The sequence below is a fragment of the Lactuca virosa genome, chromosome 5 (genome assembly GCF_052849685.1).
Source record: "Lactuca virosa cultivar CGN04683 chromosome 5, Lactuca_virosa_CGN04683_v6, whole genome shotgun sequence".
In the NCBI taxonomy this organism is placed as follows: domain Eukaryota; kingdom Viridiplantae; phylum Streptophyta; class Magnoliopsida; order Asterales; family Asteraceae; genus Lactuca; species Lactuca virosa.
The window spans coordinates 419202204-419274292 of record NC_136430.1 but is presented as its reverse complement, the minus strand read 5'-3'; the positions used below and the strand labels follow the sequence as shown (position 1 = coordinate 419274292).

Genomic DNA, 72089 nt, shown 5'->3' with positions numbered 1-72089 from the left:
TAAATAAAGAGATAAGGAGAAGATACATACCCGCCACCACATTGGGAGCTGCACGCGCCTCCTCGGCCGTCAACTGGAAAACCCTGCTCTTTACCACAGGCGCGTCTGCCCGGCCTGGCGGCCGTCACTAACTCGAAGAGTTGCAGGAGCGGGTGATGACACCGGTCCTACTGCAGCCAAACTCGAACAACTGGCCTTCTTGTGGCCCCTCTGATTTCAATGAAAGAAAATCAGATCAGATCCCGGGGTGGTGGTAGTAGTATAATCCCTGCTATAATGACCCGTTCGGCCGCACTTGAAGCAGCAAGAACCACCAACCCTGCATGGTCCCTCGTGCGCCCTACCGCACTTGCCACAACGGCTCCGACCCTGATGACCTCTCGATCTAGACTCAGATACCTTGGGCCTCTTGCCCAAACCCTCAACACTCGGCACAGAATCTGGCTTCCTCTTTTTCTCCATCTCCAGATAAATCTCCCTCTCCCTGGCTCGCGCTATCTTATCATTCAACGTCTTGTAGTTGGATCGGCTCACAAACTGCTGAATGTCACTCCTCTACATCTCATGATGTCGGGCCTTCTTTATCTCCTTATCTTCCATATACTGTGGAACCAGAAGCACCCTCTCCCGAAACATCGTGGTGATCTCAGCCACCGTCTCCATAGTCTGGCGGAGATCCTAAAACTCTCGTGTCAACTGTTGCACCTCAATTACTGGTGCAAACTCAACTCGGAACCTGTTTGATAAATCATCCCATGTCATCGTATCAACCACATCATCAACCACCGCACGTCCCACCTCCTCCCATGTCACAACTAGCATTTTGGCTAGGAAATTATGTCTATATGAAATCATTTCTTGATGTATCTTATAACTTCAAGTTTAAGGTTATATATTACTCATTCAAAAACAACTATTGCAAATCAAAACTCACTCGTGAAACCCTAAACCTAGTTCGATGCACTAGATTCACTCAATGTTGGGTTGTAGCCCTAACTTGCTAGTTCAAACATCTTTTGGGCCAAGAATCATTTATTGGGCCTAATGGACCAATAAACCCACAACCTAATTATTTTGGATTAAGAATACACATTTGGGCCCTAATTGGACCCACATTCACTAAGTAATTGATTTTCGGCCACAAAACTCTTCATGGGCCTTAATGGGCCGTAAACACTATTGTGAACATCATTAGGCCGTAAACCCATTTTTTTACCCCTTTTGGGCTGTGAACTCACAAGAGGGCCCAATGGGCCGGAAAATTTATTTTGGGCTACCCAAACTCGGTTGATAATCCATATGAGCCCAACATTTATTCATTTATTCATTTTCTCCTTTCATTTTCTCCTCTCTTCTCTCTTCTTATTAACGGCCAAGGCCACCTTCCACCACCATCCTCACTTCATCCACATTTCAAACATCAAAAAATTCTCTCTAAGCTCTCAATAAATTCTCACTTTTCCCTCTCCAAATTTCGTGTGTGCTTGGGTGTATGTCCAATAATACTTCATCAAAGACCATCTTCTTGGTAAGCTACTTCCACTCAAAAAGTTGAACTTCATCTTTATGTTAAACTTATTTCTTTTAACACTATAATTCGTGATTCATGCTCTTAGAACCTCCTAGAGTTCGAAAACTCTTCTCAAGAAACAAGCTAGGCTGAAAACAACATCACTTTCTCTCATTTCTTCACCAAAAACCGAATCCATCAACCCAAAGTGAGTTCATACCCCCTATTTTTTGTTTTTACTATGTTTTGGGGGAGGATACAAGTTGCTTTGTGTAGATCTATGTGTTTATGCATTATTATGTGTGTTTTCCATGTTATATGTTGTGCTTGTGAGTTGGAACTTCATAGATTTTGAAAGAGCTGCTAAAATATGGTAATATTTGTAAACTAAAACACTTTATGCAACTTATTATGAAGATGAAAGGATTAAAACATGTTAAGGATGTTGGAAACTAAGTAAATCGTGTAAAGGGCCAAAAAATTGACAAAGTAAACAAAAAGTGAGGATCTTTTGTCAACTCATGGTTTTAAGAGGACTAAAAGAGTCGTTTTTAAATAAAAATGGGTCTTTATGATATTCATGGTTTTAAAATAGGTCAAAAGAGTAAATTTTCACAAAATGGGTCTCAAATTGGGCCTTCACGATTTCATGGGCTAAACTTGTAAAATTTTGGCTATTATGAATTAAATTGTCATTTTAGACAAATTTGAGCGAAAAATGTAAATTTTCGGTTAAAAGGGCTAAAAATGAAAATTTTATTAAACTTGGGCCGAAAATGTCAACTTTCATAAATTTGGGCCGAAAATGATAAATTCTAACAAAAGTGGGATAAAAATGTTATTTTATTTAAAACAAGCTCTAAAATGTAAACTTTTGGTCTTAGGGACCTAAAGTGTCATTTTTACCCAAAATGTGCCTAAATTGTAAATTTTTGGTTTTATGGACCAAAAATGTCATTTTTACAAAAAGTGGGCATTTTATGTCATTTTGTTAAACAATTGACCTAAAACAAACAAAGTAATAACAAACGGACTAAATATGTCATTTTCACTTTTATTGGGCCTGAAATATACCTTACATGTTTATTGGGCCTTAGTGGTCCATTTACATGCTTATTGGGCCTGATACTTTCTTTACATGTTATTGGGCCTTAGTGACCCATTTACATATTTGATAACTCTTGTATACTCCTTACATGTTTATTTGGCCTTGTTAACCCATTGACATGCTCAACGGACATTGTATACTCATTTCACGTTTATTGGACCTTATAACCTAAATACATACACGGAAACATTATTTTGAAACGGTAAACAATGTGATACACTGTTCGCGTAAATTTAGTTAAGGTTCTTGTGAGACATTTCGTTTGTTCGCACCTACCTAGTGTACAACCGTAGCCTGTAGTTATAACCAGAGTCTCCTGGAGGGAGAGCGAGAGTTTGTGTATAGATCTATACGGGGTTGACACCCCACACCTGAGCTGTTCGCTACAGTTAGACTAGGCCAGTCTAGGGTGACAAACCTTACCTTAAACAAGTCGGCGTCTGAAAAACGTCATGACGGGCGGATCAGTCATTATCAAGTATGGTTATAACGATTCACAAAGAAATTAACTCCACTGTAAAATTTACGGAATACATAAACGATTCTACAATCACGATTCTATACAAACATCAATTTACGGACTTTGGGTTTAATACTACAACACTTTTATTAGCAGAAAATATCGAATGTTCTAAGAAAACTTATATTATACATCACCTTCTACTTACAACAGAAAACATAGGATTTCTGGAGTACACCCTTTATACATTTTCAAAACAGAGAACACACATGCTCTAATATAAGATTTGATACAAAGCGTTCAAACCATTTATTTTCTTTACAGAAAATATCGGATTTTCTGGTGTTTACAAAGTGATACAAACTTTTCATACAAATATGCTTATGAACTCACCAACATTATATATGTTGACCGTTTTCAAAATAACTTGTATTCTCAGGAAATCGTTAAGCAGGTTGGCCTTCAAGAACTCATGGCTTTTGATGTATTTTTGCTATCATCGTACACTTATATTTTGGGAATGTAATTTGTAAAACAACACTCTGATGTAAACAATGGCGGTTGTATTATTGTATGTGTGATGATGATGTTGTCGTGATTCAATTATATACACTGTGATGGTATTACAAGATGAAGTTATGCAAGCCCCCGGACGTTTCCGCCGTTTCTCCGGTTCGGGGGTGTGACATCCCACCAGTCTCGTGCCATGTCCATCAAAAGACAGGAGTCAAGCCTAACCTTTGCCTCATCAGGGCAACTGCTGGTGTGAAAGGCATTAGCAACGTCCGCTAACCATCTCCGACTCACTATCGGGTCCTTCTTCCCATTGTAGTTCAGAACTCCACATGCCCGGAACTCCCTGAATGTCAAAGAACGTGCTCCCACTAGTGTCACCACCTCAGAACGAAATGAGCTCATCCGCTCATCCAGAATCTCCAGAATGCCCTCCTTGACCATGCCAAAGATCACAGGAGTCTGCTCAAGAATGCAACGAGCAATCTCATACGAGATGAACTCCCTAGTCTGATAATCTAGCTGTCCGGATCCAGATCCTGAGCCCGAGCCCTCTCTCGCACCAGAACTGCCAACAGGTCTACCTCGCAATGTCACCATACTGAAAATAGACTATTTAAACCCTCAGAATATGCATCAAAATATATATCGAGGGATAAAAAACTCCACAATGTCACATACTACCTTCCACATCAATTCGTTCTTTCCTCAAGAGTTGCCTTGACTCTACCAAGTCACTTTATATCCATACAACTTCCCCTCACAAGTAAGGCTCCTAGCAGATCTCATCCTAGCTTTTCCTAGGGTAAACTTCATACCACTCTCCGCCATCAGGTGCAGAAGGAACTCCCGCTAACTCCCTCTAACTAGCTCACGAATACAATTACATACCACTAAAACTAGATAATTCTTCGAATGAAAGGTCTCACACTACAACCGTTGGACTCAAACAAGAGCTTCACAATAGAATTAAAACCTAACCTTCTAAAATTATTTAGTTCCCATAATATGTAACATAACATATTCGCTTACTAGTTAGCTGAAGTTAGTAAGAACTCCTAGAAGCACAAAGCAAGCAGCATTCGAGCATCAAGTAACCAGAATCAAGCATCACATAATCAGGCCACCCTATCATTGACTAATCAGTACTAGCATGCAAGTCTACAAGCTCACACACATCTCTCCTAGCATTCTATTATGCAAAACTGAGCAAATCCTTAGCCCTAACTAGCATGCGATTCACAGATTAAATCATATCAGATAACATGTATGGCTAATTTGGGAAAACTTACTTGAGCTCGGATGATTGCATACACCACACCATTTCTTGTCTCAAGAAAACTCTTTTCTAAGAAAGATATTTCTTTTTGGAAAACTTTACCAAATCCTTAGTTTGAGTTCAGACACACCCAAGAGTATGTCTAAATCCCTCAAACTAAGTCTCTCATACCAACTAGAAACAACCCAAAAATATGACCCAAAATTTTCATTTTTAATTTAATAAATTCAGTAATCCCAATGAAAGTAAGTGTATTAAACATCATCTCGAATCAGAGTAAAACACAAAACGGAACTAGGTGGTGTGTGTGCTGCAATCATCCTGAACCCTTCCCGTTGGAACTGGAAGTACGTGGCACATAAACTGAAAACTATAAGCACTAAGCTTAGTGAGTTCCCCAAACTACCCAATATCATACATAATAAACCACATATTGGGCCCCCGCCCTCCATCAGGCCTCGTCCGGTATCGAGTCCCACTCCGCTTCGGGCCACACAGACTCCTAGCATCCAAACATAAATAACAAGGGCTGACATTGGTGCCTTAGACCCGCTAAACCCAGTGAGGAAACTCACCTCGACTGCTGAATCACGTGATTGAATCTCTAGTTGCTGTCTGACGAATCCCCGGGCTATTAATACCAATAACATACAAATAATAATTGGATTCCAATCCATAACTATCAGTCCATAATTATCGAAAAAGACCATTTTACCCCTTACCTAGTTTGGACCAAGACTTATGCCCAAACCTATAATCCAAAAGGCCCAAAATCCAACTAACCGCTCAAAGCCCAAACTTGGCCCAATTTTCCAAATTGGGACCAAACCCTTACATGGGCCTTACCCTAAGGCCCACCAATTCTCCTAGTCCAAAACACTTGCACTTAGATGACCCAACAAGACCCCAAGCATCTAAGCCCAATAGAATGCCCCAAACTTGAAGCCCAAAACGCTAAGCCCAACAGACTGAGTACGTGGTGTGTATTCAGCTGTACGCTAAGCGTACACGCTAAATGGCTTGTACGCAGCGCGTACATACTTGTACGCCCAACGTACTCACCCTTTCAGCCAAAACTCACATTAAGCACTTAATGCTTAAGACTAGAAGTCCAAACCACAGATCAAGCCATTAATAAGCGTCTAGAACCATAAAGTCACTGACTTGGTGATTTTGCATGCCCCAAAAGGGACCAAATTGAAGATATAGCACTTTACTTTCACTAAATGGACATAATCTCGTGCATGGGTGATTCTAAACCCTAAATATGCCAACTTTATGGACCTTGAACTTCAGAAACACCAAGAGTGGCAACTCATAGCTCCTAGAGTGGTGTCAAACCACTAGATCTCATTCATACGGCCAAAAAGGTCCAAAACCCATATAAACTAGATCTAAACTTCTAATGAACAAGGTGAGAGCTTTTTACCTCAAACAAGCTGGAAATGGAGTAGAGAATCAGGATCCACAAGCTCTTCCTTGATCTACAACCTGGCACCAAACTCCTTCTCCTTGATAATGAACCAAAACACACCAAGATGCACACAATCAGCTCAAAAACACAATGGAAAGGTCTAGGGTTTCAAGATGAGGTTATAACGTCAGTGGAGGCTGAGAAATAAGGGTAACATGAGCCATAAGTGTGATTATATAGTGTCCTAACCCTCCAAATTAGGGTTTAAGTCAGACGCACTATGTTGGGTGTAGTTTGACGTATGTTGGGCGTACTGCCTTAGCCACCCCTGTTCATTAATCCATTATGTTGGGCGTACCCCATCCTACATTGGGCGTACGGAGCCAGGCACGCATTTCATGCAACATGCACATGGGTCCACTTTGCAAATAAAATTAACACAAGGGCTAAAAGTATAATACCTGGAAATCATAATGTTACAGGAGGTATAAAGTTTTGAACTTGATGTTGATTTCATTTAGATCTTGTTAGCCTTAGATCCGTGGTTATTTTGATCCCATGAGCTTGGTATTATGATTATCTGGTACTCTAATCCTTTTAAGCTGTCCTTTCATACGTTTGGGAGTGTTTTGAAGCATAAAAATGTGATCTTGGAGGTGATATTTAGCTCATGCATGTGTTAGAGGGTCTTAGTGGGTTAAGAACATAGGGTTTTGGACATTAAGCAGTTATTAGCCATGCAAGACCATAAAGTTGGAAACTTTATGGTTAAGGACGTTAGTTTAAGGTTGGATCTGGAATTTGAGCAAAATGGCTTAAGGAATAAGCTCTTAATGGATGAATGGAGTACATGCAACGTATGTTGGGTGTAACCCAGATACGTTGGGCATAATGACTCAACCAGCCCGTAATTGGGTAAACACTCGTATACGCGGGGCGTACGAGCTGAGTACGTTGGGCGTACTCAGCTGTGTTGACCAAGTTTTACTTTTGATTTTTGCGACTTTAACCAGGGTTGACCAAGCTTGACTTAAGTGTATTTTGGGTATTTTGAGCCATAGTTAAGCCTTGGTCTTTATATGTTGAATAGGAGACCTGTAGAGGGGCGTACTCAACCAGCCTTGGACATTGATTTTTGTTGACTCCGTTGACCATTGACATTTTGACCAAGTTTGACTTTTGATCAAACTTGAGGGTTTTGATTGGTGATTAAGATTTTATTGGTTATGATGTTAGTGGATATGCGGGAGCAAGCAGTGTAGCAGGGAGCATGTCACGGTGTTCTCAAGTTTCTTCATTTAAGGTGAGTTTCGCCTCATTGTACTGTGGGTCGAAGGCACCAATGCTTACCCACTAGTTTTGGTTATCTATCAGTAGAAGGATGCCTTAGGGAATATATATAGTCATGTAGGATAGAGTGAGTACTCTTGGTCTAGGGTCTCTTACCTGTTCCTTGTTTGGTTGTAGTTCTAGAGTAGGACCTCCTGTCCGGGTGGCTATTTCACCTCTAAATATATACGGTGATGCATTCCTTGGATTGTTCATACTTAGTATGTTGATATGCTGTAGTGATCTGTTATACCGGTATCCTATTATATAGTATGTTGCTATGTTGTAGTGATCTGTTAGATCGGTATCTTGTTATATAGTATGTTTCTATGTTGTAGTGATCTGTTAGATCGGTATCATGTTATATAGGATGTTACTATGCTGTTGTGATTTGTTAGATCGGTATCCAGATATATAGGATGTTTCTATGCTATAGTGTACTGTTGGATTTCCATGTTATCTGTACTTGTTGGTTATCATCTAGTGGAGTGCCCTAAGGACTGTCTATGGTCATGTAGGATAGCCTGAGAACTCTTGATCTAGGCTTTCTTGCTTATTCCTTGTTTGGTTGTGGCTCCGGAGTAGGATCATTTGTTCGGGTAACTATCTCACCTTTGGCTACTTATGGTTACACATTTCATGGAGGTTAGCTGGTAGTGGGATTGTATGCTGTAAGAGGACTAGTAGGCGGTAGTGAGCTATATGATTGATGTTTGTCTGTGTTATGTGCCTACTTGATCCTTAATTGTTTATACGTCGACATATGGTAGTGGTGGGTTGAGGCGGTCCTTCTTTGTTCTGTGGGCCAAGATACCCACTGCGGGCCGGTTGTAAGTCGTAGGCACGGAGGCTATGGAAGAGCGGTTGGGTTGAGGTGGTAGGCCAAAAAACCCTGGGTATTCCAGCCCGATGGTTGAGTGGACCCGATGCATGCTTGTATGTTTATTGTATGGGGTATTTTGGGGGAAACTCACTAAGCTTTATGCTTACCCAGTTGTTTATGATTTCAGGTATCATCGGTGATTGCGGGAAGGAGAAGGCGGGACTGTACACACTCATCAGCAGCATTGAGAATTTTGCGTTCATCGTAATAATCTGATTTCATTAATTATAACTGAGAATAAATGGTTTTTCTTAAAAAGGTTTTTACATCTTGAGAAGTTTCACTTTAAATAAAAATGAAAATTTTTGGTCGTGAAATTGGGATGTTACATTTAGTGTTGCTGATATGTGAACTGTTAGGAAATCATGCTAGTGGATAAGCTAAGGTTCTTTTAGGAACTGTTGGATAGAAATGCCCGATTTCTATGATGCCTTATGATATAGGGAGTTGCTTGCCAGATATATATTACTTGATTTGTGATTACTGCATGTATGTTGATTAGTTGTATATGGTCGGGATTGAATAGCCTTAGAATGATCAACTTAGCCTTACTTCTTATTCCTTGTTTGGTTGTGGACTTAGGGCATAGTCGATTATTCGACAGTCTATCTGATCTCTTATTGTGTACAACAAGCATGCACAAAAGCAATCGGTGGTGCGGGATGAGGATAATCATAGGAAGAGTGCCTAGGAAGTTAGTTGTAGCTCATAGGAGAAGTGGGTGTTAGCACACCTAGGAGTGGTCTAGTGCAGTGACTTAGGAACTTGGGATGAATTCTGAATCGACTACGGATAGGTTTGGAAGGTAGTTTGCGCCCGTACTACTGAAAGCACAGAATATGTATGAGATTCAGGAGGAACCTCGAGGTTACTAAGGAACTAATATGAGTGTGGTCTGGTGTGTTTTGCACTATGTTTTGATGTCTGATATTTCCTTGGTATATTCTCAGTATGGGGGCTTTTGGAGGTCCACGATCAGGTGTTGGTGTCACTAGGAGAGCATATATGAGTGAGGAGGAGATCTGCGGGATCATTATTGCCAAGGTGGTTGAGGCGATCAGGGAGGGGATTTCGGAGTTGTTTGGGTCGGTGAAGACTACGTTGATAGAGGAGTTTGACCGGCGCTATGTCGCCATCACGCAGATATTTGTTGCCGCAGCCACATTAGCAGTCACCATTGTAGGATCTCATAGAGGTGAGGTGATGTAGTAACGGGAGTTCGGTTATACAAAGCCTCCGGAATTCAGAGGCGAAAAGGGACCCAATCATTTCTTCAAGGTGGACTTATGATGTGGAGGGATGTTTCTTCATGTGTTCATGTCCCGAGGGCCAGAAGGTGAAGTTTGCACTGAATCTTCTTCGCTAGGGTGCAAAGGATTAGTGGAAGTTTGTAACCTAGAGCTTTTTGCAGGCTGAGCGAGCCGCAGTGACTTGGGAGTAGTTTCTGGACATGTTTTGAGCGGAGTATATTCCTCTTGTGGAGCGGGAGCGATTGGATCAGGAGTACTTGGATCTGAGGCAGACGACCGAGTCAGTGACGAAGATCACCAAGATGTTCACTAAGAGGGATTTATTTTGTCCTGATTTCACTGCTTCAGAGCACGCTCAGATGACTCGATACTTGAGCATGATCAAGATGGATATTCGGCAGTTTGTGTCTACCCAGCAATACAGTACAATCGTTGAGCTTCAGGATTCCGCGAGGAGGCGAGATTGAGATAGAGACCCAGAAGAGGGAGCATGGTCAAGCTCCAGTTTAGTCCTAGACTGTAGCAAAGCGGTTCAAGTACGCCGACCGAAGTTCGAGATCAGCTGAAGGGAGGTGTAGATTTTTTCTATGTCACAGGTGTGGCGAGGATGGTCATTTTAGAAGAGATTGAAAATGGAGTGCACGATTTTGTTTCCATTGTGGCTAGGAGGGCCACATCAGAGCTCATTGTCCCTTTCTTGTTTTTGGTGAGGTGTTGTACCCTACACCCTTGGCTTGAAAGTTACCCAACGGTCGTTATGGGACGACCGGAGTCCCGAGGACTGAGAGTTGAGTTGGAAGATCTTTTATTCAGCAATTGTGGTGGTATTAGTATTCATCTATAATTTATGTTTGTGTTTCAAAGTTCAGTTGTAATCTTGGATGATTAGTTAAATAGAAGTAACTTATTAACTCTATTCTAATTGAATTCTTATTATGAATGGATTAATTATCTTTTTCCTCGATTGTATGCGTGTTGGAATTTGTGAATGTTGTGAGGGTTCAGATTTTCCTATGTATGTGGATATCAGTGGTTGGGATCAAGTAGTAGAGTTCAAGTGGGTTTGGGTATCAAAGGACTGTGAAGTTGTCAGATTCTAGCATATTTCAAGTGGGGAAGAGTGGAATCTCACAGCAAGAAGACCTTATGCCAAGGTTTGGTTCTCAGTCGAATTTCTCCAAGCTCAAGACTAATGCGCAACTGTTGAATCTTTCGGTTTCATGTCAATATCATCATCAGCTGTTGGATTTTCCTTCGAGTCGTATTAGTTTTAGTTGTGATAAGATCTGTAGGGTGTGCTTGTGCTTTAGACTCTAGGATGTTAGGAGCCCAGGTTGAGGGATGTGATGAGGGCTTCCTTGTTTGTTCTTGTTTTATTGGGGCTTGGAGGTCTGAGTAATAACCCGAAGACCTGGTAGGGCCAGTTAAGTCTTGTTGAGCCCAAGTGTTGTTGTCAATTAATGGATCAGGGGTAAGCATGAGTGTTTTCAGTAGATAGCTAAGCAAGGTTGTCGGAGCCGAGTAGGAGTGTGGCCTAATTTGGTATGTGACCAGTTGGTTCTCGTCGCGATGGTGCACTTATGTGTGGGATTAGCATGACAGAGATTGGCCGAGGAGGTTTAGAGCTAATCAAATCTGCGGAATTTCGGTTAGGGGTTCCATCGTGAAGCGGAAGCAAGCTGATTTCAAGGACGAAATCTAATTTAAGTGGGGGAGAATAGTAACATCATGTTTCCCGTCATTTCTTATTTCAGGACCGTGGGCCGGAAGCCAATTGTGTAAAGGCTTTGGGCCTTATGAAGGTAAAGTTTAGTCCTTGTGGAAGAAGGTAATGATAGTTACGAGATTTTACCCTTAATTTGTTTTGGGGCCGAAGGGTAGAAAGGGAAAAGTCATAGGTTGGGCTCTTGCATGAAATATGGATTTTTGTTCGAGAAGTTTTTAGTCCAAGATATCCAGATAATATTGTGCGATTCTTCAACACCTTTCTATGGATAAAAAGAACGTCAAAAATGGAGTTGGAACGAAAAAATTACGACTGCTAACCGCGTATGTTGTGCGTACTAGGCATCCCTGGTACGGTGGGCGTAAGCGATCAGAACTCAAACCCAATTTGCGTGGTTCGAGCCCTATTTAAGCTCCTTAACTCGCCCAAACTCTTTCCATTCTCAGCCTCCACCCTTTCAACATCCTCCCTTGAAACCCTAACCCTAGTTTGAGCCTTGTGATAAAAAAATAAGGTGTTTTAAGTGCTTTGGAGTGTTCTCGGTGCATCTTGGAGAAGAAGGAGATCATTTGATAAATGTTGGTTGCATTAGATCTTGTAGATCCAAATCTTGTTCACCTTGATCTTTCTTCTGGAGGTATAAAGTTTGAATCTTGATGATGAAATTGTTAGATCTAGCTAGTTTTGTGCATAAAGTTTAGATCTTGAAAGTTTGTGACCTTGTTATGGATAAAGTTGGAAACTTTATCCATCTAAACATCATATTGATTCAGATCTGAAGGTTAGAGACTTGGACTTAATGGATTAAGTTGAAAAAGATGCACTTTTGGTCCCTTTGAGACTTAAAGACTAGATCATGTTTGTTGGGACCATTCTAATGGATAAAGTTGGAAACTTTATCCATTATGAAGCTATTAGGAACCATAAAAATGTGATCTTGGTCCGTCTATCCCTTCCATGCAAGAGTTATGATGTCTTAATGGATTAATAAGTTAGGGTTTTGGCTTTTGAACCTTTTATAGCCATTGAAAGTCATAAAGGTGGAAGCTTTATGATATAAGTCGATGTTTTGAGTCTAGATCTTAGCTCTAGACAAAAGGTCTTAAGTGATAAAGTACTTAATGAAGATATAAGTTCAGTTCGCGTACGTTGGGCGTTCGAGGAGTACGTTGGGTGTACGCAGCTGCCATGGACTTTGACTTTGTTGACTTTCATTGACCATTGACTTTTGACCCAGTTTGACTTTATGTAAAACTTGAGGGTTTTGGTCTGTTAATTAAGGTTTTACTTGGTTTTGGTGATTAGCGGATTCGCAGGAGCACACAACGCAGAAAGGGAAACGCATCTCAGTTTTTCAGGTTCTTCATTTCAGGTGAGTTTCGCCTCATTGTACCGTGGGTTGAAGGCACCAATGTCGGCCCACTAGCTTTGGTTATCTTAGTATAGGGATGTCATAGGGACTGTATATAGTTGTGTAGGGTAGACTGAGGACTCTTAATCTAGGCTTTCTTGCATCTTCCTTGTTTGGTTGTGGCTCTAGAGTAGGATCACCTGTCCGGGTGTCTATCTCACCTCTGAGTATATACGTCATGCATTCCTTGGATTATTGGTAGTTAGTATGTTGCTATGTTGTAGTGATCTGCTAGATCTATATCATGTTATATAGGATGTTGCTATACTGTACTGATCTGTTAGAGTAGGATCATCTGTTCGGGTGGCTATCTCACCTCTAGTTACTTATGGTTACGCATTTCATGGAGGATAGCTGGTAGCATGACATTGTGTGGTGTGAGGACTAGTAGGAAGTATTAAGATGTATGATTGTTGTTTGCATGTATTATGTGCATACTTGATCATTGATTGTTTATATTTCGACATATGGTGGTAGTGGGTTGAGGCGGTCATGCTTTGTGTTGTAGGCCAAGATACTCGATGCGGGTCGGTTGTAATACGAAGGCTCAGAGGCTCGGGAGGAGCGGTTAGGTTGAGGTGGCAGGCCAACAAACCCTGGGTATTCCGATCTAATGGTTGATTGGACCCGATGCATGCTTGCATGTTTATCGTATGTGATATTTTGAGGGAAACTCAGTAAGCTTTATGTTTACCCAGTTGTTTATTGTTTCAATATCATCGGTGGCTATGGGAAGACGAGGGCGGGACTGTACACACTCATCAACAACATTGATGATTTCACGTTCACTATAATACACTAATTTATAATAATTGTAATTAGGAACAGATGGTTTTCTTAAAATGGTTTTATAATTCAGAAGTTTTACTTTAAATATAATAATTTTTTTTGTCGTGAAAATGGGACGTTACAAATTTTTCCACATTTGGAGTTTTGCATCTTGAACTATTTCAAGATCGTATATATTTTATGGTGCTACTAAGATGATTTTCACTTCATTATAGAAATCTTTGAGAGTTTCAAACGCTTCATGATTATATCAAATAAGATAAACATAACCATATCTACTAAAGTTATTAGTGGGTGTAATGAAGTAGTTATATTCATTTCTAGTGGTAGTACTAAGAGGTCAACACACATTTGTATGTATGAGTCCTAACGTGTTCTTGGCTCTCTCGCCAATATCGAAGAAGGGGTACTTCGTTATATTTCCAAATAAATAAGACTCGCACAAATCAAATGTCTTAAAGCATATGATTCCAAAAAAAGTCACGACTAGGATTTTGTAGTGCATTTCTTGGTTAATGTGTTCAAGGCGACAATGCCATAAATATGTTTGATTCAAATTATACTTAGATCTCTTATCATTCAAAGTATATGTTAATTTGTTATTAGAGAAGTAATTGTGCATATTAAGTTAATAAATACCATTACGGGAATGACATTGAAATAAAACAAGTTGTTTCTATAAATGGAAATATCATAATACTAAAAGTGAGTTCATAACCAATATGACTTAAAAAGGAAATTGAAATAATTCTTACACTAAAAATAATGTTTTTAAGAGATAAAACTTTTTCAGTGTGCGAATCAAATCTGTAGAAAAAAAAAGTGAACTACACGTCTGCAATCTATAATAAAAAGATTGTTTGTTTTTTAAAGTTTGAAAACTGTTAAAAAAACTAAAGTTTAAATAAACTAATTTTTTTAAAACTTAAAACAATTTTTTGAGAATTCTAGTTTTACTACACTGAAATTTAATCCACCATAACAATTCTTTTTTAAAAGCATTGCTATATAGTAAATGAACTATATATTTACAGTCCGCTATACTATAATGTGTTTCAATCTTGTCTTCTTAATCTATCAACAATCATATAGTTATTTTGAAGCCGCACAATAAGTCAAATGCTATTATTTATATTAATTTTCTTTATTAACAATGGTATTAGTAATTTAAAATATATTTTAATGATTAGCATTGTCAATAATAAAATTTTACACTATTTTGACTAAAATAATAAAAAAATTATTATTATGTATTTATGTTAGTAATTTAATCAAAATAAAATACTATATTATTTGTAATAATTGAATTGTTATTATTATTGCTACTATATTTTGAATGTCAGCACTAATTTATTACTAACAATATATTAGTGATGTTGGTAATTAAATGTTTTTATTTTCTATATTATTTATTTCTTTAAAGGATAAGGAAGAAAATTATTGCATGAAATATAAAATTATGTAATAATATTCAACATAAAACATGCAAACGTCTACGATGTTTAAAAAAGTCGATGTCATGTCTTCTGGAAGAAGAGGTCGTGCATATATTTTTGGGTCTGCATTCTTCTAAAGAACAAATAGTTTACACAGGAAAGGTTTGTCCGTATGCCGACAAAAAGGCTATGAAGAGCTTTTAGAAAGAAAAAACAAAAAGACACCTAAACCTCATAGCATAATGACAATCATATAATGTAAGAATGAGACCTTTTGGTAACTTCAAATCATAACTTTTGATGGCTTTAGTAAGCGATTGTGTTTTATTTCGACCAAATAAGTCCAATTCTCCATTGTTTAGCTTCTTACTTCTTTCTAGTATCATTACAAATATGAGTTTCACAACCTCTATCAAATACCAATGAAGTATATGAAAAATATATAGTTTTGTCACATAGAGTGGTAAGTATATACTTGACTTGCTAGATGACTTAGTCTTTTTTTAGCTTGGAGTGGCATTTAGGACAATTCTTCTTATAGTGTCTGATTTCTCCATAATGGTAGAAATCGACGTTCTTTGTTAGGCGTTTCCTTATCTTCTTATGTCAAACAACAACATTTTTACATGTTCCTTTGAACGTGACCACTTCCTTATCTTAGCGAGAATGTTTTGTTCACCAACTCGCATAAGATGCAACTATGACTTGGGATTCTCCCACTTATTCTAGAACTCCTTTTCAGTCTGATGTTGAAATATTTTTCTTCAGCTAATTGATGATAGCAAAGGTTAATATCATTATAATTCATCTTTTATGTCATGGTCCATGCAAAAAACCAGGAAGGCTATAATCTCATATTGCTCATCAAACTTTCCCGTCCATGCTATATATCGATGTTCAGATGCTCTATTAGGTTGTGGTAAAGGAAACAGGTTCTCAATAATATTTAACATGTTCTATTACGTGAAGACTATCCTTAAAGTGCAATACCAATCAACAAAGTTATCAACGTTCAATTTCACATTATTGACTAACTGTTTTTGTTATGGAAGTTACTGTTTGTTAGAGAGTAGTTAGTTTTTCTAATCATGGTTAAGTAAGTTAACTAGAGCTGTTAGTATTCAGTTAGCTTCTAATGTGTAGCTTAATCTTTGTATATATTGATTAGTTTATCAGATGAATGAAAAGAACGAAGACTTCATCTACCATTTCTTTCTCTTTTAATTTGATATTATGGTATCAGAGTAATTTTTTTTCCGCATTCATCATCATGATTCACAGTTTCATTTGATCTTCGTTCATCTTTCTCGATCGATCTTTTGATCTCTGTTTTTCTTTACTTCATAATTTGTTTCACAAATGTCTCAATCCAGCAATCCAATTGAAGGATCTTCAGGATCATCTGATGATCCATATTACCTACATCACACTGATAATCCTGGTCTCTTGCTAGTTAATCAGGTTCTCACAGGAGACAACTATGCTTCCTGGTCTCGTTCGATGACCATAGCTCTTTCTGTCAAAAACAAACTTGATTTCGTCAATGGTGAAATCACACAGCCTCCGATAACAGATACTCTTCGATACAAATCATGGAATTGCAATAATAACATTGTTATTTCTTGGATCCTAAATTCAATTTCAAAGGAAATTTCTGCATCGATCATCTATTTGAAAACTGCATCAGCAATATGGAAAGAACTCAAGGAGAGGTATCAACAGAGCAATGGACCTCGCATCTTTCAGATTAAACGTGATTTGATGAACATATCACAAGGCGATGATTATGTAAGTGTCTATTTTACAAAATTAAAGGTTCTTTGGGAAGAATTATCAAATTTCGATGTTCATTGTACCTGTGGATTGTGTATTTATGGTGGTGCTAAAGAAATTGAGCACACAATGATGTTCTTAATGGGTCTGAATGAGAAATATGCTCAAATCAGAAGTCAATTGCTGCTTATGGATCCGATTCCATCTGTTAACAAGATTTTTTCGCTTGTTATTCAAGAAGAACGTCAGCGTGAGATAAGTGTTCCTTCAATCACTAATTCCTCTCTTGTAGCCTTCAATGTTCAAAATAGCAACTCAAAATATCGATTCAATTCTAAAACACATTCTTCTTCAATGTGTACTCATTGCAAACGAAGTGGACACCCTGTGGATAAGTGTTACAAGCTTCATGGCTTCCCTCCGGGTTATCGTTTTAATCAAAACAACAATTCTCATGTTAATTTTGTGAATGACAGATCGTCGAGAAACCAAACCACCAAACTACGATCAACAACAACCGAAGCGTCAGGATCAAAGAACACGAGCCTTACAGCTCTGATACCATGTTAAAATCACACAAGACATATTTCCCAACATCTTCATTTCTTATGTTCAGAAAATACAACCTTACAACCACTATCCTTACAAAGCTTGTGTACAGACAAGAGATTAACATTAAAGTCTAGAATAGCAAATACATCAAATAAAGTGAGATGAGAAGACAACTGAATGTTTCCTATTTTATTTATAGGAGCAGAAGATCCATTTGGATGTTTAACAAGAAGATGGAGTTTAGACACATCCACTGTGTCTTGAAGTTGTGACTCAGAGGCTATCATATGTTGATTCGCCCCTGAGTCAACAATCCAACTCTGAGAATTATTTAAAGTGACAAAGGAGTTACAACAGGTAAATGTAGATGTACCTGCCATATTAGCTGCAGCAGATACATCCTCACTAGCAGAACTGTCACTAATGAGACGAAGAAACTTGGAGTATTGTTCACTTGTGAGATAGTGAGCATCACTATTGTGAACAGACTCAGAAGAAGCTAGAGTAAATTACACGAATGGTCCCTATGGTTTGGGGTAATTTGCGCGCTTGGTCCCTAACTTATTTTTTTAACTCGGAAGGTCCTTACTCTTTGTTTTTGTTACACGCTTGGTCCCCACTGTTTGTTTTTATTACGCGCTTGGTCCCTGTCTTACCTAAAAAGACTATTATTTAAAGAGGGAAAAATTGTGGGGTATGTAAGATAAGGTGAGGGCGGTGGGGTTGGGGATGTGCTTATTTAAATAAATTGAAAAATCAAGGGTAAAATAGTCTTTTTAGGTAAGACAGGGACCAAGCGTGTAACAAAAGCAAACTTTAAGGACCTTCCGAGTTAAAAAAATAAGTTAGGGACCAAACACGCAAATTACCCTAAACCATAGGGACCATTCATGTAATTTACTCAAGAAACTACAGTGTTATTATTAGAACTAACAGAAGATGAATTCATAGAAAAGGACTTATTCTGATTATTATTTTCATTTCTTTGTTTAAAATCTTTTGGATAACCAATCAACTCATAACATCTTTCTATTGTATGACCTTTAAGATTATAATGTTTACATTGTAATCCTTGATTTCTGAACCTATTTTGACCTTGTCCCTTTTTAAAATCATTGACTTTACTATTAAAAACAGAAACGTGTGGTTTTGAAGAGACCAAATAATTCAGAGAACCATTCTTTTGAAGAGATTCTTCTCTAGAAAGAATAGAAAAGGCAGATTTAACATTTGGTAAGGGCTCCATCAAGAGAATATGACTCTTGACTTGATTATATACATCATCAAGACCACTTAGAAACTGCATTAGCTTCATCAATTTAGAATGATCACTAAGTTTAGTAGCAGCCTCACACACACATTCAGTTAGACTTGTTAAACCATCAAACTCCTTCCATAATGAGTCAAGTTTATTATAATAATCGGAAAGAGATGAACCATTTTGTTTTAAAGTATTAATTTGTTGATGGATATTAAAAATTACAGATCCATCAGCCTTATTATAGCTTTCAAATAATTCATCCCAAATATCCTTAGCTTTGTCAGAATAGACATGACTAGCATATATGGTTTCAGAAATAGATCCTAATATCCAATTGCATACAACAGCATTAACACGTTCCCATTTAGAAGATTTAGAAGTTTCAGTATTTTCAAGTGTTATAGTACCATCAACAAAACCCAATTTATTCCTAGCCTTTAGGCCTCTAGACATGGCACTACGCCATAACCGATAATTTTCATTTCCAGTCAACTTAATTGTTATGATAGAGGTTACAGCATTATCAGAAGGATGAACATATAAGGGATCATCAAAATCAGCAGTAGTACTATCTTTAGGAGTGCCACTCCCTTCAGAAGTGTCTCCTGCCATAGTGAATCACAGAAGACACACAAGAACAAATAGCAAACAGAAAACCAAACAACAAACAACAGACCCTGTGTTGACTTAAAGTCCAGATGGTCACCACAGTGTGTCGGGGCCCAAGACAATCAAACACAGAGTCGAAAAACAATCAAGAACAACACAAGACACAAAAACAAATAACTGGTGTACTCAAGACAACTAGGGTCTCCCACATCTACAACTAAAGAAATAAAGAAAAAAGGAACAAGAAACCCTCAAAGTGCAATAGGCAAAGATGTTGTTTTAAAATCGACTCCCTGAATCCGTTCCCTGCAAGGGTTTATCGGTGATGAAATCCGACCCAAAGAGGATTATTTCAGATTAGAGGGATTGATCGATTACTTCCAGAGTTTTTTAATCCAACCTCGCAACAGCAGCACCAAGTAAATGAAAACGCCAATCTGCAAGATCAATCAAACATCTCGCAGTACCAGGATCTCATAAAACAGAATCAAAACTAGGGTAAATAGAAAATGAAACCCTAAATCTAACCAGATTCAATCGGAAAAACAAAAGGAATAAATACCTTTTACAGATCGTCGAGAAACCAAACCACCAAACTACGATCAACAACAACCGAAGCGTCAGCATCAAAGAACACGAGCCTTACAACTCTGATACCATGTTAAAATCACACAAGACATATTTCCCAACATCTTCATTTCTTATATCATTAGAGGACAAAGAAACAGAAGGTTTTCACGTACTTACAACTGAAACCTCACTACAAAACCCTAATCTACTCTCACAGACTCATACACTCAATCCTAATCTAATCAGATTATTCAATGAAACACATCTGAACTACTGATCAATTATCAAGATTCTAAGCTATTACAACAACTTGCTAATACACTCAAGAACAGAGAGAAGTAGACAAAAAACGAGAGAAAACGAGAGAAAACCGTAACTCTCTTGAACTGAAAAAGAAGTGATCTAAAATATCTCCACTCTCTCTCCTCTTTTATACGTTCGTAACACAAATATGGATCATACCCGAATATCCGACCCAGACCAGAAGATCCGCGTGTTTGTCCCTGCATTTACACTTTTATCCCACAACAATATCTTTGAACACAATAACCCTTTGATAATAAACACTTACCATTCACACAAATAAATATAAGATTGACTATATCATTATTTTCAACATCCCCCCTCAATCGAAATATTTATTTGTTATTCTTAAAAATATCAACAAGACCCATTTTCTTAGATAAAAAATCATGCTGTTTCATATTCAAAGACTTAGTGAGAATATTTGCATTCTGTTCAGAAGAACTAATTTTAACCAGTTTTAAAACCCCATTAGAAATTTTTTCTCTAACAAAATGCAAATCAATTTCAAAATGCTTAATTCTTTCATGAAACACAGGATTAAGAGCTAACTTAATTTTTGAGTCATTATCACAAAATACAGAAACTGGAATAAGATCTTTAATTCCTAATTCAAAAAAGATTTTTAAAACCCAAATTATTTCACAAGTAATAGACCCAAGAGCTCTATATTCAGCTTCAGTAGAAGATCTAGAAACAGTAGACTGTTTCTTACTCTTCCATGATATCAAACAATTATTAAAATACACCATGTAACCTGTTACAAATTTCCTTGTAGTCAAGCACTTGGCCCAGTCTGCATCAACAAATCCACTCAACACAAAATTATCGAATTTAGTTATTGCTACTCCTCTTCCAGGACTACCCTTTAAATATCTTAGCAGCCTGAAAGCAACTTTTAAATGAGATTTTCTAGGTTTGTGCATAAACTGACTAAGCACTTGAACCCCATAAGAAATATCTGGCCTAGTAACAGTAAGATATATAAGTTTCCCAATAAGTTTTTGAAATTAAGTTTTATTATCTAATAACTCATTGCTTTTATCATCATTTCCTGCATTCATCATAAAACTTGTCTCTAAAGGAGTGTTAACAGGTTTACAACTAAGCATACCATATTCATGTAAAAGTTCTAAACAATACTTTCTTTGATTTAAACATAAACCATTATCAAATTTTACCAATTCAATACCTAGAAAATACTTAAGAACTCCAAGATCTTTAATCAAAAACTGAGTTTTCATAAAATCTTTAACCTTTTTTAATTCAGTTTCATAATTACCAGTTAATATAATATCATCAACATATACAAGTAACACAGTAATTGAATTTTCAAACCTTCTAACTAAAAGTGAATAATCACTTATACTTTGTTGAAAACCAAACATAAACAAAGAAGCACACAGTTTTTCATTCCATTTTCTAGGAGCTTGCTTTAAACCGTATAACGATTTTGTTAGCTTACAAACCCTAGAATCATTCGCAGAATAATATCCAGGAGGAAGAGACATGTAAACATCCTCAGTGATATCACCATAGAGAAAGGCATTATTTATATCTAATTGATATAAAGGCCAAGAATTATGCACAGATAATGAAATAACAATGCGAATAGTGACAATTTTTGCAACTAGAGAAAAAGTTTCTTCAAAATCAATTCCCTCTCTTTGATTATAACCTTTAGCAACTAACCGTGCCTTATATCTTTCTACTTCATCACTTGACTTATATTTAATTTTGAAAACCCATTTGCAACCAATTGGTTTTCTATTTTTAGGTAAGTTAGTTATTTCCCAAGTATGATTACGATGAAGAGCTTTCATCTCTTCATTCATGGCCTTTACCCAATTAGGATCAGATAAGGCTTCATTGTAATCTTTGGGTTCAATGGTCTTATTTAGATTGGAAACAAAACATTTAGTATCAGTATCAAGTAGAGAATAGTTAACAGATCTTTCTATGCCATATTTATATTTTCCTTCAATAACATAATCAGCAAACTTAATTGGCATGTGTGACTCACGCCTAGATCTAGAGGCACCTATAGACAGCTCTACAGAAGGAGTTGAGGAAGTATGACTATTTTCCTCAGACATATCAGAAGAAAAAGGAACAGAACCAGCAGAAGGAGGCACAACTGCCTCGCTACTACGGTTGATTGACTCATTTAAGTTACTATCATCCAAGTTAGTAACTGCATCAGTACCATCCTCCTGCGATTCTACTCTCAGTTCATCTGGGTTTATAGAATCATTTAAGTATTCATTTGTGTCAAAAACATCATAGGAAAAAGGATCACTAGGGCCAAAAGTATCAATAGTTTTGTCAACAATAGTTGACCTTAATTTGTAAGGAAATACAGACTCATAAAACCTCACAACCCTGGATACAAAAGAAGTGTTAGTATCCAGACTAAGAAGTTTATAAGCTTTCTTATATTAAGAATAACCTAACAAGACACATTTCTCAGCACGTTCAGAAAATTTATCAGTGACATTTTGTTTAACAACAAAACAAAGACAACCAAAAACTCTTAAATGATCAAAACTAGGAGTTCTTTTAAAAACAAGTTCATAAGGAGATAAGCCATTTAAAACAGAAGTAGGCATCCTATTTATCAAAAAAACTGAAGTTAAAACTGCATCTCCCCAAAACTTAACAGGAACTCCTGAATGAAACATAAGAGACCGTGCAACATTAAGAATATGTCTGTGCTTTCTTTCCACAACTCCATTTTGTTGTGGAGTGTAGGCACAAGAAGTCTGATGAATGACACCATGTTCTATACAAAAAAAACTTCATTTTATTATTCACACACTCAGTCCCATTATCAGACCTTATAGTCTTAATATTAACACTAAATTGATTTAATAGAATATTTACAAATGATTTAAAACAATCAAAAACTTCACTTTTAGATTTCAAAAGAAAAACCCAAGTGGCCCTAGTAAAGTCATCCACAATAGTCAAAAAATACTTATAGCCCTCAACAGAAGCAAGTCTATAGGGACCCCAAACATCTAGATGAATCAATTCACCCAATTGAGTTGAAAGATGCTGACTATGAGAGAAAGACTCTCTAGTCTGTTTTGCTTTATGACAAGCATCACAAGGAGGTAAAGACTCATTTCCAAGTTTCAGTTTATCTTTTAGAACACTTAAGGCCTGGTCAGCTGGATGACCAAGTCTACTGTGCCAAGTCAATTTTGAAACACAACATTTAGGATTAGTTAAACTAGCAGAATTACCTAAAGGAACATGATCAAGGTAATAAAGTCCCCCAGATTCCCTACCATTCTCCACCATCTCCTTTGATAGTGAATCCTGAATTTTAAAATTATGTTCAGAAAATACAACCTCACAACCACTATCCTTACAAAGCTTGTGTACAGACAAGAGATTAACATTAAAGTCTGGAATAGCAAATACATCAAATAAAGTGAGATGAGAAGACAACTGAATGTTTCCTATTTTATTTATAGGAGCAGAAGATCCATTTGGATGTTTAACAAGAAGATGGAGTTTAGACACATCCACTGTGTCTTGAAGTTGTGACTCAGAGGCTATCATATGTTGATTCGCCCCTGAGTCAACAATCCAACTCTGAGAATTATTTAAAGTGACAAAGGAGTTACAACAGGTAAATGTAGATGTACCTGCCATATTAGCTGCAGCAGATACATCCTCACTAGCAGAACTGTCACTAATGAGACGAAGAAACTTGGAGTATTGTTCACTTGTGAGATAGTGAGCATCACTATTGTGAACAGACTCAGAAGAAACTAGAGTAAATTACACGAATGGTCCCTATGGTTTGGGGTAATTTGCGCGCTTGGTCCCTAACTTATTTTTTTAACTCGGAAGGTCCTTACTCTTTGTTTTTGTTACACGCTTGGTCCCCACTGTTTGTTTTTATTACGCGCTTGGTCCCTGTCTTACCTAAAAAGACTATTATTTAAAGAGGGAAAAATTGTGGGGTATGTAAGATAAGGTGAGGGCGGTGGGGTTGGGGATGTGCTTATTTAAATAAATTGAAAAATCAAGGGTAAAATAGTCTTTTTAGGTAAGACAGGGACCAAGCGTGTAACAAAAGCAAACTTTAAGGACCTTCCGAGTTAAAAAAATAAGTTAGGGACCAAACGCGCAAATTACCCTAAACCATAGGGACCATTCATGTAATTTACTCAAGAAACTACAGTGTTATTATTAGAACTAACAGAAGATGAATTCATAGAAAAGGACTTATTCTGATTATTATTTTCATTTCTTTGTTTAAAATCTTTTGGATAACCAATCAACTCATAACATCTTTCTATTGTATGACCTTTAAGATTATAATGTTTACATTGTAATCCTTGATTTCTGAACCTATTTTGACCTTGTCCCTTTTTAAAATCATTGACTTTACTATTAAAAACAGAAACGTGTGGTTTTGAAGAGACCAAATAATTCAGAGAACCATTCTTTTGAAGAGATTCTTCTCTAGAAAGAATAGAAAAGGCAGATTTAACATTTGGTAAGGGCTCCATCAAGAGAATATGACTCTTGACTTGATTATATACATCATCAAGACCACTTAGAAACTGCATTAGCTTCATCAATTTAGAATGATCACTAAGTTTAGTAGCAGCCTCACACACACATTCAGTTAGTCTTGTTAAACCATCAAACTCCTTCCATAATGAGTCAAGTTTATTATAATAATCGGAAAGAGATGAACCATTTTGTTTTAAAGTATTAATTTGTTGATGGATATTAAAAATTACAGATCCATCAGCCTTATTATAGCTTTCAAATAATTCATCCCAAATATCCTTAGCTTTGTCAGAATAGACATGACTAGCATATATGGTTTCAGAAATAGATCCTAATATCCAATTGCATACAACATCATTAACACGTTCCCATTTAGAAGATTTAGAAGTTTCAGTATTTTCAAGTGTTATAGTACCATCAACAAAACCCAATTTATTCCTAGCCTTTAGGCCTCTAGACATGGCACTACGCCATAACCGATAATTTTCATTTCCAGTCAACTTAATTGTTATGATAGAGGTTACAACATTATCAGAAGGATGAACATATAAGGGATAATCAAAATCAGCAGTAGTACTATCTTTAGGAGTGTCACTCCCTTCAGAAGTGTCTCCTGCCATAGTGAATCACAGAAGACACACAAGAACAAATAGCAAACAGAAAACCAAACAACAAACAACAGACCCTGTGTTGACTTAAAGTCCAGATGGTCACCACAGTGTGTCGGGGCCCAAGACAATCAAACACAGAGTCGAAAAACAATCAAGAACAACACAAGACACAAAAACAAATAACTGGTGTACTCAAGACAATCAGGGTCTCCCACATTTACAACTAAAGAAATAAAGAAAAAAGGAACAAGAAACCCTCACAGTGCAATAGGCAAAGATGTTGTTTTAAAATCGACTCCCTGAATCCGTTCCCTGCAAGGGTTTATTGGTGATGAAATCCGACCCCAAGAGGATTATTTCAGATTAGAGGGATTGATCGATTACTTCCAGAGTTTTTTAATCCAACCTCGCAACAGCAGCACCAAGTAAATGAAAACGCCAATCTGCAAGATCAATCAAACATCTCGCAGTACCAGGATCTCATAAAACAGAATCAAAACTAGGGTAAATAGAAAATGAAACCCTAAATCTAACCAGATTCAATCGGAAAAACAAAAGGAAGAAATACCTTTTAGAGATCGTCGAGAAACCAAACCACCAAACTACGATCAACAACAACCGAAGCGTCAGCATCAAAGAACACGAGCCTTACAGCTCTGATACCATGTTAAAATCACACAAGACATATTTCCCAACATCTTCATTTCTTATATCATTAGAGGACAAAGAAACAGAAGGTTTTCACGTACTTACAACTGAAACCTCACTACAAAACCCTAATCTACTCTCACAGACTCATACACTCAATCCTAATCTAATCAGATTATTCAATGAAACACATCTGAACTACTGATCAATTATCAAGATTCTAAGTTATTACAACAACTTGCTAATACACTCAAGAACAGAGAGAAGTATACAAAAAACGAGAGAAAACCCTAACTCTCTTGAACTGAAGAAGAAGTGATCTGAAATATCTCCACTCTCTCTCTCATCTTTTATACATTCGTAACACAAATATGGATCATACCCGAATATCCGACCCAGACCAGAAGATTCGTGTGTTTGTCCCTGCATTTACACTTTTATCCCACAACAATATCTTTGAACACAATAACCCTTTGAGAATAAACACTTACCATTCACACAAATAAATATAAGATTGACTATATCATTATTTTCAACAAACATATTGTACTTAAAGATGTTCTATATGTTCCTCAATTTGAACTTAACCTCATCTCCATTTCTAAAATGGCGAATGATAGAACCATTAAGGCTTCTTTTTATCATGATCATGCTGTTATAAAACAGATGTTCACCAAGAAGCAGATTGGCATAGCTAAAGTTGAAGGGGTTTATATTCTGGAAAATTTTATACAAGATGCTCGTGTTCATGCTGTCTCTTTACATCAGTGGCACCAAAGATTGGGACACCCTACTTATGATAAGCTGAGATTTCTTGATAAAAGTTTGTGTAGTAATAATGTCTTGAATAAACATGTATGTCATATATGCCCTTTGGCTAAACAGAAGAGATTACCTTTTAACTCTCAAAATCATGTTGTTGATGTACCTTTTGAACTGATACACTGTGACATATGGGGTCCATATCATTTACCTGATTACAAAGGAAATAGATATTTTGTTACAATCGTTGATGACTGCACAAGATTTACATGGACTTATCTGATCAGACAAAAATCTGAGGTTCAGAGTATTATTCCAAAGTTCTTTGCAATGATCTTCACTCAATTCAACACTAAGATCAAACATTTTCGTTCAGACAATGCAAAAGAATTAGCTTTTACAGACTTCTTTAATGCTCAAGGTGTCATTCATCAATATTCATGTGTGGAATGTCCTCAGCAAAACTCAGTGGTTGAAAGAAAACATCAGCATCTCTTAAATGTTGCAAGAGCTCTTTTCTTTCAATCAAAGATTCCACATAAATTTTGGTCTGAGTGCATTACTTGTGCAACTTTTCTCATCAACAGAATTCCCTCAAAATTACTCAAAAATTTGTCCCCATTTGAAAAACTTTATCACTCTTCTCCTGATTATGCAAGAATTAGAAGTTTTGGTTGCTTGGCTTTTGCATCTACACTTGCTAGTTCCAGAAACAAATTCACTCCTTGTGCAAGATGTTGTGTTTTTATTGGTTATCCAATGGGAATGAAAGCGTACAAGATGTTGGATGTTGAAACAAAAGAAATTTTTATTTCTAGGGATGTGGTATTTCATGAGGATGTTTTTCCCTTTCATGAATCCAAGTATGCCACTCAAACTGATCCATTTCATTCAATGGTTATTCCATCTTTATATTATGACAATAGAGATGATAGTGAGATTTTTTTTATGATAACTTTCAAATAAAAAGACAATGGTATGAAGTAAACATTATCTTTTACATAAATAAAATGTCTTTTAAATATTCTTAGTCTTCTCAATCTTCAATGTTAATATTATCCCGCTACTTAACCTGAAAAAATATATCTAGGTAATGGGCTAGACTTGGAAAGCCAAGTGACTAGATCTCATGGTTAGACTTAGACAGACAATTATACGCGCAACTTATAAATGAACACCAAGTCATATACAAATATAAAAACCCACACCTCTTTGAAAATCAACAAAATCATCAAACTCAAATTTGAGAAAAAAAATACACGGTTAATAATATCAAAACTTATATAACCATCAAAGAGAACCAATCAGCGTACAAATACAATATTCAAAATAGAACAAATTGACAAAAGTTATGATTTTGATTAGAAAAATTAAATATCCTCCTACTTTTTGTTCCTACATATCCTCCTACCCAATGAAATGATGACATGTGTAACATTTAATGAAATTTAATGATATTTTAGGATACTAATATGACACATGTCATCATTTAAATGGGTAGAATGATTGGTAGGATCAAAAGATAGGAGGTATTTAATTTCTCTTTTGATTATCTTGTTTTTTATTGTTATTATATTTCTAAATTTGTTATTGTTTGTATTTTCATTATTTTTGTTTATGTTTATTAAAAAGTTTATGTTTGGTATTTTGTATAATTAATTTTTAATAATAAACTATCATACCGCGTTATTTGTTATTGTCATATCTACAAAGTTGTGATTTTGATTGAAAATGATTTGTAAAAGGAATGTGGCGCATATGGAGTTGCGTGTCATCCTAAATAAGTAAATGTAATTTTTTGGACTTTCTAACTTAAAGCATAGTTGTAAATTTTATTTACCAACCCAAAGAAGTTTCAAATTTATTACCAAAACATGTTAATGTTATTGTGTCTCTATCTTTTTTATAAAAAGTCATCCAACCCTCTAATGGTATCTCTGATTTTTTTACTGATCTCAATCCCTATTATCTACCAGAACCCATACCATATTATCAATGTATCATCGACTTCTTCATCATCTTCCTATTCATTAGACCACCACTTGTTTTTTCGACCACTTATCCCTTTCCAAAGTGTACACAAATGACACCGCAATGATATGACATACTTTTTCCGGTTGAATGATCGGAAAATATAGTTACCAAATAAGGCTTACTCAATCTCGAAGAGCATCTAATATGGAATCATGGATTGTATACAGTTAATATGCGGTACTTTCAAGTGTTTCGTAAACTTGTGGGTGTTAAAACTAATCTTAAAATCACTATGGCCACACCAAAGGAGCTAAATTGTATGGGTCAACAGACCCTTTTAATAGAACTTCGTGAGATTTGTATATATATAATATCGGCATGTTGTTTGGAAAATTGTCGTTTAACATGTAAGAGTCACCATTTCAATGGGAAATTGACCACTCATAATTTGATAGAACTTCATGAGGGCCTAGCGAGATCATTCGGGAATTGGAATGTCGTGAACTCGTTAGGTTCATTCTCGCCATAAGCATGGTCATTTTGTTATAGAAATTTAAAATTTGGTCACATTAGTTTAAGTGACTTCCAAATAATAATTTTTTACTTAATATATATCTGAACTTTATGTTGATTTGGTGTTTATTTACATTAGAAAGTTATCATGTTTATCCTAAATATCTATTCACACTATTCAAATTAGCGTGGATTAAATACTTTTATCTGCATCACGAGAAAAAGATTCTCAAAAGTCAAAACACATTGTATTAAATACTTTTATCTGCATCACGAGAAAAAGATTCTCAAAAGTCAAAACACATTGTATTAAAATGATATTGACTTCTGCAATAATTAAAGATCATACCGCGTTATTGGGGTTTTGTTATTTATGGAAAATTCGTCATGATTTTGATTGAAAGTGAACTCTAAAAGCGGTGCCGAGTTGGCGAGTTTAGTTGTTTGCCGTGTTTAATGTTATTAGAAATATTAGTCATTATAAAAATCCAATATAAAAGGCTGGTTAGTAAAAATTTGAAAAAAAGAACAGACATAAAATTTGCAAAATTGATAACATATAGTATGAGATTTGAAATTAAAAAAGGAAATCTTCAAGGATTGTAATGAGATTTTGTGAAGAATAATATAAATAAACCTTTTTTTGCATTATTTAATAATTTAAGTTCATTTCTTTTTCAGATTTATAACATGCCTTATAGAGAGAGAAAGAGAGATAAAGCAAAGAGAAAAATTGCATATAAGCGATTAGGGTTTTGTGACTTCATTAAACGATTTGTAAGCTGTAACGTATATCTTTTTTATCTCTTGATATATACCGTTAAATTTTGTTAAGTGTGACAGTTGCTGTTACGCATCTTATGAGTTATGACTTTGATTTGCCAATATAGATTTGTATACTAAATTTTTGTTGAATAAAAGTTTAACTATGGTGATTTGTTTCGTGATCTAAAGTTAGAAAATGCGTACGTTGTAGTATTTAAAAACTTTAATAGAATGTTAGATTTGATCAAGATTCTTTATGAAAATTAATAAATTCTAAATATGTCTCAGTTATGAATTATTAGACTATACATATAAAGTCACCATATTTTGACATATTTCACGGTTCAACCACTATGTTTTATGTCAATGAAATTTACATATTTTGAAAGAAAATTCTACTATGACCACTATAACCTCCTTATTTAAGTCTAGTATTTGTTATAAGTTCTCATTAACAAACATGACATTCTATGAAATAACATCTAACTTTTTAAAATATCTTTTCAATTGCCTACATATAACATGTTAAACCGGCAAATAAAAAAGCATTTCAAGACACAAGACGATATTTATATTACAAATGAAAGCAATGTTAAATTTTCGAGCTACTAAACTGGAAATAAAGAATCAAAAATAGGCGCATCGAGAATTTCGTTCAAAGAAAATTCATGTGGAATTCTAAAATTCATCTTTGATATCATGGGTCTAAAGACCTAAATTTCCATTTTGGGCTTCTTACTAACAAATTGTAATTTCTTTAATTATTTGATTTCGTCCAGCGTTTACATCCCATTTTTAATAACTTTTATTAGAACATGACGACATCCATTATAATGATTTGATATCACAAAATCACTTTCAAAACACATATTTAGTAAATTCAGACCTCGCGAAATAAGGCTGGAGGGAGTGGTGCCACAAAAGTTGCACTTCCTTCACTGCCACGTAAACATCACCTCACTTTTTACCACAAAAATGTGGTTTCTTACCACACCCAAGGAGTGGTGCCACACTTGGGTATTTTTTTTTATTTTTGTTTTAATAAATAAAAGGGACCAATCAGAAGAGGTAAGAAAAAGGGGTTAATCATATTATTTGAAGGAGTGCTCCCTTGGAATGTCACAGCGTACCCCCTATCGCACCTCTACCGCACCCAGGGGGCGGTGTTCCTATTGATGTGGCACTCAAGTGTGGCAGGAATCACAGCCCACTCCCTCTAGTCTAAGGGAACAACCGTCTTGGGCCTCGAGTCGTGTTAGGGCCCCAAAAATAGTCATGTTAGGCATTGTTTGGTGAGAAATCTGTAAAAAAATCTTTTTATATTTTGATGAGAAATCCGTAATTTTTTTCTTCATATTTTGGTTTTACTAATAAAAAAAATTATTTATGATTATTATTATTATTATTTTTTGCAATAAAACTACTGCAGCCGTTATTACTTGCAATTTGGCTCAATTTGTAAGTTATCGCAAATAATAGTAGGTTTTGATAATTAAATTGTAAAAAAATATCAATGGTGGTGTTTTTGTCAATAGGCTAAAATATAAGTAATTTTCTTTTTCAAATGCATAATAATTTTCTTTTTCAAATGCATAATAATTTTTAACTCAAGTCTTATTTATTTTAAAATTAAATTATAATATATTTTGCTGAAACAACCATTAAAATTTGTTTGATTTTTAATATATGATAATAAATAAATAAATACAAAATTTTAATTATATTTCTATTTAATAAAATATAAAAATCGGTTAAAATGTAAAAATATATTGTTATGAAATGTATCGTCAGTTTTTTATGATGAAACTAAATCAAAATTTGATATGAAATACATCCACATACTAAATACTTGGTTGAAAAATCTTCATGTGGGTTGGTATATATAAAAAACACGATTAAAATGAAGATGACGTGCAAACGAATTTTTTTTGCCAATTGCATAAATAGGTTTTTATACAATAATTATGAAACCACTATTGACATTGGTAATCATTATGAAAATGCAAGAGAGAAAGAAGACCATATGACGTTTATTATTTGAATTTTTAAAATCGTAAGCACCATCTTCACGGACAAACAAGAAGCTGTTTTCCAAACCTTGAAGCGGGCTCTCTGTAGTGCTCCAGTGCTATCCTTACCAGAGGGAACCGAAGACTTCGTAGTATATTGCGATGCTTCGAACGAAGGGTTAGGCTGTGTCCTTATGCAGCATGGAAAGGTGATAGCTTACGCGTCCAGGCAACTAAAGACACATGAAGTAAATTACACCACCCATGATCTCGAGCTGGGAGCCGTGGTCTTCACCCTAAAGATTTGGAGGCACTACCTCTATGGTACAAAGTGCACCATCTTCACGGACCACAAAAGCCTCCAGCACATTCTAAATCAAAAGGAGATGAACATGAGGCAACGAAGGTGGGTTGAGCTGTTAAATGATTATGAATGCGAGATCAAGTATCACCCAAGCAAGGCTAATGTGGTAAACGATGCCCCGAGCAGGAAAGAATACTCAGGTCGTCGGGTGAAAACATTATCGATACCACTCCACACTCATCTAACTTCACAGATCAAGGAAGCGCAATTGGAGGCATTAAAGCCGGAGAACGCCGCTAATGAAACACTGCGCGGGATGGATAAAAATCTGGAAGTCAAGAGAGACGGAGCCTACTACTTCATGGAACGTATCTGGATCCCAAAATTTGGATGATTCAGGGACATGATCATGAATGAAGCACACAAAACACGATACTCCGTCCATCCAAGTTCCTATAAGATGTACCCGGACATTAAACAACATTATTGGTGGCCCAACATGAAAGCAGAAATTGCCACTTACGTGGGCAAGTGTCTCACTTGTGCCAAGGTTAAAGTGGAATATCAAAAGACCTCGGGATTGTTACTACATCCAGTAATACCCGAGTGGAAATGGGAAAGGATCACCATGGATTTCATAACCAAATTACCTAAGACAGCGGACGGATTGGATGTTATCTGGGTAATCGTCGATAGGTTAACTAAATCCGCCTGTTTTCTACCAATAAGGGAGACGTACAAAATGAAGAGGCTAACACGAATCTATATAAAAGAAATTGTGAGACTCCATGGAGTGCCGATATCTATTATCTCGGATTGAGATAGTAGATTTACTTCACGATTTTGGCAGTCGCTCCAGAAGACAATGGGAACACAACTAGACATGAGCACCGCTTACCACCCTCAAACTGACGGCCAAATCGAGCGAACCATTCAAACGCTTGAAGATATGCTCTGAGCCTGTGTGATTGATTTTGACAGGGATGGGATACCCACTTGCCCTTAGTTGAGTTCTAGTACAATAACAGCTATCACACAAGCATTAAGGTTGCTCCTTTTGAGGCGTTGTATGGTCGCAAATGCAGATCGCCTCTTTGCTGGGCTGAGGTGGGAGACACCCAGCTGGCAAGAGGGCAAACACCGAACAACATCCTTACAGGACCCGGGATCATTCGGGAAACAACAGAGAAAATAGTTCAAATCAAGGCACGACTCCAAGCATCGCGAGACCGACAAAAGAGCTATGCAGATAAACGGCGAAAGCCTCTGGAATTTCAAGTCGGAGATCGGGTGCTCTTGAAGGTCTCTCCATGGAAAGGGATGATCCGTTTTGGGAAGCAAGGAAAACTAAACCCGCGATACATCGGACCATTCGAGATTTTTGCTCGGATTGGTCCGGTGGCTTATAAGCTGCAGCTACCTGCGGAGCTCAGCAACGTACACCCCGTGTTCCACGTGTCGAATCTGAAAAAGTGCTTATCATATGAAACCCTCGTCGTTCCTCTGGATGAGATCGAAGTAAACGAGAATCTCCTGTTCGTCGAAGAGCCGGTTGAGATAATGGACAGAGAAGTGAAGCGTACAAAACAAAGCCGCATTCCGATTGTGAAGGTTCGATGGAACGCTAAGCATGGACCGAAATTCACATGGGAATGCGAATACCAAATGAAGCAAAAGTACCCTCACCTTTTCTCTAATTCCTAAGAATAACTTTCAAAAGAATTTCGGGACGAAATTCCCTCTAACGGGGGGATGATGTCACAACTAGCATTTGTGGGCTAGGAAATTCTGTCTTCGTGTAATCAACTCTCAATGTATCTTGTAATTCAAAGTTTGATGATATACATATTACTCATTCAAAAACAACTATTCAAATCAAAACTCTCTCATGAAGCCTTAAACCTAATTCAATATACTACATTCACTCGACTTTGGGTTTGTAACCCTAACTTTCCGGTTCAAAATATTTATTGGGCCAGGAATCATTTGTTGGGCCTAATGGGCCAATAAACCCTCAATTGAATTATTTTGGGCTAAGAATCCTCATTTGGGGCCTAAATGGACCCACATTCATTAAACTATAACATTTTGGGCCATAAGACTTTTATGGGCCTTATTGGGCCTAAAATGTCTCACTTTGTCTACATGGGCCTTAATGGGCCATAAATGTCTTCTTGAATTTCATTGGGCCGAAAACCCATTGTATTTACCCCTTTTGGGCCGTAAATTCATAAGAGGGTCCAATGGGCCGAAGACTTCCATATTGGGCCTTATAATTTCAAGTATAACCAAAACTAGCCCAAACATTTCTTTTCTTTTCCTTTTTCCTTCCTCTCATTTTCGGTTATGTATATATATATATATATATATATATATATATATATATATATATATATTGTAAAAAAAAGGATATTATGGGGATAATTTGAGGATGACACCTCATTAATATCTCCCATACATCTATGTTTAACCCTCCATGTATTAACCTAACTAAACCTCTATCTCTCTTCTTCTTAATCTCGACCAAGGTGCATCCCACCACCACCTTCATTTTTCACTACTAAGTCACTACATTCCTCCAAGAACTCCAAGCAAAATCCATCCATTCTTCCAAAAATTTCGTGTATGCTTGTGTGTGTGTACTCAAGAATACATCATCAAGGTTCATCATTTTGGTAAGATAGTTTCTATTCTAGTGTTTAACTTCATCATATGACAAATCTTTCACTCATTAACATTCCAAATCGTGATTCATGCTCCTAAAATCTCCTAGAATTCGAAGATCTCATCTCAAGGAAGCATCAAGACCGAAAACTCCTCCAATCTTCTTCCAAAACCGATCCATCAACCCCAAAGTGAGTTCATACCCCCTATTTTCGGTTTTACTATGTTTTGGGGGAGAATACAAGTTGCTTTGTGTAGATCTATGTGTTTAAGCATGATTATGTGTGTTTTTCCATGTTATATGTTGTGCTTATGTGTTGGAACTTTATAGTTTTCGATAGATCCACTAAAATATGGTGATATTGGTAAACTAAAACACTCTATGCAACCTATTATGAAGATGAAAGGATTAAAAACATGTTAAGGATATTTGAAACTAAGTAAAATCTTGTAAAGGGCCAAAATTGACAAAGTAAACAACAAGTGAGGATTTCTTGTGTAACTCACGATTTTAAGAGGACCAAAATGGGTTATTTTTTAAATAAAAATGGATTTTTATGAAGTTCATAGATTTAAAAGGGCCAAAAGTGTAAATTTTCACAAAATGGGCCTCAATTTGAGCCTTCACGGTTTCACGGGCTAAATTTGTAAATTTTTTACTTTTGTGGATTTAATTGTCATTTTAAACAAATTTGAGCCAAAAATGTTAATTTTTCGGTTAAAAGGGCTGTAAATGCCAATTTTATTAAACTTGGGCGGAAAAGGTAATTTATACACATTTGGGCCGAAAATGTCAAATTTCATAAAATTGGGCCGAAAATGTTATTTCTAATAAAAGTGGGCTAAAAATGTCGTCTTATTTTGAAACAAGCCCTAAATGTAAACTTTTGGTCTTAAGGGACTTAAAGTGTCATTTTTACCAAAATGTGCCTTAATTGTAAATTTTCGGTTTTATGGACCAAAAATGTCATTATTACAAAAAGTGTGCCTTTTAAGTCATTTTGGTAAACAATTGAGTTTAAATAACCAACGTAATGACAAACAGACTAAATACGTCATTTACATCTTCTGATTGGGCCGAAATACACCTTACTTGCTTATTGGGCCTTAGTGACTCATTTGCATGTTTAAGTGGGCCTGGAATACACACTGCATGTCTATTGGGCCCTTGTGGTTCAATTACATGTTTATTGGGTATGGAATATACATTACATGTTGTTTGGGCCTTTGTGGCCCATTTACATGCTTGTTGGGCCTAATAAACTAAAAACATACACGAAAACAATATACACTGTGCAAATTTAATATTCGCGTAAATTCAGTCAAGACTCTTGTGAGACATATCGTTTGTTCACACCTATCTAGTGTACAACCGTAGCCTGTAATTATAACCAGAGTCTCCTGGAGGGAGAGCGAGAGTTTGTGTATAGATCTATACAGGGGTGACACCCCACACCTGAGCTGATCACTACAGCTAGACTAGACCAGTCTAGGGTGACAAACCTTACCTTAAACAAGTCGGAGTCTGAAAAACGTCATGACAGGCGGATCAGTCATTATTAAGTATGGTTATAATGACTCACATAGAGAATAACTCCATTATAAATTTACGGAATACATATACTAATTTGATGATACAAAAACATACATACATACACTGGTACCCGGTCTTAGGGTTTTTGAGACCACAATACTTTTATAAACAAAAAATATCGGATTTTCTGGGAAAGCATACAATTATACAGTACCTTCTACTTACAACAGAAAATATAGGAATTTTTGGAATACTCTTTTTATACATATTTAAAACAGAAACACACATGCTTTACACAAGATTTGATACAAAACCTTCAAACCATTTTACAGAAAATATCGGGTTTTTTGGTGTTTACTAAATGATACAAAACTTTTCATTCAAACATGCTTATGAACTCACCAACATTATATATGTTGACGTTTTCAAAATAACTTGTATTCTCAGGAAATCGTTAAGCAGGTGGACATCGAGAAAATGTGGAATTTTTTGCATTTATGTTGCTATTTTAAAACCTTATAGTTTTGGGATGTAACTTTTGTAAATAATTACAATGATGTAAACTCAGTATTGTGGTATTATTGTACGTGTGATGATGATGCTTGCCTTGTTTCTATTATATTCACTGTGATGATATTACAAGATGAAGTCACCCAACCCCCGGACGTTTCCGCCGTCTGGTTCGGGGGTGTGACAATATTAATGTGGTATATTGTAATTTATATTCTATATAAATTAAGAATACTTATTGTTGAGTTATCGCAAGAATAGAGCTTATATGTCATGCGGACGAGACTGTTTTGCATTTTCTCTATCGATCTATGGATGAATTAATACACTGTTTTCAACCAAGTACTTCGTATGTGGATGTATATTTCGTATCAAATTTTGATTTAGTTCCATCATCAAAAAGTGACAGATGTCGGCCCATGGTTTATTTTGATCAATATGTTAGTTGTCTGCATGACTCCGCATGCATGATTTCTGATATGTTTATCGGGTGGGACCTGATGATTATATTGTATGTTATTTATCTTTGTGATTCTTGCATGGGTTTATGTGTTTGTATGTATACCGGGCGGGGTCCAATGCCAGACGGGGCATGATGACTGACAGATCTGTTCTAAGTGGGGCCTGATGACGGGCGGGACTCATTATATGTTTGATATATATGGTATGTGGTATTTTGGGGAACTCACTAATCTTTGTGCTTACGGTTTCTATGGTTATGGTTTCAGGTACTTCCGGTTCGAAAGGGAATGATCCGACTTGATCGCAACGCATCTACTTATGTTTCCACAACTTTATGATTTTGGGATTGTAGTTTGATAACTGTTTTATTATGATATACTTTTGAATGTTGGAAAAAAATAATTGGTGTTTTTGATTGAATTAAAAATGAAATTTTTACCTTATAATTTTTGGGATGTTTCAAATAACTCCCCTAAAGCTTTGAAATTCGACTTCATCTCCTCAATATTTGATTTTTGCTCTGTTTTTTTGCAATTGATTTTGGGTCTTGGTCAAAAAAGAGGTGATGAGAGATGTACGGTGGTCCAATTGAAAGTAAAAGGAGAAGAAATAGATGATTTTTTTTCTTCATTTGTATGCATGATTTATTTATACATATGAATAGAGAAAATCATGGGCCTATGCAGTCAAAAACTTTTAGACATCCAAATTTTGTTTCTTCTACTGAACAAAGGACATCGTGGACTTTTGCATTTAAAAAACCGATATAACACCGTTATACCAATATGAAAACCGTTATTGTAAATAGGGGCCACGGACCACTATTTGATTTTTTACCGCATAGCTGTTACCATCATTATTACTGTTATTTTATAATATTTCAATTTCACTCCACGTAAACTAAACAAAATATGAAATTAAATTACAGTCTTCATAAATTCCATTAACAAATTCCAATTTCTTCTAAAAAATTTTAAACATTTTGAGAACCAAAACAAAGACCGCTTGACTCACGGTTTACAAAATTAAGGAAATGTTTCGGACTATATAAATTGTCTCATGCATCTCCGTGGAAGAAATCCCTTTAATCATATTTTGGCGGGAGAGATATGGCGAACAAGCTAATCAGCGAAATGGGGCTCCCGAAATCGATTGGGCACATATTCGCTGCTCGCAATATCATTACCGCAAAGGTACACGTGCTTCCGATTCAATCTCTATTGCTCATGATTAGGGTTTTTATTCTTGTAGTTTAATCGAATCTGCTTCTCATTTGGATTCTGGATTCTCTTGTGGTCTGTGTTAAAGTCATTCTTCTCTCTCAATCTTACGAAGAAACAATAACAACGAATAAGATAAATAGGACTAAGAGTATAATCTCGTTTGTTTAGATAATGCCTAATGGAATCACTGGCTTTCCCGAACAGGACCGCAGCTTTAATAACTCAAGAAATATGTCCTGTTTTCATATTCATACTACTACTGATATAAACATAACCGTTATTGAACATCTAAAGAAAAAGATTTTGAGTCAAATAATAACAAACCCTCCCTCAACACGAATTTCCTAAAATTTCATCACATTTGAGAAACTAACATTTTTCTTTTTCTTCCTTAAAGATCAGCCTATCCCTTGTACACTTTGTAATTATCCCTTCACCTTTAAAGTTTAATCTTCCATCATGATGCTGAAACGAACACTTCCAACAAGGCAAAACCTTTAATCTTCATTTGCATCATTGTTTCCCACTTTGATTTCACCAAGTTGTCCTTTTGTCCATAGTGTGTCAAATATAAGCTTGATCCTTGCAAATATGCATTGAATTGCAAATTTGCAGTATCTAAAACCCATTATGATTTTTCTTCATTCAGATTTACCACAATTGTAGTTTCATTTATTCAAAGCAAGAAGATTTTGATTATATCTATAAAACCAATTGTTTGATATTGCTATGTTAAAGAATGAAGAGATTTTTTTCATCTGATATTAAAGGTGCCCTATCTAAGTTGCAAAGTTAAGTCATTGAATTTAAACATTGACTTTTTGTGTTAGGATGCTTTATCATTGACTGAATTCGAGTTGATGGAATTGTTAGATGTGGGTTTGACTCAAGTGACTTTAGCAGTAGCCCTCATTAGTGAGATTGCTTCTCCTCCATATCAAACGGTAACAAGCTTATTCTACTTCTCTCAACTCAAATTCAAATTCAAATTCAATTCTTATTCTATTTATGATGATATATTTTGCATTTATTTTATCATATGATATATCTTTTTTTGGGATCATTGTGATTGAATTCCTAATTCTGTGTAGCAGCTGTGGTTTTAGGTGAAATCCCTGCTGGAGCAACGCATGCAAAACGAGTATCTGACAGGTCATCTTCCCACACATCTGAAGGGTCTTGATGCAGCATTATTTGGTGGAATCCCATTTGGTGCTTTGACAGAGTTAGTAGGGCCCGCAGGAATCGGTAAAACACAAGTATGTCTTCATTACAAATTTACAATACTTGATCATCTTTTTAGGCCAAGAAAGAAGCTGTTTTTGATTATTATTATTCATTGAATTTGGTTGCAGTTCTGTTTGAAGATTTCTGTTTTGGCTACACTGCCATCTTGTTATGGAGGGTTGGATGGTCATGTAATATATATTGATGTAGAATCCAAATTTAGTTCAAGAAGGTATCACTTTGCTTTTATACCTAATATTAAATCTTAACTTCTAAAAAAGAAAAATTGATCTTTTGTTTACAGGTTAATTGAAATTGGTCTTAATAGCTTCCCAGAAATATTTCACTTGGAGGGCATGGCAAAAGAGGTATGTCACACTCTTTACATTACACATCAAACACAAGCATACAATATTGATTTCTTTAGTCTCTCAAATATTTTTCTTATGTTTTTTTTTTTGTCTAGATGGCAGGTAGGATCACAGTTTTAAGACCTGGTTCCCTGACTGAGTTCACTGAGAGGTAAAAAAGATTTGATAATATCCCTTTTTGTGCCAATTAAATGTGCTCCATTTCTAATTAACTCAATCTTTACTACAACTATTTTTCTTTCCAGTTTGCAGAAAATTAAAGTGTCACTTCTGCAGCACCAAGTGAAGTTGCTAGTTGTTGATAGTATGGCTGCTCTTGTGTCCGGGTGAGTTAACTCGGTTTAGTAATCTATGTTTTAAGCTCTCTGATTCTCATTGGTTATGAGGTTTTTTTTAGTCATGTGGAACATGTCTTGTATGTATATTGTATGACAAATACGTACATTATACATGTGAATATGCAATATTTATTTAATAAAATGGTGGTTTTGTGTTATATATATATATATATATATATATATATATATATATATATATATATATATATATATATATATATATATATATATATATATATATATATGTAGGGAATATGAACAAGGACCTCCAAGGCAACATCCATTGGGTTGGCATATATCATTTATCAAGTGAGACCTTTCTTTCTTTCTTTTTGCCTTTTGTACCCTTTTGGACTGTGAAAAAGACGTGAATGCCCTCCTCATCATCATTGAATTATTTATGATGAGGTAAAGGTCACTTGCTGAGTTTTCAAGAATACCTGTGGTGATGACAAACCAAGTGAGATCTCGAAGTGCTACTGAAATCTCTAATTATTCTTTCCAAGGTATGAATGAACTCAACTCACCATAATACAAATTACAAAATTACAAAAGTACCCACCCTACCCTCCTATATATAGGGGAGAGGAGGGACGATTGTGGAAATTTTGATTCTCATCTTGTTGCTGCTCTGGGGATTCACTGGGCTCATGCTGTTACTATTCGTCTTGTTCTTGAATCTAGATCAGGTTGCTTACTGGATTATTAACCATTAACTCACAATTCACTCATTCATATATATCATATATCATATATCTAATCTTGTTGTTGTGTTGTAGGGAAAAGATTTATAAAGGTGGCAAAGTCTCCAATGTCTCCACCTCTTTCATTCCCTTTCAAAATTACTTCATCCGGGATTCTTTTGCTTAATGATGCTGGGATAGAAATGACAGGACCACAAATCAATGCAATTGATCATCAAGGTTTGTTTCTAATTTTTCTGTTTAAATTATCCCAAATTTACATGAATGCCATGATTTTTCACTTATATGATGAAAATTGAAATGCAGGTCATAGTGACATAATTTTATCATAGAGATGATGGATGTATAATTGTATCATGTATGTATGTTTGCAAGTGTTGTTTCCTTACAATTTCATTGTGTGTAGTAAGGTTAATCATTTGATGATTTTCAAAATGAAAATACTAAATGTGAAGTACTTGAAGAGGTAAGGCTTTATGATAAGTTTAACTTCTATGAACGTTTTGAAATTTATTTATTTGAGAAGGCAACTCAAGAGTCAAGACAAAGAAGATAATCTACATACACACATCGAGTCTTAATACTCACAAAATAGAAACAGGAATAAACATAATAAGATTTATAAGTTAATTTAGTTAAAACAAAATTGTATCAATGTGTAAAAAAGATAGAAGAAGCAAATGGGTTATCATGTTTACCGACTATTAGTCTTCTACAAATTTTTTACTCATTTGGTCCATCATGTTTATCGTGTGTAAATTAAATAAATTAAAATTGTATCAATGTGTAAAAAATTAAATAAAAATAAACAATTTTAAAAATAAATGAAGTTAAAACAAAATGAAAAAAGCCACTCAAACTAAGGTCTTGAAAACAAATATTCTAAAATTGGTAAACAAATACATAAGAATCGAAACTATAAAACTAAGAAAACAAGATGTTGACCATAAAATTCATCATGTTTTTAATACTTTAGATATCAATTGTGAAACTAATTTCCTCACACTCTCAAATATTTTCATGAACAAAAGAGCAAAGATGAACAATGGATACATACATATTAAAATGAAAAATCAAATAAAAATCAACAGTTTTGTTAAAATCAAGTTAATAAAATGGAAAAAAAAAGTCTTGGTCTTAAAAACCAAATATTAGATAAATTCAAAATTTGTAAGTAAATACATAATCAAAACTGTAAAAGTAAAACAGATAAAAAAAAGTTTTAGCCATAAATTCATAATCAACAAATAGAGTCAGACAACAAATTGATTAGAAGAATTTGAATCAAGTTAATCAAATTTAAAAAAAAAAAAAAACAATTCTATGTTTTGAAAACCAGATTTTCTAAAAACTCAAAATTAGTAAACAAATACATAATAGTAAGAATGATAAAACAAAGAAAACAAAATCTTAGCCATAAAATATGCATCGGCCTTCGAGTTGTGTACACTTTGAAAATATTTAATTTTTCTTTGGAAATGTGTTGTGTTTTTAGCGGGCTAAGTAAAATTCAACTATACAAGTCTTATAAATCGGTTCAAATATATATATATATATATATATATATATATATATATATATATATATATATATATTATCCAGTTCGATCCGGTCTAAAAAATGAAATGAAATCAATAACAAATGAATATTTTATATGAAATGGGGTCCATAGATTCATTTGAAAGACTTTCAAGCTGCGAAAGATCTTGCATGATGTGGCAAGATATTAGGTTGAGGGGTATTCTCACGCGTGAGAAGGGAATGAAAAATGCCAGATATTAGGTTGAGGGGTATTCTCACGCGTGAGAAGGGAATGAAAAAGGCCACGTCATTATTTTAACAATTCCACAGCCAACCCACTAGGTTGTAGAAATGATGTTCACTAGTGAAGTAGTAGTGAAGAAGAGAGATTGTAGAGAGAGGGATAGACACAAAGAAATGCTCCACCAATTACAACCATCGTCTTCTTCCGTAGCTGGTATCACGCCACAAAACACCCACCCATCTTTCGGCGGTGTTCACGCGTGACTTTCTATGTCACAGGACATCACGTCGTGGGGATGATGCACCATACCGCACAGCCTTATTTTTATGTGGCATTGCAAATTTAATTTGTAAGAGCCTATCGAGGTGCTCTTATATGCTATAAAAAATTACATTAATATAATAATAAAATATATAGATACAGACAGACTATATATTCAGCACATGGAGACTTTATCTATTAGTGTGGTAGGCTAGAAATCTTTTCTGTGTTTACACTCTACACTAGTACCAGCTACACAAACAAACGCAGTCAACTCTTTTGCTTCATTTGTGAAAGCGTGAATCGACTGAATTCTCATATCTACCCGATTCTCTAACCAAAACCTTTCTTTTCGTCCTCTGATGGCTGTTGCTGAAATCTTTATCGGCGCATTCAGCACAGTGCTGTTTGAGAAGCTGGCCTCTGCTGACTTGATCAGGCTGGCTCGATCTGCAGGAATCTATTCGGAGCTCTACAAATGGAACAATACCTTGTCCCAGATCCAAGCCGTTCTTGTTGATGCAGGCCAGAAGCACTTAAGAGAGAGATCTATTCAACTATGGCTGCACAAACTCCAGCATTTAGCTTACGACATAGACGATGTACTCGATGATTTGGCCACCGAAGCTATGCGCCGCCACTTGAATGAAGGAATTTATGCCACCACCAACACCAGCACTCGTAAGGTATTGAAAATCGTTCCAACATTTTGTTCTAATTTCCGTACCATTAAGTATGGCCGGAAAATGAGTTCTAAGCTCGATGAGATTACAACCAAATTGCATCGTCTTGTTGAGGAGAAAAACATTCTAGGGTTGATTAATAACGTTGAAAGGGGAAATAGAGAAAGTAGAAGATTGGAGGAAACTTCACTGGTTGATGAATCCAGAATTGTGGGTAGGGAAGGTGATAAAAGGATATTGCTCGATAAGTTGTTGGGGGATGAATCATGTAATGAAAATTTCAGCATCTTGTCCATAGTTGGTCTGGGAGGGATAGGGAAAACCACTCTTGCTCAAGTTTTATACAATGAAAAGAAAGTGAAGGATCACTTTGAACTCATGGCATGGGTTTGTGTTTCTGATGAGTTTGAAGTGTTCAATATCAGTAAGGCTATTTTTCAAGCAGTATGTGGGGGGAACCAAGATTTTGCCAATTTAGATCTTCTTCAGGTGGCTCTTACAGAAAAACTCTCAAAGAGAAGGTTTCTACTTGTTCTAGATGATGTATGGAATGAAAACTACAAGGAGTGGGAACTTCTCCAACGCCCTTTCGTGGTAGGGGCACCTGGAAGTAAAGTTATTGTCACAACAAGGAAGATCACTGTTGCATCAGTGATGGACTTTGTTCATGCTTACCCTCTCGAGCTTTTGTCAAATGAAGAAGCTCTTTCTTTATTTGCTCAACATGCATTAGGTAAACAAAACTTTGATTCACATCCAACCCTTAAGTCACATGGTGAAGGTATCATGAAGAAATATGGCGGATTGCCTTTGGCGTTGATAACCCTCTGGAGGGTTTTGCGAACCAAAACAAATGATGAAGAATGGGAGGAGTTGTTAGAATAGCGAGATATGGAGCTTACATAATGAAAGTAAGATTCTTCCTGCTTTAAGACTAAGCTACTATGATCTTCCTCCACGTTTGAAGCAAATGTTTGCATACTGCTCCTTATTCACCAAGGACTACCTGTTTGACAAGGATGAACTAGTCCTACTATGGATGGCAGAAGGGTTTTTGCACGAGTCAAATGGAAGCCAGTCAATGGAGAGTTTAGGTCGTGAGTGTTTTCAAGAGCTAGAGTCACGTTTGTTTTTTCAGCATTCAACTAACGATAGGTCACGATATACAATGCATGATCTGATAAATGACTTGGCCACAAGTGTTGCAGGAGAGTTTTTCTTTATGTTGGATGATAAGATAGATGTTTATGACCAGAAAGAAGCTTTAGAGAAGTTCCACCATCTTTCATTTGTTCGTCAAGGGTATGGAGTATACAGAAAGTTCAAGCCATTACAAAGAGCTAGACGCTTGCGCACTTTTCTAGCTTTGTCAGTAAACTTAGATGCTTGGCAAAGATTCTCTTTATCTAACATGGTTCTTGTCGAACTACTTCCCCAGCTACAGTTCCTAAGGGTGCTTAGCCTAGCTAGTTGTTTAATCACAGAGGTACCAGAATCAATTGGTAGTCTCAAGCATCTGCGGTACCTCAATTTTTGTAAAACTAACATCACATGTTTACCAGAACAAATTGGTGGCCTCTATAATCTACAAAGCTTATTGGTTTCTGGTTGTGCTAGGTTATCTAGCTTGCCAAACAGTTGTGTAAAGTTAATAAACCTGCGACATCTTGACATCAGTGATACTCCCATGTTGAACAAGATACCTTTAGGGATTGATGGGCTGACGAGTCTTCAAACACTTTCCAAAGTCATTATTGGCGGAGCTAATGGGTTCAAAATATCTGAGCTTAGGCGCCTATTGCATCTTCAGGGTCAACTTTCCATTAAGGGGCTACATAAAGTGATACATCCGATACATGCAAAAGAGGCCTGCTTACAGCAAAAGAAGGGTCTTCTTGATTTGGAGCTAGAGTGGGATGATGTCTTTGATGATTCCCGAATTGAAGATATTGAATATGAAGTACTTGAAGGGCTAAGGCTTTACGATAAGTTGAGAAGCCTCAAGATTATGAACTACATGGGAATGAAATTTCCTAATTGGGTAGGGGATCCCTCGTTTGTTTGTCTAACCCAACTCACACTACGCGGGTGTAAGAATTGTACGTATTTACCAACACTTGGACATCTTCAGTCACTTGAGTGTATCGAAAGCATGAATGGGTTGAAGAGACTGGGTTCCGAGTTACTTTGACCCATTAATTCTTGCCATAGTATTATTGCATTTCCATCACTCCAAGTTTTGGAATTCAAAGATCTGCAGGGGTGGGAGGTATGGTCGACTATTCGTGGTGACACAAAAGAAACTGCTGGATCGTTTCCTTGTCTCCGTAAGATTTCTATAACAAATTGTCCGAAACTAGCAGTTTTTGCAATCCAATCAATACCATCACTTGAGGTTTTATATATACGGGGTTGTTCTGTAGCGGTGTTAACAAACATGGCTTTTGTATCTTCATCAATTCTTCGATTGACATTGGTGAATATTAAAGGACTTACTCAACTACATGGAGAAGTTTTACAACATCTTGGGGCAGTTGAATATCTATCTATCAAAGAGTGTGATGAGCTTAGATACTTATGGGAATCAAAGTTGGAGGCATGCAAGAGTCTCGTTAGTTTATGGGATTTGAAAGTAGATTCTTATGAAAAGTTGGTATCAGAGGCAGAGGAAGAGGTTAATTTGGGGATTGGCTTGAAATCTATTAGAGATGTGGTTCTTTACAATTGTCCAAGGCTAGATATTTACAATTGTTCAAATAGTATCGAGAAGTTGTTGATATCTAATTGTCATTCAGTTACATCCTTGACCTTCCCAACAGTGCACAACCTCCCATTCACTCTAAAGATTCTTGACATTACATCATCTGGTAAGCTAGAGATGAGTTGGCTTCTCAATAACTTCTTGTCATCACTTGAATCTCTTTCCCTTGATAACATCCCAAATTTGATGTCATTCCCTGAAGGATGCTTAGTTCATCTCACCAGATTGACAATTTGTGGTTGTGATAACATAGAATCCATTCCAGACAACGGTCTTGGTTTTCTTCCCCATCTTTGCCTAACATATATTCATATCGCTAACTGCAAGAATCTAAAGTCATTTCCTCATCAACATTTACAAAGCCTCACATATTTGGAGGAGTTATGGATGAGTGATTGTCCAAGTATGGACTACTCCTTTCCTTGTGGCTTGTGGCCTTCTAATCTAAGTACCCTTGTAATAGGGGGCTTAAAGAAGCCGATGTCAGAGTGGGGGGTGCAAAATTTCCCAACCTCACTTGTGAAGCTATGGTTAGGTGGCAAAAGCTCAAGGTTGGTTTCATTTGCCAAGGCAGAAGAAGATGTGAGGAGTAGAAGCAATAGAAATACTAGTTTTCTTCTACCATCATCTCTGACTTTTCTACAGATTCGTGACTTTGTGGAGTTGGAATCACTTTCAGAGGGCTTACAACACCTCACGTGCCTTAAAGAACTTTTTTATTCAGTCATGCATGAAGCTTTGAGATCTGCCAGTGACATTGCTTCCCTTTCTTTCACGTTTGGTGGTGAGGTCTTGCCCGAAATTGGTAAAAAAGTGTCGGAATAGAAAAGGCGACTACTGGCCTATCATCTCCCCAATACCTTCCCTTCATTTGTATGATTGATAGATAATGTTAGGTATTCCTTTCCTTGCATTGAACTTCTTTGAAAATTAATATCTCCATTGTTTACATGTATTGATTTTGTTTATAGATATCATGCATCCTTAGATAAGTACTAAAATTCAGGTTATTACTTTAAATGAAATTAGTAATTTTGTAAAACCACTGATGATGTCTTGTGCATTTTGTATGCCTTTTTGAAATTTATGGTCATAGCATGTCAATTTTAGGTGTTACGTATGTCCCTTGGATTTGTCTTTATGGTTCCAAAAGCCAACCCTTTACTTCATTGGAAGAATAAGACTTATTTATTTGAAAAGTCAAACCCAAAACAAAGAAGATAATATACACATACACGGATACACACAGAGTCTAGATCTCACAGCCATTAATAATCACAAAATAGAAACATGGGTAAACATCATGAGTTTAATACGTTAATTTAGTTAGGAACAATGTATATCAAAATAAGAACAATAATCTTGCTACAGTTCAAGAATATGAAGGTGTTTTACTGATTTAATGTACTTGAGTGAATCATAACAAAAAATCAAGATAGTTGAAGTGCCATTTACAAATCTGATGATAAGAGAGCAGGTTGTTTGAGCCATTGTGCAGTATGTTTCAACAATAAATAGCGCGGCTACGTCCTGCTAGAAAATAAAAATATTTGTTTTATAGAACTCAATAAACACACACTCTCGTTGAAAGTTGAAACTATTCATCTCGTTCAAAAAGAGGAACATGTTTTGTTCATATAGGGACCGGTGTAGATGACAAATCTTGGTACTAATACTAAAGTATATATGAATTGTATGTTAACATGAAAATACGAATGTCTATTGGAAAATTAACACCAAGAGCTCTTCATTATACCGAACAATTCCGCAATATCCATCCTAGACTTATTACTTGTGAGAGAACTTGAGAGTTCAGTGGAAGCTATAGTTATGTTGTTGACTATCATACATGAACTAAAAAAAACTTATGTAAGCTATTGTTTTTGACTGATCAAGTAGGTCTAGTTGTATGCAGACAAGATCAATGTAAAACTACCTACCTATTCTTAGCATAGAGTTGACGGATAATTTGTTTTTTCAATCTTGGTGTACAATTTTTGAATAAAGATTTAGAGACTGTGATGGGATTTTGACCTTGCTATACACAGCTTTAAATTTTAATTTTATTTTGAAATTGCTTTACAATTTTAAGAACATAATTTGATGTTGTTGTGCAATCTAAAATAGAGGCGAAATGGTAATTTTATCTTCAGCACAACCATTTAAACGTCTGACCAAACATGTTTTCATACAGAAATAGATTTATTTAGAGCCTCTGAATCATTCTGAGACTGCCAAACAACCGCTAAAATGGATGAGCACCCGTTGACTATTATGTCAACATAATGTAAATGAGAGTATCATAAATCTAGGTTCACTGTAGAATTGAAATGATTGGTAAGCCAACTCGAGTTGGATGAAAAACAAAAACAAATATTTTTATATTGTTATGAATAATTGAATTAAGAGGATGATGAGTGATGGAAGAAGCAATTGGGTTATCATCTTTGCAATATTTATCAAATGCATAAATTATAAGCCTACTAATAAAAACTAATGGAATTAATATCACCGAGTATCAACTAGCTATTGACTTTTTTACTCATTTCGTCCATAATTGTTTCTTATGTAGTTTAGATAATTAAAATTGTATATATTTTTCAATTTTTAAAATCAGCCACTATACAAAAATTAGAGGAGTAAACAGGTTATGTCGTACTCAAGGTTTAAAAGTAAGGAAAAATGCCTTGAGGACTAAGGATGAGACACGAAAAAATATAATTATAAAATACTATATAAGTTAACATAAAGTATAAAAGTCAACTTAAAATGTTGAAATTAAATGCAAGTTATAATAGCTATAACATAAAAAAGTAATAAATGTAGAAATGAAATGGAAACCAATAATATTTTATTACCTTTTTTAGTTACACCTAATAAAAAAGCATAAACTCTAATTTATGTTGTTTCTAAGAAAAGAAAAAAAAAGTAAATATTAGGGCAAGTGAAAGGGAGTTACTTTTGTTAGTAGGTAAAATTTTTTTATTTAAAGTCAGTCTGCCTTGGTTCATTGTAGGCCGTCTTATTTAGTTGAGGCATCGGCCTCCAATTCATATTTGATTTCCAACTCCCTCGTCTTGAGGTGTACACCTTAAATCAGGTTATTTGAGGGCCGTCACACTCTGTCTTGCCCGCCTTAGGCCTTCGTGTTTAATTAAGACGTCCTTAATCATGTCATATGAGGGCTATTTCATATGTGATTTCCAACTCCTTTGCCTTAAGGCGTATGCCTGAGACGTGACATTTCTCAAACTAGTTTTGTTCATGTAGTGCTGATATGACATTCATATGAATTTTTTCTTATTATTATTAATTTACTCTTAATTCATTAAATTTAAATCTAAAACTCATCAAATATTATGAAGGTTTGATGGACATCGCGGAAGTTTGTTGATTTGGAGTATATTTATTTATGTTTAGAATACAAACCTTTAGTTTTTTAAATATTTTTCATGATTCATCATTAAACTATTAAGTTGTTTAAGATCTATTATTTTGATACGTTGAAAATTTAAATATTAATATTAAATTAAAATAATATAAAGAATATTATAGGTTATACAAAAATTAAATTAATATAATTAATGAAGTATATAAATATAGGAGAAATTTGCTAATTTAGCCAAAAAAAAAATGCTAATGACTTTGTAAAAAAAAAGCATAAAGTAGCCATCCAAATCGCAGATGGCAAGGGTCTATCTGCGCTTTTGTCTAGCCATCTGCTATTTGGTGGTGTCTATCTGCGATTTGGTGAGTCCACCTGATATTTCATCCTCATCCATCGCTATTTGCTCCAAGCTATAAAAAGATTTTTTTAGAAAATTTTCACCAAATCGCAGATGGGTGTGCCCCATCTACGATATGTTTTACATCCTATCTGTGATTTGTCGGTGTAATTTTTTGTAAATACTTAGTTGATGACGAATTTGTTAAGGTTACTACGAAATCTAATAGTGTTGACTATGAATCCGTACAACTTACGAGATTTTAGATAAAAATTAGCAAAAAAATCTTAACTTCGTCTATCGTTCTTATTCAGAGAGTATGAGAATATGAGAGAGTTTTTTCTTTGTAACAACAAAAATAAGTTTTTTTTTTAAAAAAAAAAAGGGTATTTATACTTCAACAGAGCAGATCGCAAATGGGCTAGAACAAAATCACAGATGAACTTTCATATGCGAATGTACAAGTCATAGACATACAAAACGTGCTTTTGTGCGTTAATGGGTAGTACATTTGGACTTACAAATTCGCTGATGATACTAATTGTCTGCGATTTCTATGGTTATTTAACTTATTTTGCATAATTTGCTAATTTTTAACAAATTTTTACAAATTAATTAGCTTGGGCTAAATTTACAAATTTCTCTAAACATAGATAGACTATATATATTGCACATGTGGATTTTATGGTGTAGTGTGGTAGGCAAGAAATCTTTTGTGTGTCTACAGTCTATTTGTCTACACCACACAAACAAACACAGTCAACTCTTTTGCTTCATTTGTGAAAGTGTGAATTCTCATAACTACCCGACTCTGAAACCAAAATCCCCAAAAATTAAACAATCTTTCTTTTAGTCCTCTAATGGCTGTTGCTGAAATCTTTATAGGCGCATTTATCACAGTGCTGTTTGAGAAGCTGGCCTCTGCTGACTTGATCAGGTTGGCTCGATCTGCAGGAATCTATTCCGAGCTCCACAAATGGAACAACACCTTGTCTCAGATCCAAGCTGTGCTTGTTGATGCAGGCCAGAAACACTTAAGAGAGAGATCTGTTCAACTATGGCTGCACAAACTCCAGCATTTAGCTTACGACATAGACGACGTCCTCGATGATTTGGCCACCGAAGCTATGCGCCGCCACTTGAATGAAGAAACTTATGCCACCACCAGCACCAACTCTTGTAAGGTACTGAAGATCGTTCCAACTTGTTGTACTAATTTCACTCCTCGTACAATTAAGTATGGCCGGAAAATGAGTTCTAAGCTCGATGTGATTACAACCAAATTGCATCATCTTGTTGAGGAGAAAAACATTCTAGGGTTGGTTAATAACGTTGAAAGGGGAAATAGAGAAAGTAGAAGATTGGAGGAAACTTCACTGGTTGATGAATCCAGAATTGTGGGTAGGGAAGGTGATAAAAGGGTATTGCTCGATAAGTTGTTGGGGGATGAATCATGTAATGAAAATTTCAGCATCTTGTCCATAGTTGGTCTGGGAGGGATAGGGAAAACCACTCTTGCTCAAGTTTTATACAATGAAAAGAAAGTGAAGGATCACTTTGAACTCATGGCATGGGTTTGTGTTTCTGATGAGTTTGAAGTGTTCAATATCAGCAAAGCTGTTTTTCAAGCTGTAGGTGGAGGGAACCAAGATTTTGCCAATCTAGATCTGCTTCAGGTGGCCCTTACAGAAAAACTCTCAAAGAGAAGGTTTCTACTTGTTCTAGACGATGTATGGAATGAAAACTACAAGGAGTGGGAACTTCTCCAACGCCCTTTCGTGGTAGGGGCACCTGGAAGTAAAGTTATTGTCACAACAAGGAAGACCACTGTTGCATCAGTGATGGACTCTGTTCATGCCTACCCTCTCGAGCTTTTGTCAAATGAAGAAGCTCTTTCCTTATTTGCTCAACATGCATTAGGTAAACAAAACTTCGATTCACATCCAACACTTAAATTGCATGGTGAAGGTATCATGAAGAAATGTGGTGGATTGCCTTTGGCTTTGATAACCCTCGGGAGGGTTTTGCGGACCAAAACAAATGATGAAGAATGGGAGGAGTTGTTGAATAGTGAGATATGGAGCTTACATAATGAAAGTAAGATTCTTCCTGCTCTAAGACTAAGCTACTATGATCTTCCTCCACGTTTGAAGCAGATGTTTGCATACTGCTCCTTATTCCCCAAGGACTACCTGTTTGACAAGGATGAACTAGTCCTACTGTGGATGGCAGAAGGGTTTTTGCACGAATTAAATGGAAGCAAGTCAATGGAGAGTTTAGGTCGTGAATGTTTTCAAGAGCTAGAGTCAAGGTCGTTTTTTCAGCATTCAACTAACGATAGGTCACGATATACAATGCATGATCTGATAAATGACTTGGCCACAAGTGTTGCAGGAGAGTTTTTCTTTATGTTGGATGATAAGATGGATGATTATGACCAGATTGAAGCTTTGGAGAAGTTCCACCATCTTTCATATATTCAAAGATATGGAGTATACAGAAAGTTCAAGGCATTGCAAAGAGCTAGACGCTTGCGAACTTTCTTAGCATTGTCAGTAAGGTTTTTATATTCCTGGCAAAGATCCTCCTTATCTAACAAGGTTCTTGTAGAACTAATTCCCCAACTAAAGTTCCTAAGGGTGCTAAGCCTAGCTAATTATTCAATCAAAGAGATACCAGAATCCATTGGAGGTCTCAAGCATTTGAGGTACCTCAATTTTTCCAAAACCTACATCACATGTTTACCAGAACAAGTCGGTGACCTTTATAACCTACAAAGCTTGTTGGTTACTGGTTGTCATTTGTTATCTAGCTTGCCAGATAGCTGTGTAAAGTTAATAAACCTACGGCATCTAGACATTAGTGACACGCCACAGTTGACCAAGATGCCCTTGGGGATTGGTGCATTGACAAGTCTACAAACTTTATCCAAAATCATCATTGGAGAAGCAAACGGGTTCAAAATATCCGAGCTTAAAGGGCTAATGCATCTTCAAGGTCAAATTTCAATTACGGGGCTGCACAAAGTGTTCAATGCAATACATGCAAAAGAAGTCAACTTACAGCAAAAGAAGGGGATTCGTGATTTGGAGATGGAGTGGAGTGATGTCTTTGATGATTCCCGGAATGAAAATATTGAATATGAAGTTCTTGAAGGGCTAAGGCCTTATGAGAAGTTGAGAAGCTTGAAGATTTTAAACTACATGGGAATGAAATTTCCTAATTGGGTTGGGGATCCCTCGTTTGTCTGCTTAACACAACTTACACTACGTGGGTGTAAAAGTTGTACGTATTTACCAACACTTGGACATCTACAATCACTTGAGAAGTTGTTTCTTGAAAGCATGAATGGGTTGCAAAGACTGGATTCCGAGTTTCTTCGGCCTATTAATTCTCATGACTTTGGATTTCCATCACTTCAAGTTTTGGAATTTAGAGATATGCAAGGCTGGGAGATATGGTCAACCAATGGTGGTGACAAAGATGTATCATTTCCTTGTCTTTGTGAGATTTCTATCATAAATTGTCCAAAACTAGCTGAAGTGGCAATTGACCTGATACCTTCACTTGAGGTTTTACATATAGAGGAATGTTCTGTATCGGTGTTAAGAAGCTTAGTTGGTGTGTCTTCGTCATTTCTAGAATTGTCATTGAAGAATATCAAAGGACTTACTCAACTACATGGAGAAGTTTTAAAGCACCTTGGGTCACTTGAACATCTGTATGTCACGAGGTGTGATGAGCTTAGATACTTGTGGGAATCAGAGTCAGAGGCATGCAAGATTCTTGTGAGTTTATGGGATTTGAGAGTAAAATTCTGCAAAAACTTGGTATCATTGGGAAAGAATGAGGTGAATTTGGATTCGGATTCGGGGATTTGCCTTGAATCTGTTAGAAAAGTGGAACTTTTCAATTGTCCAAAACTCAAGAGTTACAATTGTCCAAATGGTATCCAAAACTTGGATATATACGGTTGTCGTTCAATTACATCTTTGACTTTCCCAACACTGCAAGATCTCCCATCTACTTTAAAGATTCTTAGCATTTGCTATTTTGATAATTTTGAGGCAAATTGTCTTCTCAACAAGTTTTTGTCATCACTCGGGTATCTTTCAATTGCTAGGGTTCCGAATCTCTCTTCTTTTCCCGAAGGTTGTTTAGTTCATCTCACTAAACTGATAATTCGTGGTTGTGATAACATAGAATCCATTCCAGAAAAAGGTTTTGGTTTTCTTCCCCTTTTTTGCCTCAGATACCTCGAGATCAATTCCTGCAAGAATCTCAAGTCATTTCCTCATGAGCATTTGCAAAATCTCACATCTTTGGAAGAGCTGTGGATACGAGATTGTCCAAATATAGACTACACCTTCCCTTGTGTTTTGTGGCCTCCTAATCTAACTACCCTCACAATAGGAGGATTAAAGAAGCCCATGTCGGAGTGGGGCCCACAAAATTTCCCGACCTCACTTGTTAAACTCAGTTTATATGGCAAGAATTCGGGAGTTGTTCCATTTGCAAAGTCAGAAGAAGATGTAAGAAATAGGAATAATACAACTTCATCATCATTTGTTGTTCCACCATCTTTAACTTTATTACAAATCCATGGTTTTATGGAGTTGGAATCGGTTTTGGAGGAGTTACATCACCTGACCTGCCTTGAAGAACTTCTTATTCGATCCTGCCCGAAACTTAGAGATCTGCCCGAGATGCTGCTGCCTAAACTTTCACGTTTGTGGGTGGATTCTTCTTCACTGGAATTGAGAAAAAAATGTGGTGGTAGAAAAGCCAAGTATTGGCCTGTTGTCTCCCAAATCCCTGACCTTGATGTGGGTTGATTATATTACATCACAGGTATGTTTTCTTGGAAATGTTAATTTTATTAATTAGAGTAAATTTGAAGAAATGGTCCTTGTCTTATAGTGAAAATTACAAGTTTAGTCAAAATTGTCATCTTGTTATATGATTGATCCTTGTGGTTTCATATTGTTGTACTTTTGGTCCTTTTGACTATCACCATTATACCTTTTTGTTGTGAGGTAATAAGTTTCTGATTTTCAGATTTATATAATTTAAACCTACCACATGAGTCTGTATCGAAAACTAGTTTTCTTGAATCTTGCACAATATTAATTCCCATGGCATGAAGTGAGACGCATGCCTAAAATTCAGATGAGAATGCGAGAAATAAAGATTAGGGACTCTAAACCATTAAAAACCTTGATGGACATTTCAGAATTTTCTTATTTTTGTATTAGTTTGGATTCTATGTGATTTTTGGGCAAATGGTATTTACATTTTTTTATATATATAATTATCTGAAGGTATGAAATGATTGTGTTTCTGAATAAGCAATAAGTTTTGTTGACATTAATTAATTGGGTGCAGTAATACCAAGCAGAGGAAAGAAAGTTTAAATGCAGAACAGGATCCATTCTTTTTGAAAGCTGTTTGATAACCACCATTCATTTTCGGTCGTTATTTGCAGCAGGCAAGGAATTCTTGAGGGTATATATAATATATGACATTTAAACTCATACTAGATTATTCGTTTGACATGCCCCATTCCATATGAAATTGTAGTTCTCGTAGTGGTATAGCGTTTTTTTATCCTAGTCCTTTGTGAAAAATAGTCTTTGGTTGACAACTTTGTTTATTATTAAATGTTGTAATAGAAAGAAATAAATGTATGTAAGTATATGTTGTTATTTCTTGCATTAAGTCTTAAATACAATGTTTGATGGGAACACTTGGTTTGAGTATCTAGTATACAAGATACACCTCGACATGGCAAAGCAAAGGACGAGGGACCAAATTAATTGGTTTTTAGAATTTGTAATGATTCGTAATAGGAAAAGATGTATTTTGACTTCAAAAAAAAAAAAACAAATTGTGTTTTTAGATGCGAGATTTTCAAATGTTGTTTATAGATTTATATATATACATCATGAGGTGAAAACCGCAAATAAAATTCACGAATGATGTATGTTATTTAAGTTATGATACAATTCCATGTTTTTTTACAGTCTCCATTTGTGACACATTGTATTATACATTGAATTTGTAAAGCCACCTCAATCTTATCATCAAAATTCAAAATAGCGCTAGAAGTATTTTTCATTCTTTCTTTTTTCATTGAATAAATTGCTGATTGAATAAAAAGTAAAAACAGGCTTGTTAGTATGTGGGGTCTGGTCTTCACTTCAAGAGCTTCAAGAGAATGACTGATTCAAGCATTAAAATTATCAAATAAAAGTCCTTGTAAAACAAGAAAGAATAGTCATAAAATCAAAGCTTTGGAAGTTTGTGTTGTTTCCTTTTAAATTTGGCTCAAACTTTAAGTTGTAAGAAAATCAGATACAGACAACTTCTTAATTTTGGAAAAAAAAAAAAAAAAAGGTATCTTCAACGATTCAGTACAGATGGTATAGAGACTTGACTGGAGAATCACAAGTAGACCATAATAAGCACCAAGTTGAGCTCCGGGAACAGTAGCATCCTCCTCATAACTTGCTCTGCCTGCCTGCCTGCCTGCCTGCCTGCTAACACAAAAACATAAAACATAATAATTCAACCAACACTATCACTTAAATCTGACAATTAAAAAAAAAATGGTTAGACAGGTTATTGGTTATAAAGAAAGATAGCATTCTAAAAAGAAACAGCATTGTGTATTTCATTAAAAAAAAAAAAAAAAACACTTTGTTGCATAATCAAGGGTTTACTAGAAACCAAAAATTATTAGAGGAATGATTTAAGAGTGAGTCACCTTGTGGTGTATCTGGAAGCCTGCCCCACTGTTACAGACTAGGCTTAGATAGATCCTTCCTTCAATGAATCCCATTTCCGGGTTACACAATCTTTGTATTAATTCCATTCCAACAACCTCAGAAACAGGTAGCCAGCCAATGAATCAGATTCCAAATGTTGTGTTATACAAATCAGGTGAAGTCGGGAAGTGAAACTTTGTATCCTCATGACCTACACCTACTGCTGAATGATAATATCCGTTGTTCAATCCCAATCCCAATCCCAGTCTCATATCATTATTTTCATTCCAATGCCCATTATTAGAAGAAATCAATGACCTCCTAGCCAGCTGCTGCTGCTGCTGGAAACTGGTCTGATAATGAGATGAAAGATGATTGTTGTCAACCATCCTTGACGGAATTGCAGCATAAGAATTAATTTGTTGAGGGAAATCTAGTTCTACTTCACTCAATCTTCTAGGGTTTTGCTGCTGAGAAAAGGAGGATCTTTGCATCAAAACTTGAAGCCTCACATCATTTTCATTAAAAGAAGGAAAGTTTGATCTCATGTCTAAGCCAAAGCCACGCCCAGGTGGGGAATTGGAATTTACTCTACCACCCACTGCTAAGATTGCAGGATCCATAAACTCCAAATCACCACCCCCACCCATATTTCTCAGTAACATATGGTTCCCTGAAAAAGATATATATATATATATATATATATATATATATATATATATATATATATATATATGTTAATTTCGAGTAAATGTAGGTTTTCTGTATTTTGGCCTATGAATATGAGTAAACATGAAAAATGACACCTAACACTAACCTGACAGTGATAGAGTAGGGGTAGGGGTATCAAAGGTTTGTTTTTGTTCCATCCTCTCCTGAGATGTGAACCCTGGAGGTGGTGCTCTGCTGATGCTCACTCCTGAAAATCCAGGAGGAGGGGCAGACACCTGTGTTCTTGAAACTGTTTGTTTGCATCCACAAAAATTACATATTATAAATAAAATCATCCATCACCATGATATGCATAATAATATCTATACAACAAACGTAAACATTTACGTACCTGAAATCTTATTTTCAGACATGGGAAAGTTATTGGTGGCAAAATTTTCAGATTCCTCAAAGCTAAAAGAAGAGAAACCGTTGCTGCCATTATTATAATTACTATGCTTCTTGTCAATATAAATACTATTATTTTTATTACTGACAAAATCAGAAGAGTTGGAATTCTTATATTCAAAACCAAAATCTCCATTATTGGATCCTTCATCCTGTCTTGCAAATGAGAATCTTGACTGGTTGCTGTTTCTTGAACTCAAAACTCTATGACTATGACTATGACTATGAGATTCAGGTTGTTTATCTAAAAACTTAGCCAAATTCTGAGGTGAAGTTAATGACTCATCCCACGGGTCAAAATCCATGGATAAAATATTAGATATAATACTGCTTTCTCCCAAATCGCCAATTTCACTTTTACACCCTTCCGTACTACCATGGAAATATGAATGCCCGTTGGATAATAATTCTCTGGAACTGGAAGAATTACCAATTACAGTGGATGAGTAGTCATTAACTGTAATTGGTATATTATTATTTGCAAGATGGGAAGACGGAGGATCTACACCACCATTAGGCGATACACATGCATGTAGCGGATAACAACCCATGGGATTATTTGGGGGAGAAGAATTAGGAGGAAGATTCTGTATAGCTTCTGTATCTCCGAGTCTCTCATCATTGAAAGACATCATATCTTCTTCTGCTACACTAATTGCTACTTTCTTTTGTACATCTGATACTAAAACAGTTGTGTTTTCTGCTTCATTTGAGGTCAAAGGTTCTGATTCACACGCTTGTAATCTTTGATTGTTATTGATGCTACTCAATGACATATCAAAAGATAAGTTGTTAATAATCCGTTCTTCATCTGGAACAGGATTTGAATAATTCCGGGAAATATCTGAAGGATGTGAGAGTTTATTGGATATGTTTTTATCCACATCTTCTTTTATAGATACTGGATTATTCCCCAGACTACCCTTTTCTACTACTAGCTCTTTGAAACTTGGCTGCCTATTTGAAGCACGTGTTCCCCTGTAACACATCCAGATCAATAGGTAATTTATTCCATACTAAGGGCGTTTACGTCTTTTGCACAAACACAGAGATTGAAAGGACGGAGTTTACCATGAAGCTGCTGCAGGAAGTGCTGTTGATTTCCCTGAACTACTATTTGGCAGGGGAACTTTCATACCATTTGCAGGATTCTGCTAGAAATGTAAGTAATCACCATAAGAACAAAATTAAACTATTAATAATCACATTGGCATGCAATAAGAGAAGAGAAAATTTTATAACTGGAGATGTAATCATGTAACACATTGGTTATAATTTATATAGCAGAAAGAGAAATCCCAGACGACAATATAACACATCAACACAAAAGAAGATTAGCAAAGGTCAACACATGACAGAATATCTTACATTGGTTGTTGTGGTGGTTTTATTTATAGGTTTTTCCCATGCAGAACTAGTGTCTGTGTTGTTATTAGAGTAGTCATCAGCTGGAGGTGGTGGTAATAGATTTCCAGAACGCCTTTGCATGTCATTTGTAACACCAGTAATTTGCTGAACTCTATTCCTTTAAAACCACTATGTAAGTTAACTTGTGGGACAATAAACCAACACAAAATTCATTCCAACTAACAAAATAACCGAAAACTCATCAAACCCTATGTTTAAGGTCAATGGTTTTACATGGACCCTTTAAAAAAAGTCTTCTAGTTCTAACTTATCTGAAAGCCTAATCTTTACCCCTTGAATCAATAAATTATTCCAAACTTCCAACCATCTCAGGATTTCAAATCTTGGCATTATAATCGAGTCTTAATCAGCAACTAAACATATGGATGCTATGATACTATTTCTAGGGGGGGTTTCAAATTTGATAAAGGGACATATTCATCCATCATTATTCATCACACAAGGAAAAGCCAACACATTTAGACATTCTGTATTGTAAGTCTGTAACCCCACCACAGCATTGCTCAGAAATAGGAATCTCCTTTTTCAAACAATCAAATCACCATCTAGAGTCTAGACACTCAAGCATTTGACACAAAGAAAAGATAATGTTTCACACCAAAAGGGTTGGGGCATGCATTAGCCATTAGGTTATGATGGTTGAACAACAAATGTCATGTTTCAAAACAAGCATGGATAACAATTTGTAAATTATCGATATGAAAATACCTTGTATATGCTGTTATTATTTCATCTTTAGTGAAGCTATCTTCTTCTGGTCCAAACTCATGCAAGTATAGACAATCAGCATTGGTGCAAGGCTGGATAAACAAAATAAAAGTGCTCAACACCCAAATAAATATTATTATACCATGTTGAGGAGTAAAGCTGATAAACTGAATTTTCCATAAAGACACCAATAATGCATTTATTAATCATACCATGTTCCTTAGCCATGCATGGCAGTACTTTGTGGTCCCAAAACATACCCTGAAACAAAATCCCACTTGTTATCATCTAAAATAAAGAGATAAATGAAACATTTTGATCATGTTATAGTCTTTGATTTCAACCTCAAAGTTCTACCCTCCAAGATAAATCCATGTGCTGATTGTATGCTACGAATTGCTTCTTCCTCCTTGGAGTAAGTAATATATCTGAACAATGTAGACATCAGGAATGGAGAATTGGTAAGTTCTTTTGATTTGTTATCTATATATGTTACCTTGTGTCTTCTAAAGATAAGTGTTTGAATTTATTTTGATGCTTGAAAAGTAGACAATATAAAATTTAATCAAAGACACTTGAACTTACACACTACAAGTACTGTTAGCAAATTGTTGAATAGCACCGGCTGCTGTCCGAGATATAGACACTTTTAATACCTTCCCATACTGACCAAAATATTCTTTCTGCTGCAGAATCTGGTTAACAAAACAGAGCTTGGGTTGAAACTTGAAATTCCAGAATGAAAGAACAATGAAGATGAATTATATGGAGAGAGAGAAAAGAAGGCAATACAATACAATACAATACATACATCTTCATCTGCTAAATTAAGAGGTAGTCCTACAATGTAAACAAGGTTACGTTGAATAACCCTGACACTACCAAGCTGCTTTCTTCCTTCGGAAGTTTTAGTTTTCCCCTTTTGTGACTTCTGTTTCTTCTCCACACTCATTCCAGTAACCAATCTGAGAGAAGCCAAGAAAACAAATAGAACCATAACAAAAAAATTATATAAGGTTAAATACAAGCTATCATAATTCATACAGAGTCAGACCTTTCACACTTTGATGCTGTTCCCACAATCTTTTCCTTGTTATAAGGAGTCCGACATGCTGGGCACCTCCCCTCTGTGTTATCCTTCTCAGCCATATCCATTATGTGATGCCAGCACCAAACACAAATCTGTATATATATAATGCCTCATCAAGGTTATAATCAGCATAACATGGCTAAAGAGTAAAGACAACACCTTTTTTGCTTAAATGTATTGTGGATTCAAGCATAATAAGAACTTGGGGACTAAGTGGTAAGTGCTAGCTTCCATATTTTAAGTACTATTCATGCTACTCGTAACAATTAAAATGACACTAAAAGAATGTAGATTTAGAAAGTAACTTGTCTAACAACTAGCACAAACTAAAAGAAAAATGATCCACACCTCATAACCACATTTGCAAGGCCTCAGCTGCTGATCTGTTAGATCCATCTCTTCAGCACAAAGTGGACAAGTCTTCTCACCTTCCTCGCTCATGGTTGCCTAATCAAGGAAACACAATATCATCAATATCAAACACGATTACAGATAAAAGAACTGTTAACTCTCAAGACTTGTTCATGTATTATGCACAACCATAAGTATTCGCATAAATATATATACACATTTATCTGTGTCCTCAAAAGAAATACGAATTTCTCTACTTAACCATAAACCTAAACTTTGCAGGCTTATTTAACCTAATAATCCCCTTGTTTACATAATTGGTACATAAATTATCTTAGCAAGGGAACTAATATGTTTTACTTTTTATCCTAGCCAATTGGTAACTTCGTATGCTGCATATTCGTATTAGACTATTAGTATATAATATGTTAGTAATCCTTTAACCCAAACTACGTCTACACGATAAAGAAAAGCTATAATAAGGAGTATAAAATCTGAAAGAAAATTAACGAACTGTTTCCTCAAATCGAATCTGTAACGTCCATTCATCGGTGCGTGTCCGACATCGATTTAACAAAATTCCAATCAACCAAGCAAAAAATACTAGCTAGCATCTAAAAGTCTAGATCAAATCCAAAAATGAAACTTTTATTGGACTTATCTAAATCCACAACTTAATTTCCATCGGTCGAGCTCAGATACAGCTGCGATGACACATGTGGAGCATCATGTTAACTCATCATAACACAGGCATGTACTCTATAATCAATCAGATAAAAAGAATAAAAACAGAAACATAAAAAAAGGCAATTACAGAGACATCCGTTCAAAGAAAAAAAAATTAGGGATCTTCAATCAAAAATGGAAAAGAAAAAAAAAGGGAACAAGAGATCTAAGAAAAAAAAAAGCAATCAATAGAGAAACTGAGATGAAACTTACAGTGGTTGATTGATCAACGAGAAGCAAAGTAGATGAAGAATCCAAGAGCGCGAGAAACAGAGAACCACAAAGCCTAATTGAGAGTGAGTGAGAACGAAGGTGGTCTTCGTATACGGATGGGTGGGTTTTTTAAGCTTTTGCTGTGTATACATTTTATTTGTTTTGCATATAATCGTAATAAAAAAGTAATATTATACGCATATGATATCATTACGTCGTTATGCACTCAATTTGGTTTGATATTACATATACTATTAAATATTAATGTTGGATTGTTGGTAGCCTTTAATTTTATATTGAGTAAATTAATTGGTCCACGAGTTTAGTTGGTTTCTTCAGTTTTGGTTTTTAAAAAAAATCAAGTTGCAAATTTGGTCCCTAGTGAAGGTGTTTGTAGAGCTTTTGGTCCCTTTACAAATAAAATGATGACAAAATTGCAAAAATGCTCCCTGTGGTATGTATTTTTTTGGGGTTTTGGTCCAAACTACGAGTTTTTTGGATTGGTGGTCCTTTTGAGCTAGTTTGCTTTTAATTTTGGTCCTCGGAAAACTGAAAAGACTAAAATGCCCTTTCTAATACATTTTTTATATTTTTTCTATTTAATTTAAAGGAAAAAGAAAATAAATAACTAATTTGGGCCCACTTCTCTCTCTCTCTCTCACCCAAACACCCCCTTTTGCTGCTGTTGCTTCCCCTCTATGGGTGTGCCACCGGAACAGAAAGAAGAATCACGAGGGAGTTGCCGGAGCAACCTCCCTTACCACATCAGACGGCGGGATCGCCTCCTCCTCCACTCCATTGCAATCGCCACCATAAGTCTCTCTGTTTCTTCCTTACCTGCACCACCATTCTCCAACTCGTGATTTACAGACCCATCTTCAACACACAAGAAAAAAAATCGAGACCTTCGTCCCTCGATTTGACTGATGAAACGGATTAAGGGGAAACGACCAATCTACACGGAATGAGGGGATGAATGGCTTACCAGCGACGACAGCAGCAGCGGACGGCGGTGGCTGGAGGATGTCGGCGGCAACAGCAGCGAATGGCAACGATTTGCGGTGGCGTGCGGCAGGGGGCTGCTCTGACGACCTTCTGTCGCTTCGCTTCTGTTTTAATTGGATGGAGACACGAGTGGGGGAGGAGGGGGAACTCGGTGGTGGTCGGAATCAACAGTGGTGGTGGTTGTGGGTGGTTTTCTCGCCGGTGAAGGTAGTAGATGGCGGTTTTCGGCCTTCCTTACAACAAAAATGGTGGTGGTGGTTGATTATCTGAACAAGAGAGGAGGTTAGGGTTGTTGGTTGCCAAATGGTGGCCAATGGTGGGGAAGTGAGTTTTTTTTTCACACACACACACACACACACACACACACACAGAGAGAGAGAGAGAGAGAGCAGGTGGGTCCCATTCTTGATTTGATTTAACATTTATATTTAAATAAAAGAAAAAAATAATTAAGTAAATGGAAAAAACAAATTAAAAGGGCAAAATCGTCTTTTCAAGTTTATCGGGGACCAGTTTTATAATGAAACTAGCCCAAAAGGACCACAAATCCAAAAAAACTCGTGGTTTGGACCAAAACCCCAAAAAAATGCATACCGCAAGGACCATATTTGCAATTTTGTCTAAAATGATTTTCTATCTTTTTTTTATAATTCTTTATAAATATACGTTTTTGTTTTAATTTCAAAATATTGTTAGTATTTCTTTTGGCCCAACACACCCTCCCCTCACTTGTTGTTAGTGACCCTCCTTTCCGCTTTATATTTCTCACTCTATAAAAAGATAGTAAACAAATAATATAATTATCTCTTATTTTAAGAAGAATGGTTGGGTAGGTGGAATTCGGAGCATAAGAATCTTCAAAGGGTTCGGAAGTCTTTTGATACCAGGTGATTGACCCAATTCTATGGAATTCGTTATAAGTAAAATCAAGGTTGTCAAAATCACAATCTTGATCGTAGGATTATACGATCATACAATATTAGGTATGAAAAACGAGTCGGGTCATATTTGGGGTAAGATCATATGATTTTAGATAGGATCGGGATCCGATCCGATCCTACCTTATTTTTTTTTATTTTTTTGAAAATGAATTTTTTTACCACTTTATGTCTTTTACTATTTACCAGTTTACCGTTTATCAAAATTTTACCATAAAAGGACACCATCATATCTCATTTCTTTTTATACTCAACTAAAAACTCATATTCTTAACTTAAACGACTAAGATATTTCTCATATGTTTAGACACTTCTTGCGCCTTTAATTTATTAGGGAGGAGGGAGTCGTTCCCTCCCAACCCACCGAACCCACTGCCACATCAATTTTTCTTTTTTATTTTTCTTTATATTTCCGAACCCACAACACACGGAAATCCTATCTTTTTGAACCCACTCAACCTACTCAATTAATAAAAATACAAAACAACTAAGGTACAAGTTTTAAAACACATGGTACAAGAGAAAATAAGAAAGAGAAAGTAGAGAGAGATGATGAAGTGGGTTAGTGAAACCAATCAACCTACTCGTTGAAGCGGGAGTGGTACCCCCGATAACTCTATTGCTAATTAAGAATTTACATTTGATTGTTTTGTATTTTTTTTAATTGAGTGAGTTGAGTGGGTTCAAAAAGATAGGATTTTCATGTGTTGTGGGTTCGGAAAGATGAAGAAAAATAAAAGAGAAAAAATGATGTGACAGTGGGTTCGGTGGGTTGGAAGGGAACGACTCCCTCCTCCCTTATCATTTTTTATCTAACTCTTTGGTAATGATCGATTTGAATTTCTAGGGAAAATAGTCCGACCATTACAAATCAAATTTTCTCTTAATCAATAACATTCTTGTCAATTATCAAGATCAATCCATATTCTTACAAATTTTACAAATAAATGTTACATTATTTAACAACTATCTTTAGTTTCGTCCACAAGTTTGTAAATTATAACAGATACATTATTGTTTTGGTGATCGATAAAACTTTATTTAATATATAATCAAATATCATAGTCAATAATGACAACCATGATATAAGTCCAAATGATTTGGGTTGAATTTAGGAAATTGGTTAAAAGCGGAACAACAATAACAACATTCATCTTTATAATGACACATAACATCTTCATGCCATGTTGTGACTTTCTTAGAGCACACATGGTATGGGCAAAAAGAAATAATGCTATTACTGATATGACACTTTATAACCGGGTCATAACAAGCTGAACACCACTCCCTTCTCGTTAAGGGGGTGTTATGGAATATATCGTTGTGACGAATACAAGATGTAACGAAAAATTTAATTGGTTGTTGCCTTTATCAACCAATCAAATCTTTTTTTTTCTTTCTCTCTCTACCTCTTAACATGTTTTAACATGTTATAACATGGGGACCACCATTTACCAATTTAGCATCGAAATCCGATCCTACCTCCCTTGATTTCTTTTACCACTTTATGACCTTTACCCTTTACCAATTTAGCATTTATCATTTTGTGTTGCAAATTATGACTAATATTTTGAAGTTTTTTATAACTTTTGAACGAAAAATTGAATGTTTGAATTATTTTTCATGATTAAAAATTATAAATTAAAATTATATTTTATTTTGTGGGATCTTAAGATCCCGATCTTACGATCCCGAAAACGATCCTACGTAGGATCCCGATCTTGACAACCTTTATTCATAATAAAAATATATTTTTGTCGAAAAAAATAAAAATAAATGAAAATGCTTTTTCTTTTATACAAAACCTCTTCTCTCTCGCCTTGCATCCAACGACGCTCCTTCACTCGTCCAAATCGCGCCTCTCCAGCTTCGCATCTCCGGCCGCAGCCACCCTCTTCATTATCGCCTCCATCACAGAAACGACGACCTTCCCTCCTCTGATCAATTTTTTCCTTCATATACTCGCACTCAAGCCATTGGCGTCTTTCTCGACTCATCTCTATAGTCCGTGTTCTTCATTGCTTCGTTCCCACGGGTATATCTCTACTCTCCCTAATCGCAAACCTAATTCCAGTAGGTGTTTCTATAACTTTATTATACAAAAAAGCGATTACTATTTCGATGCTGCTATTCTCAAGATACTATGTCGATTATATGCTCTGTTCTTAATGATGTCTCAGTTAAATACAATAATTTTGAACTTTAAGTCTCCCTTTGAGCTTCCCTTATGGTCGATATACTAAAATTTTGAACACAACTTTCATTTTTAAGTATTGTTTCATCAAACATGCACTCCAGGTGTTTGATGCAAAACCTAAATGAAAAATGATTGTCTTTTATCAGGCTTCACCTGCAGTCGTGTATATAACATTTGCTTCATTGCTAGACATTTATTTGTGTACTTTATATTGTTGGTGGTTTGTGGAAAATGCATCACATGTGTTTTTGATCATAAAGTTATGCATCCAGGTATTGGGCAATTGGTACAAATATGCATATGCAGGAACAAATAATCGCTGTCATATTTATATTGGGCAACATAATTGATGTATCCAGGAATTGGGAAATTGTTATGCATGTGGGAACAAACAAACTATTTGCAACTGATATGCATAGGCACTCCATATATTTGAATTTAATTTGAAATTGTTACGTAAAAAGAACCACTTGTTATGCATATGCAGGAAAGAATATTTGTACTGCATATATTTGAATTTAAATTTTCCCACAAACTGATATCATTGGTTGAGATCTTGTGTGATGCATTTGTTCTTTAATAGTAAATTGATGTTATATACCTAAACTTTTGTCAAAACTTTCATTATAAATGATTAAAGATAAACCTAGCTACATGTAAGAAAATATAGAAGGGTGAACTGGTGAAATTGTTTTTCATGTGGATGAGTGAACATCAATGGGATTCCATTTTGATGATTTCTGGTTTATATTATTATTTTAAACAGAAGGGTTGATTTTTATCATTCAGTACAACCATTCAGATGTCTAACCAAACATCATGTTTTCATTCAGATGCAGCTTTTTCAGAGCCTCTGTGCCATTCATATGTCTGAATGATCCTGCCAAACAGCCCTTAAGCGTGTGTAAATTCTTTGTTGGATTCATCTTTGATGGCATCTAGACTCATTTACAAAGCCACACATGAAGCTGATAACCCATTTGATGTGTCTCTAACAGAATCTTTTCAACTTCTGGAATCCCAATTGAGGCCTCCGTTTCCATTAACAATCCTTACACAACCTGAATACTCGAATCTCAACAGAGCTATTCTATATGGCATCCTATGTGAACCTCATTTGGCAGAAGTTCATATCAAACACTTACATGGCATCATAACTGATGGATACAGTTTGTTTACAGCTTTACTTACCAGGTTAGTTGATGAATTGTATTCAAAGCTTGTTGAGAATGTGAAAATTCAATTACTTGGAGTCACTTCAATAATGATCCGTGTATCAGCTATTGGAATAGATAGTTTGTTAGTGGCTTTGTTGAGGCAAACTCGTGGTGGTGATTTTAGCAAAGCAAATTTGTGGTTGTGTTCTGAATTGGTTACTCTTTTCTCCATTAAATGGGAGTCTTTGCTGGAAGAACAACCATTGGTGTTATCAAGCGCCATGTATGTCTTTCTTAGGCTCTTGGCTGATCATTGTAGAGTTTCATCAAACTCAAATTTGGACACTTTGAAGCAGAAGGAAATCGAATTCTGTATTAGGGTTTTCAAGGAACAGTTCCATTTATGTTTGAAAATCGGAAGAGATTTGATTAGGCTTCTTCAAGACTTAGTTCATGTGCCTGAATTTCAAGAAATATGGAAAGATCTCTTATTGTTTCCTGGTAATTTCAAAACATTAGGGTTTTCAGATATTTCACAGCTTTATCAATCAAGAACTTCTAGCAGATACTTTTTACTTCGTCTTACCCCTGAAATGGAAACTTACTTGCGATTCTTGCTTACACAAGTCAAACTCGGAAGTCAAACTCGATACCAAATTTGGTTTGGGAAGAAGTTTCTTAATGTCCAAGAAAAGGAGAGTGTTGTGATTGATATTGTTCGGTTTATCTGTTGTGCACATCACCCTTCTAATAAAACAATCCTATCAAATGTGATTCCTAGATGGGCTGTGATTGGTTGGTTGCTGACATGTTGTAGTAAGAATCATGTGCAAGCTAATGTGAAGCTGGCATTGTTGTATGACTTTCTTTTCTTTCATGAAGAAGTTGATAATATAATGAACATTGAGCCTGCAATGTTGTTGATGATAAACTCGGTGCCTAAATATGTTGACATGACACAAAATCTTTTGGAGTTTTTATTCCTTTTGGTGGATCATTATGATGTTGAAAGGAAAGATTTGATTGTTAGGGGCGTGTTATCGGCTCTTGATGTGCTTGAAAGAAAAGGTGTGGTGCAGTCGTTTGATGCTTTGACTAGTTGTGATTTGCTTTCTTCTGTACTTAAGGAGAGACTTGTGAAGTTGTTGTTAAGCAAAAATGTTGTCTGTAAAAAGGTCATTCTTCCAGCAACCCCTGAGTTGGCCTACACTGCTCCTAGCAGAGCATCATGTGAGGTGTAAATCAGGTATAAAATCGGTGAGTTCCGATTCACCTTGGTGTTAGTCTACTGTTTCAACAAAATGGTAGGACAAATAAACAAATGCTTTTGGGAAAATGATATTTATTAATACAAAATCTTATTGTTGATCGTATTTGCATCCCTGAAAAATGAAGAGATTCCAGTAAAAACAATACTACTCAGAGATTCATCGTTCTCATTCTGGTTCTTGTGATTGTGATGTCGTTTAGGTGTAAATGTGTAAATGCAAATTGAATAAATAGTTTCCATGTTTTTTTTACTTATTAGCACTACTACATTTCTATTTTTTATTGCAACATTGTATTTTTGAAATATGTGCTTTATGCTATTGTGTTATACTTTGAAAAGTATACGCAATATAATAATTTTGTGTTGGAGCATTTTCCTGAAAACTTATATAATGAAAGGAACGTCTTTAATTTCCCACCAATAATAAATCAATACAAGAACATATTATAAAATTTTGCAGCAACTCTTTTTAGATCATTGACTCGTTGAAAGTTTCAGAATATAATAATGAAGAACATTAACATGTATATGTATGCCTCACATATCATGTTTTTTATTCTTAATCTAAAAACATCATGTATGGGATTGGGGGTGGGTGATTCTTTTTCACCAATCAACCAATTGTTTCAAAAATTCACTTTGCATATTTAAATCGGTGTATATTTTTAAAAAAGGGGGATACCCACAGTTTTCAAAACCCTGCCCATTGGGAGTGTAGCTTTGCTTAGGCCATCTCCAATAGGAGTTTAATAGAAAGTTAATCTCATTAAACTCAAAATCCCCAGAAAATGACTAGGATTCAATAGAATGGGAAGTCCAATCCCCATTGAACTCTATACTCTCTCTCCTCACACACACATACACACACATATATATATATATATATATATATATATATATATATATATATATATATATATATTAAAATTATTTTTTATTTGAAATTTTAATTAATGTTAATTTTAATTGTAGTTTTTAATTTTTAATTTCATGCTATTTAATCTTTAAAAAAATAACAATAAATAAAAAGAAAATGATAAATGATGTGACAATCCATTAAATTGAATAGAGTTTAATGAAATATAGAGTTTAATGGGCAAAGTTGTATAATGAGTGGAATATATATGTGTCAATCCATTGAACTCATATGAGTTGAATGCATTGGAGATAACCTTATTTTTTTTTATAAGGGATTCCCATACCTCTTAAGAAGAATAATTATTATTAATAATTATTCTTCTTAAATTTGATTATATATCCAAACGCGTGTGTTTCTAGTTCTATTTTTTTTTTTTTGCATCTTCTTAATTTTGATCATATATTTTGTTGGTTTGAGAAATCTGATTGCGTGTATTTCGGTTTCTATTAGTTTCTTTTTCTCAAATTTGATTATACCTTTTCTTGGTATGTATGATAAGTCAATTGTGTGTTTATGTATTCTCGTTAATTATTATTTATTTTTCTTCTCGCACATCGTTTTTCACTCATTTTCATTTTGACAGAATACGACCCAATAAACATTCTGACAAATATTCTAACAGAAATGAGAATAATAATAATAAGTGTATAATAACCTTATAGACGATTTAATTAGTGGGAATGTGTGTTAATGACAATAGTTATGTAAGATTGAACTTATTTATATTATCAAACAAAATATTTTCTTTATCATTCTCATAGCATACGATATCCGCACAATAATTAGTTAGAATAGAATAATCTAAGTCTATATATATATATATATATATATATATATATATATATATATATATATATATATATATATATTGAAAAAAAAACATATTAAACCCAAAAGTGGATGAATTAGCAAAAATGGATATTAAACAAACCTAGCTTCAATTGATTTTTTCGTAATAAACAAATAATTGTCAATTATTTTTTATTTTAACAAATCCTAACAACATTTTATATATATATATATATATATATATATATATATATATATATATATATATATATATATATATATATATATATATATATATATTAAAGTTATGAAAAGTTTTAACAGTAAAGTGACATCTTTTTTTGTCAATTTTGGTCCTCCAACTTACAACATTGACCATTCATCTTTATGCTTTTGTTCACAAACAACCCTTTCACTTTGGTTTGAATTTTTCATAACCCTCGCCTTTTACTACATATTATTAGTATTTAGTCTTTTGGCAGAAATGGTCCCTCATCATTATTATTATTATTGTTAGACAAAATTACACGATTGGTCCCTGTGGTTTACCAGATTTAACATTCTCTTTTTGGTTTTAAATTAATGTTTTATTTATTAGAAAATACCCACCCAATACCATAAACCCACCCACCATCTGCCATCACCCATGGTGACAAATTCAGGCCCTACTACCTGAAAAGACCAAATTACCCTCACATTAACGGACAAAAAGCAACCAACATGCTACTTTACTTTACAAAGCAATACCTTCTGACCCGACAACGCCGGAGAATCTTTTCTAGTTCTTATTATAATTTTAGAAGCAATATTAACACATTTTAACTTAAAATTGCATCTTTCAAATAACAAAGTTCAACATGTAATATTAGATTTCAACAAAGACTAA

The 72089-nt window shown here is 35.5% G+C and overlaps 5 protein-coding genes and 2 pseudogenes across 8 annotated transcripts; 5 read left to right on the top strand and 2 right to left on the bottom strand.

Annotated features, from left to right (window-relative positions):
• Window positions 1-822, bottom strand: part of LOC145114057 (uncharacterized) — a 15244-nt pseudogene extending 14422 nt beyond the window's left edge.
• Window positions 823-16467: 15645 nt separating this feature from the next.
• Window positions 16468-17451, top strand: LOC145114056 (uncharacterized). The gene has a single exon (XM_079050066.1). The coding sequence runs from the start codon at window positions 16468-16470 to the stop codon at window positions 17449-17451; it is 984 nt and encodes a 327-aa protein (XP_078906192.1).
• A 21097-nt stretch (window positions 17452-38548) lies between these two features.
• RAD51B (DNA repair (Rad51) family protein) lies at window positions 38549-41813 on the top strand. Its single transcript, XM_079052140.1, has 12 exons — window positions 38549-38661; window positions 39522-39635; window positions 39798-39950; window positions 40047-40150; window positions 40223-40286; window positions 40385-40440; window positions 40535-40615; window positions 40877-40936; window positions 41042-41133; window positions 41209-41316; window positions 41407-41550; window positions 41638-41813. The coding sequence occupies exons 1-12, from the start codon at window positions 38578-38580 to the stop codon at window positions 41661-41663; spliced, it is 1086 nt and encodes a 361-aa protein (XP_078908266.1). The 5' UTR covers window positions 38549-38577; the 3' UTR covers window positions 41664-41813.
• A 1763-nt stretch (window positions 41814-43576) lies between these two features.
• Window positions 43577-47773, top strand: LOC145112479 (putative disease resistance RPP13-like protein 1; annotated as a pseudogene).
• A 3537-nt stretch (window positions 47774-51310) lies between these two features.
• LOC145112478 (putative disease resistance protein RGA3) lies at window positions 51311-56546 on the top strand. The gene is made up of 2 exons (XM_079048642.1): window positions 51311-55377; window positions 55912-56546. The coding sequence occupies exon 1, from the start codon at window positions 51387-51389 to the stop codon at window positions 55359-55361; it is 3975 nt and encodes a 1324-aa protein (XP_078904768.1). The 5' UTR covers window positions 51311-51386; the 3' UTR covers window positions 55362-55377; window positions 55912-56546.
• Window positions 56547-56806: 260 nt separating this feature from the next.
• LOC145112477 (uncharacterized) lies at window positions 56807-63081 on the bottom strand. 4 transcript variants are annotated; one of them, XM_079048638.1, is made up of 14 exons: window positions 62929-63081; window positions 61987-62085; window positions 61603-61730; window positions 61360-61513; window positions 61134-61243; window positions 60893-60976; window positions 60761-60809; window positions 60549-60640; window positions 59781-59937; window positions 59484-59566; window positions 58357-59390; window positions 58111-58254; window positions 57293-57966; window positions 56807-57062 (listed from the first exon to the last, which is right to left on the bottom strand). In XM_079048638.1, exons 2-13 carry the CDS (start codon window positions 62077-62079, stop codon window positions 57437-57439), a joined length of 2658 nt encoding a protein of 885 aa, XP_078904764.1. In that variant the 5' UTR covers window positions 62080-62085; window positions 62929-63081; the 3' UTR covers window positions 56807-57062; window positions 57293-57436. The 4 variants fall into 4 exon arrangements, with proteins under 4 accessions (XP_078904764.1, XP_078904765.1, XP_078904766.1 ...); XM_079048639.1 differs by having other exon boundaries at window positions 56807-57058; XM_079048640.1 differs by having other exon boundaries at window positions 59484-59563.
• A 3603-nt stretch (window positions 63082-66684) lies between these two features.
• On the top strand, window positions 66685-69782 carry EMB2739 (embryo defective 2739). The gene is made up of 2 exons (XM_079048637.1): window positions 66685-66906; window positions 67902-69782. Exon 2 carries the CDS (start codon window positions 68000-68002, stop codon window positions 69464-69466), a length of 1467 nt encoding a protein of 488 aa, XP_078904763.1. The 5' UTR covers window positions 66685-66906; window positions 67902-67999; the 3' UTR covers window positions 69467-69782.
• The last annotated feature ends 2307 nt before the right edge of the window (window positions 69783-72089 follow it).

What these genes read in the sequence shown, in the direction of transcription:
- LOC145112477 (XM_079048638.1), bottom strand. Translation starts at nt 62,079, where the DNA reads ATGAGCGAGGAAGGTGAGAAGACTTGTCCACTTTGTGCTGAAGAGATG. An exon ending in ACAGCATCAAAGTGTGAAAG is followed by an intron (nt 61,514 to 61,602) that starts GTCTGACTCTGT and finishes GGCTTCTCTCAG; the next exon opens with ATTGGTTACTGGAATGAGTG. An exon ending in AAACCACCACAACAACCAAT is followed by an intron (nt 59,567 to 59,780) that starts GTAAGATATTCT and finishes TTACATTTCTAG; the next exon opens with CAGAATCCTGCAAATGGTAT.
- EMB2739 (XM_079048637.1), top strand. Translation starts at nt 68,000, where the DNA reads ATGGCATCTAGACTCATTTACAAAGCCACACATGAAGCTGATAACCCA.
- LOC145114056 (XM_079050066.1), top strand. Translation starts at nt 16,468, where the DNA reads ATGTCTCAATCCAGCAATCCAATTGAAGGATCTTCAGGATCATCTGAT.
- LOC145112478 (XM_079048642.1), top strand. Translation starts at nt 51,387, where the DNA reads ATGGCTGTTGCTGAAATCTTTATAGGCGCATTTATCACAGTGCTGTTT.
- RAD51B (XM_079052140.1), top strand. Translation starts at nt 38,578, where the DNA reads ATGGCGAACAAGCTAATCAGCGAAATGGGGCTCCCGAAATCGATTGGG. An exon ending in TCCAAATTTAGTTCAAGAAG is followed by an intron (nt 40,151 to 40,222) that starts GTATCACTTTGC and finishes TTTTGTTTACAG; the next exon opens with GTTAATTGAAATTGGTCTTA. An exon ending in CAATGCAATTGATCATCAAG is followed by an intron (nt 41,551 to 41,637) that starts GTTTGTTTCTAA and finishes ATTGAAATGCAG; the next exon opens with GTCATAGTGACATAATTTTA.